The 51,055-nt window shown below is 45.1% G+C and overlaps 2 protein-coding genes across 2 annotated transcripts; one reads left to right on the forward strand and one right to left on the reverse strand.

Annotated features, from left to right (window-relative positions):
- The first annotated feature begins 18,878 nt into the window (after positions 1-18,878).
- Positions 18,879-23,688, forward strand: LOC109304272 (lymphotactin-like). The gene is made up of 3 exons (XM_019526754.1): positions 18,879-19,399; positions 21,736-21,853; positions 22,616-23,688. Exons 1-3 carry the CDS (start codon positions 19,255-19,257, stop codon positions 22,767-22,769), a joined length of 417 nt encoding a protein of 138 aa, XP_019382299.1. The 5' UTR covers positions 18,879-19,254; the 3' UTR covers positions 22,770-23,688.
- Positions 23,689-25,639: 1,951 nt separating this feature from the next.
- Positions 25,640-29,873, reverse strand: LOC109304329 (C-C motif chemokine 2-like). The gene is made up of 3 exons (XM_019526811.1): positions 29,729-29,873; positions 27,584-27,701; positions 25,640-26,526 (listed from the first exon to the last, which is right to left on the reverse strand). The coding sequence occupies exons 1-3, from the start codon at positions 29,871-29,873 to the stop codon at positions 26,388-26,390; spliced, it is 402 nt and encodes a 133-aa protein (XP_019382356.1). The 3' UTR covers positions 25,640-26,387.
- Between the last annotated feature and the right edge of the window lie 21,182 nt (positions 29,874-51,055).

Genomic DNA, 51,055 nt, shown 5'->3' on the forward strand with positions numbered 1-51,055 from the left:
TATATATATATATATATATATATATATAGGGTTTCTTTGTGTTGGGATTTTTGGTTGAAGTTACTCAGACTTCAAGGAATTTCATATAAAGGGGGGTCTGAGTGACAATTCCTCCAACACCATAAGGAAGCAGATTCACTTGGGGAGATCTGAAAAGAAAAGACCTCTCATAACGTCAGAGTGCACTAAGAAAAGGAAAGAAAAGGAAAGAAGAATTTCATGGTGTCTTGGAAATTTGCTCTGTTAGTGCTGCCAGTGCAGAGGCTCTCTTGTAAGCGTCATAGTAACAGGCCCTGCACGTGGCCTTTGCATGACCTCTGGGCCTGTCACTCAAGGGTGACCTAGTTTCCCTGTCAGACGCATGCCCAGTGTGAGGGAGGATAACAGTGCGCATGCCCAGTTATGTTATATAATCAGACTAGAAAGTTCTGTGGAGTTTACATTCTGATTGGCTACCTAAATTCTGATAAAAGCCTAGTGAGCCCCCTCCCAGGGGGAGGAGAGACAGAGAGAGAGAGGGAAGAGAGACAGAGAGAGAGACCCGCGTAACTGGAGACAGAGGCTGACTCCTTCAGGGACTGTCCTTCAGTTAGGCCCTTGGGCCTATTGGCCTCTCTCCCCGCCTGGCATTCTGTATCGTTAACTGTACTGATCTTCGGCTTCCAACTATCTTCGACCACGATTCCGGATCACCCTTACGGACTTTGACTTGAACCTCGGCGTGACTTACCTGGCTCCTGACTTCGGCAATCATCTCGGCTACCCAACTGTTCTGTGGACTGGCGACACCGACGCGTTACAGTTCTGTTTGTTATTTGTCTTCCTTTATAAACTGTTGACCATCCCTGGGACTTACCTGACAGGCAGCCGCACCTATTCCCGGGCTCCGGCACCGGGAGTAGAAAGCAAGGGCCTGTCGGCGAACCCCGTGGGACAACAGGCTCCCCCTGTTGTACGTTACTAACTGTAACTGAAGACTCCGTACCTGCGCTCTACCAAGCGTAAGTTAATAAACCCATTCAATTAAAGAACATCCAGCTTCCGTGTCACTCAGAACTCCACTGCCGCTAGACCCAGCCTGTTCGTTCGGGTTCCACCGTGACACTTGGGACCCTTTCTCTGGGGAGGGAAACCCAGCACATGGTTGCTATCAGTCATTAAGTTTCAGTTAATTCATGTTATATCTGATAAAGAGTGAAGTAGTACAGCTGAAGAGTTACCAAGTTAAAAATGTAAGAGATACTTGAAAGACATATAATTGCCATATTCTGTCTGACTGTGTGTAATTAAAAAAAATATAAAAAGAAAAATAAAGGAAAGTTGATTAACCTTAATTAAACTGTGATTCAACCTCTAATTTTAAGTTCAGGTATCATCAAGAGGAGATTGATGTGATGACTTAGCAAGTCCATATGTGAGTTGTCGTTGTATGAGTGCGGTAAAAAAAAAAAGTAAGTAACACCTCCCAACCAATGACATCTAAAAAAAAATATCCAAGACATGGCAGGCAAGAGAGTTGGATTATACAGCGAAGTCTCAAACAGTGGCAGTCACAGGAAAGGGTCTAATAAGTAAAAAAACCCCCAACAAACACCACAGTAGTGCATTGGCTGGGAATCTGACAAAAGGCCTGATTAATAGATCACATGGAGAGGCAAACAGGTACCATGGGGTGTCCGGAACCCCTCCAGCAAACATTATATTTGGTGAGCCAGCTACTACAGCAACAAGTAGCTCGACAAATTGCGCTCGAAGAAAAATTGCTCCAGCAACAAGCATGGGCTCAACAGAATTAAATTCAATTAAAAGTTCCCAAGATGACTCTTTAAGATGATCCAGAACCTTTTCTGGAGAATTTTGAGTGAGCAGCATTGGCTTCTGGCTTAGATCAAAGCAGATGCGCTGGCCAGTTAGGTGTACTCTTGATAGAAAGAGCACAAGCTACATATTGAACTATGTTGTGGGGTGAAGCACTAGATTATGATAAAATAAAAAAGGAGATTCTGTATTGTTTGGACATCAATCCAGAAAGGTATTGCCAAGCCTTCTGTATGAAAAAGAAGAGGGAAGAGAAATCTCCACAAATCCTGCTTCAGCAATTGGCTGACCTGTTAGAAAAGTGGTTGAAGCCACATGAGGTATCTAAAGTTGAGCTGCGCGATCAGATCTTATTAGAGCAGTTCTTAGTAAACCTGAATGAAAGTGCCCAATGTTGGGTACAGTGTCATCATCCAAGTTGTCTGCAGAAGCTCTGCGAGTAGCAGAAGATTTCGATAGTGCACTAACAGAAGGCAACAGAGAGAGAGCTCCAAAGACTGGACCGAATCACATATCATGAGAGAATGAGCATAAAGAAACTCAGGAAGGGAGACAATCAACTACTGTGTGTCTCTGATGTGGACAGATAGGACACATGGCAAGGGAATGTAAAGGCACTCGACACCTGACTCAATGGCCAGATGCAAAGAAATAAGCTGAGTAAAAATGGTCAAGTAGAAATGATGGACTGCAGCATTGGGAAAGCAGGCTGGGAAATGTCCAAGGATAAACCTATTGTTTGGGCACGTGTCAAGGGAAAGAATATAGAAGCCATAGTCAACACCGGCTGTGCTCAGACCCTGATTAGAGCAGATCTAGCTCCTCGAAATTGGGCACCAAATGCAGATGTAGTAAAGATGATTTGTATGCATGAACAGCCGTTGGTGTACCTGCGGAAAAAATATTTGGTAGAAATATTAGACCATGCGAGAGAGATGCCAGTGGGCTTACCTAAGGATCTACCCTACCAGATGATATTGGGCAGAGATTGGAAAGAGATTTATAATGTATTAGACACAGTGAGAAGACAGGAAGAAAAGCGAGAGGGTTTATCTGGAGAAGATGCCAAAGTTTCTCCAGAAATTGATGGACTGGATCTAGAAAGTTTATCAAGAAGCTCCTACTTTCAAGAAACTCAACAAGGAGAAGACCTATTCTGATCTATCATCAAGACTGAGTTGGCCAAGCAAGATTGTGGCAGGGCACTGTTGGTGCCTGCTACTTTAAGACCTAGGCCAAGCAGCCAGCAGGTGCCTGATTGCAGCAGCCATTTTAGATTTAGGGCTGCCTATATAAACAGGGCAGTTCACTGCTGGCAGGGGAGGCAGCAACATCGGCTGGCTGAAAAGCTTCACGTTTCATACTTTCATAGTTTCATAGTTGGTAGGGTTGGAAGGGACCTGAGCAGATCATCAAGTCAGACCCCCTGCCGTGGCAGGAAAGAGTACTGGGGTCAAATGAAGGCCACCAGGTTGGTCTGACAGGACCTGCCTCTAATGAACCCACGTTGGCCTGTTGGGGCTCTCAGTGGTGCGGGAGCCCCCAGGAAATGCCAGGCCATTGATCACCCCAGTGAAAGGCAGGTAGGGGTAACTTAACCCTAGCCCTCACCTTTGGGTGGGTTTGCGTAACACCAGAGGTAGTTGGGCCAGGTATGGCTGTGGCCACCTGAGCCCTGTGGGGCACAGGACCCCTAGGATGGAGAGTGGGGGCCAGGCACGGCTGCAGGCAACTGAGCCCTGTGGGGTGCAAGACCCTGTGAAAAAGTAGTTGGGGCCAGGCACAGCTATGGCCACCTGAGCCCACCGGGGAGGAAGCCCCATGGCCCCAAAGGAGGGGGCGGTGTGGAGTCCCAAGTGAGGGGGTGGAGATCTGGAACCCTGAGTGAAGGGGGCAGAGTTGAGGAGCCCCAGTGAGGGGGGTGGCCCCCATGTGAAGGGAGTAGGCCAAAGTAGGTCTTTGGATGCCTGAGGCCGTAATTTGGGCCACAGGCTGAGTAACGGGGGTTCAGCCCAAGAGAGAGGGGAAGTAAAAGAAAAAAAAAAGAGTAAGTAACACCTCCCGACTAATAACATTTAAAAAAATATATCCAAAACATGGCAGGAAAGGGAGTCGGACTATACCGCAAAGTCTCAAATAGTGGCGATCACAGGAAAGGGACTAATAATTAAAAAAAAAAAAAAAAAGCACCACACTGAGGTTTTACAAAGTGCTTCCATGCAGGAAAGGGGAGATTGTTTATTGGCAGGGAAGGCAGGGCCTGAAGCCCCTTTTTGTCCCTGTGTAGAAAGTATTTACCTGGCTGGAGGAGATGATTTTTTTTCTCCAATCAGAAGCTAAAAATGAGCACAATCATTCTTATTATTAGGCAAGAGGGAACCCATTTCCTGGACACATACACCGAGCAGGGAGGGGACCCCATAGCTTGGGGCAGACACCCAAGGAAGGCAGATACCTAGGGACAGGCAGGCAGGAAACAGAGGCTTGAAGCCCCTTTTTGTCCCTGTGTAGAAAGTGCTGATAGTGTGCGCATGTTGTCATCAACAAGGTGCATTTCTTCTCTGATGGTTACAAAAATAATAATTCAAATAAAATATGTGTAGGTTATCTCAAAAGGAAAGGAAAAGAAAGGGCAAGCTCAGAAAGTATCAGAAGTGCAGAATAAAACCTGTACAAATGAAGGCAGGGCTTGGAGCCCCTTTTTGTCTGTGCTAAGAAATAATTTACCTCAAGGAGAAGACGGGTTTATTTTTCAATCACCTCAGGTGCTCTTTGGAGAAAGGCTGGCTGAAACCATTATCAGCATTATCATTATCATCATCATTATTCAATTGTTTTGTCATTATTGTTAATGAAATAATAATAATTATTTCAGGCAGGCAGAGAAGCCAATAGAGATAGGGACCTGGCAGACAGACATTGCGAACATTGCCACTCTTGTGAGGCAGCAGATGTTAGCAACTGGGTTTTTTTGTTTTTGGTTTTTTTTATGTCCTCTGGTCCTCTTTGGAATTCTAGCCTCCAGAAAGGCTTTCAATGGACCTTTTATAGGTCACTGGCAGAATAATATTGACCTGTTAACAGTGTAACATTCATACTTTATCATACTCACTATCATTGTATTGCACTTTATCATCGTACTTTATCATTTGATAGTCATTTATCATCGACATTAATCATTATCATGAAGCAACCCCCCCCCAGTCATTAATATGCATCCACAGTGCATATTTTTCTGCCATAGACATAGCTTTAAATGTTTTTTTTTTACATACCTCAAGGTACCAGGTGTGGCCTGTGAATGCTGAGATGGTGGGGCAGATGGAGTAATCCTACAACAGCACGGGGGGCCCCCTGTGTGCTTGGAGGTGGACCCAAAAGTGGACCAGAAGTACTTCTGGTCCACTTCTGGGTCCACTGCCCAGCATGCAGGGGACATCCCCCCCATGCCTCCCCAGCTCATTGATTGGCCAGAGGGGAATCCCAGGGGCCCCCCAGGCCCAGGAGGCACCAGTTGCTGAGCTGGGGAGGAGCGGGGAGGGTTCCCCGTGCACTCTGCTGCGGACCCGGAAGCGGACCAGAAGTGCTTTGGATCCACTTCTGGGTCCGCCACCAAGTGCACTGGGGACCCTCCCATCCTCCCGTGGGATGCTCCATCTGCCCCACCACTGCAGCATTCACAAGCTCCCTGGTACTTTGAGGTATGTAGAAAAAACATTTAAAGCTGTGTCTATGTCTGAATCATCAATCTCTCCGAATCAATTTGGAGGGTTCCGATTCGATTCAGAGAGATTCAAGGGTCTCCTGATTCAATTCAGATTCAGAGATTTGGCTGCTGAATCAGGCTGAATCTCCACTGAATCAAATCAGCTACCGAAGCTTCACACAGCCCTAGTAAACATTGTATACCAGCAAGCAGAAAGAGCTTCTGTGCTGTGTGTTGCCCTTTACCTTTCTGCACGACAATCAAATCCCCCCACCCTAGTTAGTTGAAAGTTGGAGTGAACAATGCCCCCTTCCTCCACATATTATATCACTTGTCTGCATTTTTGCATCTGTCACCCCCTGCACCCCCACTGGGGCCCAGCCTAGTCTCAGGTGTCAATTACCAATGGCTAGAGGTCCCGAGTTTTTTTTCTGGTTTTCATGCTGTTTTTATTCCTTATGCCGGCTTGGATTGCTCAAGGAATGTTACCCCACAGTCAGATTCATGGCAACAGGGAGCCTGAAATCTGCAAATTGTCCTTCCCCCTCCCCATCCTCCCCTCCCATGAATGACATGTGCCCCCAGCAGCTGGGGGGGCACAGCAGCAGCAGGAGTGTGGCAGTGGTAAGCTGGGAGCTCCCACAGATGCCGCCGGTGCTGTTGGCAGTGGGGGGGGGGGGAGCACTGACCAATGTTTGGCAACCACCCACAGATGCCACCAGCAGTGCCGGCAGTGGCCAGCGGCAATTGCTGACTTCCCACAGATGCTGCTGGCGGTGTCAGCAGCAGGGGTGGTGAGCAGCAACCACCTGCAGGCACCGCTGACAGTGTCAGTGGCACTTTTTCATAGGGGGTGCACTGCCACGCTCAGGGAGTGCACCCATGGGCACCCCCTACACATTGCCAGTGTCCCCTCCCCTTCGGTGGTAAATTTATCAATTGATGCAGACATGCTGGCACCATCCTGGCAAATTTCTTTGCAGAGGAGGACCAAAAGGTGTTGTAGGTAACTGGTGGGTATGGCTAGGAGGGTGGTCCACAGGGTCCTTTTTTACAAACAGCATTACATTTAAGAGTTCAGGGTGTGCCATCTTTGTAGTCATTGCTAAACCTTCAGTGACATAGAGACATCCCTGAATGAGCTGTGAGCTAGCTGAGGGGCAGGGACAGTGCAGCTCAACAGGGCAACAAATCAGCCACAGAAGCTGGCAGAAAGTCCCAGCTCAGCTCCATGCCACAGGAGCTACACTTATCGCTGGAGCCAAGCCAGCACAGAGAAGTGTGCACTGCATTGTGAGTGAAGACACAAGAGTTATGGCCTCTAAACATTTATGAATAATAGCTAACAGAATAATAGGCAAATGGGACAAGCCTGGATAGGATAAAGACTTGCCTACATTGCATTGACTTGAATGGATTTACAACAGTGATAAAATTAACCCATCATTTTTTGACTTGTGATTTGATCTGGAGCCAATGAGAGAGAAGCAGCAGTTCATGGAATATACACTTCTTTGCATTTGTTCTCATACTGGCTACTCCTTTTTCTTCTTATCATATGCAGGCTTGCAATTGATCACTAACCATTCACTGACTATACCCAGTCTGCTTTTGTAGACTTAGGAGACGGAAGATAATATAGGTCTTGCACAACAAAGTTTGCCCATACCACCCAGGGAGCACAAATAGAAAATCAGTCATGCATGTAGTATTGGAGATGATCCATGACTGAACCTGGCAGAGAAAAAGAGCTGATGGCTTTTTGCCTTGAATAAACCAGCAAAAAACTCCCAATCAGTTAGTTCTTCAAATGTGTATAATTCATGCGAAGAATCTGCTTTAATTTCACTGAAAAGAATGCCTGTAATAATGAGGAGGTAAAGTCAACTGTGACCTAGTCACTTAAAACCACTGGACCAAATCTTGAAGCCCTTCATTTTTATTCCATCAGATTCCTGTTTATTTCAGTTAGCATTTTGCTAACTGTAGCTAACTGTAAAAATGTCTTGTCTGATTCAAGCTAAGCAATCCTGATCCTGGCTAATACTCGGGTCAGAGATCTCTTGGGAATCTCTGGTGCTACAGACATGAGCCAAATGTCCTGGTTGTGCATTCAGCAAACATTGGCTGGCAGAAACCAAATAAGTAGAAAGATTTGGTTTGGCTTCTTTGGCATGCCAAGCCAATGCATGAGAATCATAGAAAAAATAAAGGGCTTTGGGGGGGTTTTGGCCATAAGGGCTAGGGACAGAAGTTACACATAAATTTGCTTAACTGATCTGTAACAAAACAGAATTTCAGTGCTCATAAACCAGTTTTGAATCTGGTTTAAGATAAACCTAGTTTAATGTAGCATCAGACTTAGCTGATCTGGGTCAAAGCAGTTTATTAAATTTCTGTCCCAGACACCTTGGTTTAAGTTAAATCAGAGTCCCCCTGCATCCCAGAATGCTTTCCAGCCTTGGGCTGAACTGTGCTGTCTGCTCCAACAGAGAAGGGTTTGGGGCGGGGGGTGGGGAGGAGGCAGGGACTGCCCCCCCCCCCCGGCAAACCCCAGCTGGGTTCTGAGGCAGGGAGGGAGAGGTTACACCCCACTTCACCTGGTTAAACCCCCCTTCCCCAGGTGCAGAGCTGCCCTGCCTGGCTAAACTTACTGAAAGTTACTGCTGGCTGTGACAATGGACTACAAATCCCAGAGGTACCTAGAAACAGAAAGAGGAAGTGATGAGTAACCCTGAAATGTCCTGCTTCTGTGATCCTGGACTGCAAATCCCAGAGACCTCAGGAGCAACAGGAAAAAGTGAACACACAGCCCATGCTGGCTATGTGCCAGAGAGGCATGCTCTAGCACCTGACAGCTTCTGGCTTGACCTACTGCAAGTATGTGGCTGCATTTCCTGAATCAAATGTGAATGTGTGTCCAGTTGTTTCTCAGTTTAATTTCTGCAGCTTAAACTGACCTGCAAAGACTAAATTGATTCAGCCTCTGGCTTTTTGACTGTCTGTACTTCGCCAAGATCATGATAGAAAGCTTCTGGTAGGGCACATCAGGTCCTTCTCCCAGGCTATTCAAGCCCATCCCAAAGGCTATATTCCCAGGTGCTTTCTCTGTACTAAGTTTTAAATTAATCAATCACTGGAGTTCCCATAACTTTTCGCAGGGGACTTTCCCACAGCCTAACAAACCTATACCAGGACCTTTAATCAATACCTTTATAGTCCCAAGTCAGTCCACACACAGTGTTAACGTACTTTAATGCCTGCACATGTAGACGCTGGCCTATACCTGCTTACTGGGCAGTAACTTACTGCACAGTACGTTTAAGCTAGTGTAAACACATGTGTAGACATGCCGAATGGGAACAAAGTGAGGTTCACCTTCAGCCCCTCTCAAAATGAAGTTGAGACCTTTTTGGAGGCCAGTCAGTGTCAGAGCCAGGACTGGAGAACAGATGTCCTGGTTTCACTCTCTCCTCATGGACTGTGCTGTAGTCTGAGGAGTTTTGTGTTCCTCTGGTGAACTCAGTTCATTTAGCAGCTCCCCAGATTTGTAAGGGAAAAGTTGCAAACTTCCTGGCTTGCAGGGTTTTTTCCTTTTCTTCTTTATGAATTCTGTCAGGAATGAACTAACTGTTTCACACTAGAAGCATTGCTACAATATGTCAGCCACAGAGCATAATACTTCATAAATAAACCAGGGGCTGTATTAATAACGGGTTTTAAACATGTTGGATGTGTATGCCCGTCTCATTACCATTTCAAATAAACTACCCGAAGAGTTATTTTTAGGCTCTGTATAAAGTCTACAATAACATTATTGAGTCATAGGAAGAGTTTGGAGATCTTTTTTGGCCAAAACCCTTTTTCTGGTGAAAAATACAGATTTGGTGACACTAAAGATTTGTATGAGTTACTTTCAGTTTTTGCTGCATTGTTTTTCCCTAGGTGAAAATCAAGTCAAACCACTTTAAGTTGAAATCATTTTGCTTAACATTTTTAAAGTGAAATGTTTTGATTTTTTCTGTTCAAAACAACTTTTCATTTTCATTTTTGGGCTAATTTTTATTTAAAGAACAAGTAAAATCCTTTAGAAAGTTCAAATCTGAAATGAAATGGTTTGTTTGACCCAAGACAATTCTTTAGAGTTTGATTTACCAATTTTATATTTTAACATTTGGTTCAAATTGGTTTGCAAACATTATTTTGATACAATGCTAAAGAATTTCCAGCGTATTGCAAAATTACCCAGCTCTAGTTACAGTCTGTGTAGATAAGCTTTTTTCTTTTTCTGTCTTGCTATGAATAAGATATAGTACTGATAAAGCAACTGGATCTGTGCTCCTGGATATAGAAATCTGTTGCATAGCTGTAGAGGAGATACTAAATGGTCATAGTAGGAGGCAGTACAAGATCCCTTCCCACTGCTCCCTACTAAAACTTTGACTTAAAAGGACCACATTCAGTAGTAAGATCGCTACTCCTAGTCATGCCTTCCATCTCATGGAACCAGTGAGTGCCCATTTTTGATGGCAGCATTTGTGACTTGGCCTCTTAGGCACTGAGCACACAGGCATGAGATTTACCATCTGGTTCTACATTGGTTAGTTTTCCCAGTCATCGTAAGAATAAAAGTGAGTTTCTGTGAGATTTTTTTCTCTTCAGTGTAATGATTGTTCTGCTGTACATAGAGGCTGCTTGTGGCTTCCCCTCTCATTCTTTTTTCCGTTGTCTCCTTTTCAGCTCACCACTATATCATGTAAATGTCAAAGAACTGTAGAAATGAATCAGGCTACTACTCTTTTTCCTCCCAATAGCTGTTTGCCCCATCTCAGTACTAGCTCTAAAAATTGCCCCCATGTTAATCAGGGGCAGCATGTGTAGCTCATCTGTGGAAGTTTTCTTTTCTTGTGGGCAAATCTAGCCCTCTCATTTTTGTAATCCACCCACCAGGGGAAACTGTGTAATTCCACCCCAGAAATAGGCCTTTCATTTGGGAAGCTGGGCAAAGGCCTATAAGGCATGCTTCACATGGCAATACATAAGGGGTACAACTGTTGCTGATCAGAAAAGTAGTGCAGGTGAGGGGCAGAGGATCTGCTGCTATTGGGGAAATTCTCTAGGCCTGCTTCCGTCAGGGGATCATAGAAGACAAATCCAACCTTTTAAAACTCAAGTGCCATCTACAAAATGCATTGACTTGAAATGATTTTTTTTTTCTTAACAGTTTGGCAAACTGAAAAGTCAAAAATAAATTTGTTTGGGATCAAATGAAATCATATTGTTTATATCTCATTGTGTTTTGTTTTCAAGCTGGCTGAGATGCTTTTAATTGCATTAAAATAAAATAAAAATGTTTAAAGTTGTACAATACTTCTATATTTTCAGATTTTTTAAGGTTTTTCTTTTTTTAAAAGAAACAATTTCCCACAATAATATTTTGATGGCCAGAATCTGTGTTTTTCTGTTGGGGGGTGGGAATCAGCTGAAAAATGTCACCATGTTCTATTTCAGGTGCGGCGGACCCAATCCTCTACTGGCAGGATGTATTAAAACTCCCTTGATTTCACAGGAGCTATTCCAGAGTTGATACTAGATGCCTCTAAATCCCCAAGGCTGCACAAGCAGTCTAGTAAAGGAAATAGGAGATTATTTATCCCTTGCATGCTATGTGCCATTATAATATCACTGGCATGTAGAATGGTTTTGTGGTCAAAGTAGACAGGCATGGGAATCAGGAAACCAGAATTTTAATCATGAATGTGCCGTTTATTTGAGTGCATTAACTGCTTGATGCTTCCATTTCCATCATATGTTCACTTACCTCCCAGCATTTTTGAATGGCTAAATTAGCTCCTGTTGAGAAGGTGAAATGGCATTTTATGGACATGTTCTGCCCTTTTGAAGTTGCGTGAATAAAAGTTCTGGTTATTTGGAAGATTATTTTTCCCTCTACCAGGTTTTGTTTGTTTGTTTTTTTTAACATTTGCTACAATGAGGTCAGACAGATAATTCAACAGTATTGTATACTCTGAGAAGCACCTTGTTCAAAATAGTCTTGATACTTAGATGAGTGCTGGTTACCAGGGGAAAACCATAAAATCAACAAAAGCCTCAAGGATTCTTTCAGAAAGTTCAGAGTGGAACTTTTTTAGTGTGGGTGTTCACTTTGCAATTGTGTGAGCTGATTTCTTTTTTCCCACCTCAGTCATTTTGTATTCACTTGCCTTCCCACTGAGCCTCCTCCACTCTAAACGGCTCACAGAGTGAACAGCTAAGGAAATCAAAAAGCCTACAGAATGGAAAATACTTCCTTGTGTCATTTTAAGGATGTAGCTGGGGAGGGCCATGTTTCATTTCAGGCCGCAGATAAGGAGCAGTCACTTCTGTCGTCAAAAGTATTGTAGTATTTTGTGGAACAGGATGTGGCCGTGGAATGGCCAGTGCGTACTAACCAGCATGAGGCTCAGCAGCATGCACAATTGATGGCGTGGTTAGAAAGTGACAGCTCACCTCATAAGTTGTTTCACACATGAACAGCAAAGAAGAAAAACTTGTTTAAAAAGCTGTGCTTTTTTTATTATTATTCGTTACCATGGAGACAGCCAGCCTCAGAAATATTTTCATTTCCCCCCACAAAGAAGTGTTTATATTTAAAAAGATCCACCCCTAACATTTCTTTCCGCTTGTTGAAAAGGATGACTGGCAAAGCTTGGAAGCCCTGGATAATGACATCATAACTCTAGGACCTTCTACCCTAGTGTCTTGTATTTATTCAGGGCCCATCCAGGCTAATCCGTCCCCTGCCCTTTTTTTTACAGTTTACAGCTTTTAGAGGTGTAGGAAGTCCTGATTTACAGGCCACAGCCCTAACTATCATGTTTAATACCTATTGATGAACTATTCTGCATGAGTTTGTCTAATCCTCTCCTGATGGTGGGGAAGTAAGAAGAGGGCTGAGAGAAGAGGAAGCGTCTCAGACTATTTGAGAAACAATCTGTGTCTGAACTGCCCCTATAGTGCCAGGGTTCTTAGATTTGTTCAGGGCAATCTCTCATTTCCACAGAAACTGATTTACACTTGATTAACTGAGAGCCAGCATTTATTTTGAACACAATTGGCCTCATTCTGCTCCAACTGAAAGTCACTAGGATGAGAACTGGTTCCCATATCTCAGGCTTCACAAATGAGTCATGCAAGGCAATATTAAGCCTTTCTCAATCTTCCTTGGAAACTGAAGAGGAGAAGACAGGGAATGACAAAGGCCATCATGAAGAAAGAGGAATAGTAAGAGACTGAGAATGCAGTCTCTTTGAGCCCATCTTCCTATTGTGGAGCACTTAGTTAGCTTGTTGTTCGGAGCTTGCTCATGACTAATATAGACTGGCTTAGGTAAAATTAGGTAGATCAAGTGCCTGAAACTTCCTCTTATAGACACTCGGCAGCAACCTGTATAACTATTTGCTCAGATAAAGCCCTGAGCAAGAGAGACCACTGACTTCTCTTGGCTATATAATTTCATAAGACTGCCAGTACTATGATTTGAACAAATAAAATGTTCTATATAAGCAACGACTATTAGGTTCCTATAGAGGATCTCGGCCATGGGTCATTGGAGATTACGGATCCATCACTGCTGAACACAGTCAAACCTAGAGTATTATATGTAGTATCTAGGCCACATAATCTGTCTAAAGTCCCTTTCTAGCCAAATTTTTCTGGGTCTAACTTTCCATACTTGCATGCCTAAGGTTGGATGCCTGAGCAGAAATCTTCTGGAAGTGCCTGCTGGACATAAGAGTTCATGTTCCTTTAAGGGAGTGGACATTTTAGCTAGACTAGGAAAATATTAGTGTGACCTTTTGGTTTATACAGTAGCAAAGAGGAGGAAGAGATGGTGTGCAACAAAAGTCGTTGAATATGACTAAGAATAAGATTGCTAAAATGTGTAAGTTTCTGTACCAGGAACACTGAACATATGCAAGGTGAAACAGAAATGTTACCAGGGTCCTAATGAAAGACAAAATCTTTGCACAGGATAAATTCCCGTTAGTGTCAATGGTATGTGACCACATATTAAAATTTCATCAGAAGAACATAAGCAGTTCCATACAGGATTAGACTAATGATTCACTTAGCCCAGGACCCCGTCTCTGGCAGTGGCAAGTAGTAGATGCTTTAGAGAGAGAGAACGTAAATGGGGTATGTCCAGACTGAGGGCACATCTGGAGTACTATGTCCAGTTTTGGGCCACCCACTACAGAAGAGATATGGAGAAATTGGAGAGAATACAGTGGAGGGCAAAAATGATTAGAAGGATGGGACACATGACTTATGAGGAGAGGTTGAAAGACCTCAACTTATTTAGTTTAGAGAAGATAAGGCTGAGGTGGGATTTAACAGCAGCCTTCAACTATTTGAGTGATGGTTCCAAAGAGGATAAAGCTAGACTGTTCTTAGTGGTGGCAAATGACAGAACAAGGAGCAGAGGTCTTAAGTTGCAGCGAGGGAAGTTTAGGTTAGATATTAGAAAAAGCTTTCTCACCATGAGGGTAGTAAAACACTGGAACATGTTACTCAGAGAGGTGGTGGAATCTCCATCCTTGGAGTTTTTTAAGGCCCAGCTAGACAAAGCCTTAGCTGGGATTACATATTTGGATGGTCCTGCTTTGAGCAGGAGGTTGGACTAGATGACCTCCTGAGGTCCCTTGCAACTCCAGTTTTCTATGATTTCTGTTTCCATGTCCATCCCTGATACACTCTCCCTGGCCATCATTGGTGTAGCAAGCTTACCTTTCAGAGCTTGGGTTGAGTTCCAGCTTGACATCCTGCTGTTTTTATTGGTGGAGCCCATCCAGAAATAAAGTCATGCCCCTTTCCTAAGGGGAGGGGGAGAAGAGCTCCCCCGAACCTGACCGAAGAATGTAAACTGTCAGGTCTGAAAGACTTCAGGGGAGGATCCCTGGAGCATATAAAAGGAGCAGCATGCCCAGCACAAAGGGCAGATGCAGCGAGGGACTCAAGAAGAGCGGAACCAAGAAAAGTGGGGGAGCTCTCCCCCAGCAGGCAATAGGCCCAAGGTTCCTGAAGCTGCCACTGGAGGAACAGCTTTGGGAGCAATGGGAGACCACTCAGGCTGTTGACAGCACACAGGGATGGTGCACAGAGACCCGGCCCTGGGAGCGGTGTGAGATGGCTCGGGCCCATCACAGTGCACAGTTCAGTGCACAGAGCCCAGGCTTTGGGAGCCACAAGTGGCAGCTCAAGCCTGCAACCCCAGGCCACTCAGGGCGTGGGGCAATGCATGGGGCAAAGGCCTTGGGGCAGCAGTAAGGCAGCTCAGGCCCCATCTCCTGGCAAGCAGGCAGGTCCCATCGTGTGCAGGGCGGTGGACGGGTCTGAGCCTTGGGACCCAGGGAGCAGCAGAGGCTGCTTGGGTTAGCCACCCTGGCGTGAGGACAGCCAGCTGGAGCCTGAAGGGCCCGGCCTGTGCTAAGAGAGCCCTTAGTGCCAAGCTAGGGCATGGGGAAATGGTAGTGCTGCAGTGTGAGGCCCAGCACCCAGAAGCCAGCAGAGGTAGTGCAGCAGCTGAGAGGAGCTGAGCCCTTGGTGGCCAGAGCGGGGCACAGGGTGGGGAGGAGCCCAGTGGCACAGGAGAGGCCTCAAGAGGTGCTCCAGCAGAGGAGACCCCATCAAGCTGCGCCCTGACCACCGCCACCTGAGGAAGCATGAGTCATTGGGCCCTTGGGTCCCACAGGGGAAAGACATCTGGGGCAGGCAAACCCAGAGAAGGGGCTGGGTGAGCACCCCCCCCAGTCAAGGCCCTAAGGGGAGGGGCCCCTGGTGCTTCCTGGACACCCCCCAAGTGACCCCATTGGAAGGAGGACTATCTCTTGCCATGGGTCAGGGACTATATTAAGGAATAGATGTTATTAAGATTGTTCATGTTTGAGCCTTATATTTTGTAATTGAAACGTTGTATTGCGATGTTGTAAATAGTGTTATTTAGGGTTTGACCTTGGTTATTGGTTAGTGTTCATTGTGTAAATATATGTATACGATATTTAGTTGTATGTTTATGTATATTATAACTTAATCAGTTGTATATAGTTAAGAACTTTGGGTTTGGGCTAACTCTATAGAGGAAAGAGGGATCTGCTTGACTTTCTGGCATCCCTCTGACAGCACCCCCTCCTGCCTACCCATCCCATTCAACTGAGAATAGGGCACACCCTTGGGTGTACCCAGGCTACATTGGTTTAGAGATGTCAAAGACTAAATCCTTGGTTTTTCTATTTAGTCACTCCCAATGGATCTGTTCTTCATGAATTTGTCTAATCTCTTGTTAAATCTAGTTAAATCTGCCTCTGAAACATCCTGTGGCAACAAATTAGCAGGAGGTTAAGTACTCTGCTCAATAGAAATGGATTTAAGCATGGGCTTAAATTAAGCACATAGGAGCACAGGCATGGCAGGCTCTTCTTAGGCCATCTCCCCTTAGGCCATTTTTGTGGAGGGTTGTGAATGCTAATGGAGAAAGTTGCTTCTCTGAAGCTTGGAGTAACATGTTTAGGATGGGATAAGAAAGCAGGCACACATTCCTCCTTAGCATTTCCTGCTGGATGCCTTAGGTAGCCATCCACTCAATCTTCTGGCTTTTGTGTGTCCCATTCTTAAGGGTCTAACTCTCCCCACACATTGGGTCTGTCTACACATGAAAATAGCCAGGACCAGTTTCCTCTAGAGTAAAGTACTCTAGAGTAAGCTCTCCTGGGCACATGTCTACAAGTGCAGGGACATGGGAACAGATTTGCTGCTCCTAGCAGCAGCCAGGGGGAGCTCTAGCTTCCCCCTGGGTTTTAGCCCAGGAGCCAGGAGACATCTCTGTCCTTGAGGGGTCTGGGACATTGCTCCCTGCCACTGGAGCCCAGGTGAGGACAATGCCTCCTGCCCCAGCAACAGGGAGCTCCCAGCCCCTGCTCCACGATTATGGAGCCCCACAGTTGCAACACAGTCATGGGGCCCAGACTGGGAGATCATATCTCCCAGCCCAAACCCTGTAGTTGTGGGGCCCAGGCTGGGCCCCATGACCAGGGGGCTTGGGATGAGAGATATGGATCTTTCAGCCTGGGAGCCACAACTGTGGAGCAGGGGATGGGAGATAAGGGTCTCCTGGCCTTGGCCCTGTGATTGCGGAGTGGGGGCTGGGAGCTTATTACTTCCAGAGAGGGGAACATTGTCCCTTACTAGGCTCCAGTGGTGGAGCCCACCCTGGCAACCGGCAGCTCTTGGGGGCAGGGAGCAATGTCTCAGCCCCCACCAGGAGACAGTTGTCTCGTGGCCCCATGCTCCCTGCCAGCCCCTGGGCTTGCACCCAGGGGGAGTCTAGAGCTCCCTGTGGCTGCTGCAGGGGCCAGGTGCAGGGCCTCAGGGAATGGAAGCAGTCTTCTGTTAGGAGCAGCAAATCTGCTCCTATGTCCCTGCATGTGTAGATGTGTGCCCAGTACAATTTACTCTAGAGTACCTTAGAGTAAATTGCTCCTGGATTATTTGCATATATAGATGTGCCCAGAGTGCCCTTGTTGCCAAGAAGGCTAACAGCATACTGAGCTGCATCAGTAGGAACACTGCCAGCAGATCAAGGGAAATGATTATTCCCCTCTATTCTGCATGGGTGAGGCCACATCTAGAGTACTGAGTACAGTTTTGGGGCCCCCACTACAGAAGGGCTGTGGACAAGTTGGAGAGTGTCCAGTGGAGGGCAACAAAACTGGTTAGGGGATTGGGGCACATGATTTCTGATGCTTATTTAGTCTGCAGAAGAGAAGACTGAGGTGGGATTTGATAGCAGCCTTTAACTACCTGAAGAGTGGTTACAAAAAGGATGGAGCTAGACTGTTTTCAGTGGTGTCAGATGACAAAACTAAGAACAGTAGTCTCTAGTTGCAGCAAGGGAAGTTTAGGTAGGATATTAGGGAAAAAAATTTGTCACTAGGAGAGTGGTGAACCACTGGGATGGGTTATCCAGAGAGGTGGTGGAATCTCCATCCTTGGAGGTTTTTAAGGCCTGACTCAACAATGTCTTGGTTGGAATGGTCTAGTTGGGGATAGTTCTTCTTTTTGCAGGTAGTTGGACTAGATGTGACCTCCTGAGGTGTCTTCCAACCAGTGTTTAAATTACGCTTGGACTCTTGGGGAGGTCTGTAGCGATGGCAGCCAGAAGCTGAAAGGAGCCTCCACCACTGGCTGAACTGCTTAGAAAGGCACAGGGCGGGCTGGGGGCTCTCATCTCTTATGTGGGGGGGCTCTCATCTCTTTCGGGGTGAGCCCTCCTGAGTCCCCCTCCTGTTTTTCTAGCCCTGCTTCCAACCCTAATTTTCCATGATTCTATGATGTAGCATGCTCTCATCAGAATGGTACTGCTATATAAGCACATAGTTCCTTTATACTCACTTTGCCTCTGGGTAAATGACTTACACTGGGTTTGAGGTAGACACAGTTCAGCAAAGCCTGAAGTGCAAAGAACAATGGACAATCCTGTAGGTTAAAGAACATGGCCTCCAACTATAAGAGGTGCTGGGAGACAGGACAGTGATGTGGTTGCAGCCCAGCATTAGATTCAGATCCTCTAGGTCCAGCTCTGTCAGAAGATTTCTGTATGAGTGTGGGTAAATTATTTAATCTCTGTGCATCTTTGGCCCCACCAACAAGAAGTATGATCCTTTGGCAGCTGGTGGCAGCTTATCTGTGCCGGCGATCTCTACCAGAGTTTTAGGAGCAGGGGAGGGAGGCCATTTTAAGAAAAGCATCCATACATAAAGCCCTATTATCAGCACTGTGCTTAAACATTAGTTACAATGTCTACTCCCACAGTAGGCTGGGCCCAAAAGAAGGACATTCATTTCTCTGTCCCCTTTGTGCTAGGTTCCTTGGGCTCCTTAATTATACTGGCATGATCCCTGTACCAGCTTTGTCTACCACCCTTCAGCTATGCTTCTCACCTCGTGCTTGAAGCAGGAGATACAGCAGAGATTCAGTCATGGTGATGGCCCTGGCGTTGGCCCAGGCTCTGTCAGGCTAGCTCCAGCCTGTATGCCAGATTCTCTCACAAGGGATAATGGTGATTTGTGTAGAAGCTCATGAAATATCCAGTTTTCTGCAGGTTAAGGAGTCAATCTGTATTTCTGTTCAGCTGCATGCTGCAAATACCTGGTGACGTTAACCTGGGCTCTGTGTATATCAGGAGGGAGCTGAATAGCACTGCCAAATCCAGAGTAGACAGGGAATACACCTACTCTATGAAACCTTTAGAGCCACCACTAATGTAAAGCTGCTATGGACAGTTCAATTTACTCCATTAGCAAAGCCTCAGCTCCTTTAACTCATGTTCCCCACTTCAGGGGTTGCCTGACTGCTTCTGTGGTGGGGATGTGGAGTTTAGCTTCCAGGGCTCATAGCCGAGATCTGAAAGGGCAGAACATTCATTAAAGGTTTCCACTGCAGCAAAGGAGTTTTCTTTGCAACCTAAAATAAAACTCGCTTGTAATGTGTTAGCAGAAGCAACCACAGAGTTGGTTTGCAACAGGAAAAAAGCCTGCAGAGGGGGGCTAGCAGGACAGGGGAATTTTTTTCTCATTTAAAAAAAAAAAAGTTGCTTTCTAAAATTTTCCACCTATACTCACCCCCACCATGACGCCCCTCTTACTGAGTGCAGGAAGTGTGCTGACCACTTAATGACAGTATATAAGTGTGGGGACAGGGGTTCAGATTATCACTTTCTCCTCTGCTGCAGAGTGAAGTATTCGGCAATGAAGCTCTACAACTTGGCTATCCTGGTCCTTTTTTGCCTTGGCATCCTCACCACGCACACAGCAAGAGGTAAGTTTTCATCTCCATAGGAATGTAGGAATTGCCGAACGATAACGAGACTGGGGTTTGTCTAATTCAGTGTCCTTTCTCAGGGAGTGACCAATACTGGTCACTTAAGAGGAATCTGTGAGAAATTACATAATGAAATGATCTGTTAATTGGGGGTGTTTCTTAACCCCTATCAGTTTGTGGCTAGCTTAGGCCTTGAAGCTGGGAGAACATTTTTTTTCCTAGAAAATTTTATTGCTGTCTAGCATTGTCCTGGATGCTCCCGCTTTCCATGTCAATGTTTAATCTGCTGTGGCATTGAGTTCCGCAGGTCAGTTGTGCCTTGTATAAACAGCATGTTTTTCACCTAGTTTCAGTGGCATTGCCTTTCAGTGTTGGTTGTGCCCTTGTTCAGAAATTAGGAAAAGGGCTTAATAATGCTTACAGCTCCTGTTTTATATTCTTTAAATTACTATATTATATCCTTATTATGTACTTCAATATATATTGGATTATTACATACACCATTAGTTTATCACTTCTTATTTGTTTCCTCTCCTACCTGTCTAGTCTTACTCTTTTAATTGCATTCTGTAAGGAAGGCTTTTCAAACCTCTAAGAAATTTCTTTTTCCCTGTGTTTTTACTAAATCTGTTTGCAAATGGTTGACTGAAAAGCAAAGCTTCCAAGAATAAGGCTCACCATAGATTTACACACTGGCACTGGTGCTTTCAGTTTTGTTCTGTATTCCTTTCTTAATACAGTTTAAGGTCTAATTAAAGATTTTTTATGACGATAGCTGCATATTGAGCATAGGTTTTATATGAGCCATCCATAATAATGCTTAGACATATTAACTACAAGCAATTTATAGAGCATGTGACATTTGTAAAAGACCACACTTGTAGAAAAACCACACGCACACACACATGCATGTGTGTGTGTATACCAACATACATAGACAAGCAGAAGCCCAAAAACCACACGTGCAAAGCACTTATACTCAGCCTCTTTGTGTATTATTGTAAAATGACAATAATACACAAAGAGGAGCACAGGATCACAAACATGTGGAGAGTCACAAGTACATAAAAGCCAAATACAATCCATCCTCCCTCTTCTCCCACCAACAAAATAACATACCTGCAACACAGACCAACTGATGTGATAAGAGCTCCTAGTCCTTAGTATCACAGTGGTCCACTTGGCCACCCTAAAGTCTGGGATTGGCAAAATCCTTTCTTTCCAGAAACTCTCCCCTGCCCCGTAATGTTCCTACGGGTGAGACACTGTGTAGAAGGGCAGTGCAAGGTAGGGTGGTGTTAGCATACCATGTGGCATGTTTTGTCATCTAAAAGAAGGGGATTGCAGGGTGGATGGCAAACCTGCCATGGCAGACCAAAAGAAGATCTGAGGAAGGATGGAGGGAGGGAGCAGGTGCTTTCAAAGGGCTTTCTAAGGGCAAGTGAATAGAAAAGGGGAAGAGGAAAGATGTTTCCCAGAGAATCTCCCTCCAGTTTTAATTGCATTGAATTTTAATTTAATTTAAATGGTTTGCAAGTCTTGTGCAACCAATTCTCTTCAGCTGTGACTAAAATCGACTGAAATAAAGCTGCTGTTGGGAACCTACTGGTCAGGGCTGACCCACAATATTTTGGGGACCCCTGATGCATTGAAAAATCCAAATTGAGGTTAATTGCAGTATAAGCTCACTGAAATAAAATAGTCAGGGCCAGGCTGTGTGCACGTGGGCTGTGCTGCAGGGGGCGTGGGGTGGGGGCAGCACGTGCTGGGGATGCCTGAGTTCCCTCTCTGGAAATGAGGCGAGAGCAGAGCCAGGAACTCCTCCCCCACTTGGCCGGGAAGGGGCTCCCTGCCTGCACTGAACCCTTTAAACGTGGCCCAGGCGGTGGGGGGCGAGCAGAACACAACCCCTTGGCTGCAGGCCCCCCTGTGGCTGCAGGTTCTGCAGAATAGGACAGGCCAGCCCCGCCCTGCTATTGGTGGTTTAACATTGTGGCAATGAGTTTATGTGGTAGTTTTTTTTACAGAGTGTGAGGACTAGTGTGTCCAACTAAAAAGCCTTTTAGGAAGGGAGAATGTAATTGTTTACATGCAGTTGAATTTGCCCAGGATATCTACTCCCAGAGAGAAGCTTCGGTTATTCAAGGATCTCATATGATTAGGATTTTTGCTCTATAACTCACAAGGATGATGCATGTATGGCAGGCTTAGCTAAGGCAATCCAATACATAAGCATAGAGGTACCCGAGTTGTAATTTAGGAAGCCACTTGCTGTAAAGAATCACTGTTCTTTAGTACTACTGGTAATTTACCATCTTTTTTTTTCATTTTAGGGAGTGTAGGAAGTCAAATTATAAGAAGAAGTTCCTGCATAAACCTATCAACAAAGGAGCTAGACATAAGAGGGCTTGCCAATTATGAAAATCAAAACATACCAGTAAAAGCCGTTATGTAAGTATGTGGTCCAGTCTTCATCTGCTAATTCATCTAGAGAAACATTCTGCCCTCCCCATTAAGAGAAGAAAGAAAGTCAGTAAAACTGACTCAAAGCAAGCATAGGGGTTATATATCTGAATGAGCATGCTTACTTGATATCTCATATGAAAGCTTCATTAGGCAATGTCAAAATGTCTGGAGTACTGGTGCTGTAGAGCTGCTTATGCAAAAATGTATCAAACAGCAAAACGTTTTGTTCTAAAAATTAGGAAGAAATGTCAGAAAGCAAAAAGTGTTTTGAGTGTCATAGACTAGTATAGCCTTGTGGGTTACCAGTCACTACATTGGGGTGAGGTATGCAAGAAAATTTGTGGAAGAGATAGGAGTAATAAAACTCCTATAGGAATTAGAGTTGGTCCTTGTGCAATAAACGCAAGGCCATATTGTCAAAGAACCTCCATATGCTGGGTGTTCTTAGCCCTTCCAGAAAGTCTAGAAGTACAGCATATGCAGAAGTACATATAGAAATACACATTATTATACACCCTCCCCCCGCCCCCCAATCTATAAGTACAGCTGGTGTCTATTTGCTAAATTGCAGAACCAACTCATAGCTGGGTTTAGGACACGTTACTGATGTGACCGCCCCAAACTTACACCAGTAAAACTTTGTCACATCACATCCTCATGTATTCCACATAGAAACATGTATATGTGGTCTTGTCTTGGAAACAAGAAGTTTCATGTCTGTCTGTATTTCCATTTCTTCTCCTTTAGGTTCATCACCAAGGGAGGCATCAAGATCTGTGTGGAGCCCGAACTCAAATGGGTGAAGCAAGCCATAAAATACTTAGATCAAAGACGTGTCATCAAAAGAACTATTACCAAGCCCAAGCCCAAACCCAAACCCAAACCCAAGCCATCTAACTAAATGGAGATGCCACTGAAACCATAAGCAACTGCTTGTAACTCCTACTTGGTAACTGATAATAAAGTTTCTGAACTAACACAGGCTGATCAGAACCTTCCTCTATTCAGTTTTATTCTGCAGCTGGACTCTTCTACATTGTTCTCAGATTTATTTACTGCAAAGTATGTTCATTATTTATGATTGTGTGTGGGCAGTTTTCTCTGATCAGGGCGGACTATGGACTGCCCTTTAATATGCTGACAGGGTTTCTGTCAAAGACTGATGACAGAAGTCTTTATTTATAAGAGGGAAGGAAAACATGCAGGGTGTTGCCTGTCTATGGGACTCATTGCTGAAATAAGTTACAGGACATTGGGGCCCTGTTTGAAAAATGTGCTGCATAATATAGTGGTAGAAAAAGTACTTAAGCAAGTAAGCAAAGTATGTTTCAGCCCATCAGGTGCTAATTGCAATGTGCAGGATACAGTTGTCTGCCCTTCTATTCTTCTTTGTAACATAATGTGATGATCTAGCCGGGTCTGATTCTCCTCTCGCTTTCTAACAGTGCAAATATATTGGTTTGGGTTGATTTCAAATGTGAATTGACTAAATGTGCACTTATTCAGGGGATTTCTATATAGATTTATGAAGAGGAAGGATCTGGCCTGCCAACTTCTGTGAAGTTACTGCTGATTTACACTGGTCTGAGATAGATCTGAGATGAGCACTTTGTTTTTATCTTTGCTTTTTTATGCAGCGTTAAAATTTAAGCAATTGCTGTATTTTATGTATTTCAATCCTGTATAGAACATTCTCAAGGCCAAACTAATGCAGAGGCTGGTGCAATGGAAATAGTTATATTCTCTGTAAATGTTAATTTCATTTTAAGATGGATTAATTCTAATAATTCATGGACTTTTCGGACATTAATAAAAATCTTGTAAACCTTCAGTCAGATGGTCTGCTTGTTTATTTATGACCTGGTTGGAGATCCTACAAAGGGATGTTGCCATTCTAACACAAATCCATGATCTTAATGTCACACCAGGAAAAACTACTTTTGCAGAAACATGTGGCAACCCCTCCAAGTTCTTATAGTCTTAGAAAGTTATGCACACAATCGTAGAACCCCATGTTATGGAAATAGTATCTTATCATGGCTGAAAACCAAGATGGACAGATCCTTCCCTCCTTTTTCTACAGAAAGCCTTCAGCCCTAGTTTCATTCTTCATCATTCTCTGCATTGTCCAAATGAGAGAATAACATACATTTTTGATCAGCTCAGACAACAGATCAGAAAGTCAAGCTGCTGTCCATATATGAAAAAATGGGTTGACCACTTCTATGCACCACTGCAGGTTAGCGCCAACATTTCTGTTTTGTACCTGCTTAAAACAACTGCAGCAGTCCTCTGTTCTCCATTAGAAGCACCAATTTTGAGCATGCTAGAAAATTACTGCTACAATAAGCTTGGTAATAAAAGTCTTGCTGGCAGAGTGGAAGGCTGAGGGCAGAAGATTCAGGAAGCTTGGCTGGCTATAGTATGCTTCATTCAATGCCAAGACTTCCAGGCAGTCCTCTCTAAGGACCCTTATTCCTCTCCCATTACAGGCACTGGAAAGGCTTCCTGTTCAGCACAAGTATGATACATAACCTGAAATGAGGTGGCCCTCCCAGAAACATCCACAAGGCAAAATGACCTCAGATCTACAGCAAAACCCAGTTACTGCTGCTGTGTAGAGTGATACAGGGCTACAACCCACTCAAACTCTGTGTCCTGGTTTCCCTTCCTATAAAATTAAGATAATCCTTGATAAGGTCCCTTGAGAGCCTCTGAAGGAAAATGTCGAAGGCCAAAGTGGTTATCTATCATCAACCCCCTGGGTGCACATGGCAACATAGGCAGAAAGAACTTGCAACTGGACATGTGGCAAGAGGAGTGAGAACAGGTGAAAGGCCTGGTATAAACAGTGATTAAGGCTAACTGAAGTGAGGCAGTCCTGGGAGATTAATTACTGATCACCAGGAGCTGATTTGCACCAGTAACCTCACACTAACATTAATTCCCAAAAAAACCTAATTGTCAGTGCCATTAAGGATGAGCAGGGCCTGCCTGCCTGTAAGTGCCATTAAGGATGAGCAATAAGTCCTGCATACAAAAGAAGAGGAAGCTTGCAGCTGCAGCAAGGAGAAGAGAGAGCAGCGTGCACCTGGAATCTGGTCAGCCTTGCACACAGGAGCACCCAGTGGAGCTGGAGATCTCACTGACTCGGTCTGCCAGGACCATGGACTGAAGAAGCTGGACTCCCACTTGGAGGCAGCTGCAGACTACTCTTTGAGCACTCTAGGGACTAAAGGCTTGTTTGGGGACACCTCCAGAGGTATGGGGAGGAAATTAAAGGGCTAAGAATGCTACCACAGCATTGATGTTTCTTTAACTTTTGACTATTCCCTCCCTTTGTTTTGTTGGCTAGTGACCCTGTGATTTTCTATGTAAAAGTGGGAACTCACATTTGTTTTTCCTGCCAGTTTCTGGGGCAGCAGGGTTGGCATAATGGGTATGAAACAGAAAGGGTGGTTCTAACTTGCAGTGTTGCATAGGGATGATCTGACCTGTCTTCATATCTGGACAGCAGGTTCATGTTTAGACTTGCTGTCAGGGATGGTCAAAAATACATGTTGTTTTGTCTCCTGGACTATGTGACAGCAGAAAAGGAGATGCTGGGGCTGAAAGGCTTTTGCAGAGTTAAATAAGATGAAGCCTGGATTTCAGGCTTGATAATGATGTGATATTATCTCCATAATGTAGGGAATCTATGTATCCAATATTTTAAATACTTAACTATCCTAGGCTGTAAGCATTTGGAGGTTTTGCTACATGCTTCTGGAAAGGAAATATTTCCTGATGTGACATTAGGACCTTGGACTTGTGTGAGAATGGAGACGTTCTCTCCTATGCAGTCCAACAAGGTCATGAGGTCATGTATAAGCAAACAAATAGACCATTTGACTGAAGGTTTACAAGAGTTTTATTAATGTACAAAAAACTCTACGTTTATTACATTCAAGCAATTATTTAAATATACTTCACATTTACACAGAATATAACCAGTTCCATTGCATAAGGCTCTGAATTAATTTGGTACATATAAGCAATGGCTGCATTTGATGTCACTTATGTTGATGCTTTGCAAGAAAGTAAAAATAAAAATGTGCATCTCAGCTCTCTCTCAGGCTTGTGTAAATGAGCAGTAACTTCACTGATGTTGACAGGCCTGATCCTTCACCAAAGTAAATCTCTTAAATAATATAGATAGCACAATTTACATCAGAAGGAGACGTGTCTCTGTTTATTTACATTGTTATAAAGTGAGGGGAGAATCAGAAAAAACTAGTTAATCATGCCACGTTATATAGGAGACCAGAAGGGCAGAAAATTGCACCCCACACGTTGCACTTATTGAAGGATGCCTTTGCTTATTTATAGTATAAGTAGCTTTTCATCACTATGATATTATCCAGTATGTTTTTTCAAATCCAGCCCTCATGCTGGCTCCTCTGACCATTTTTAGCAGCGAGTCCCACAGACTGGCAACATCCGGGGTCTTTTCCTTTCCTCTTATGAATAAATAAATCTATCAGCAGTCCTTGCTGGAAACCTTGATTTTTGTGGTGGGTCTTGCGGTGACACCTTTTTTATCCAACTGTGTCATGGCATCCTTCACCCATTTGAGATCAGGCTTCACACAGATCTTGTTGCCTGTTTTGGTGATGAACCTGAAGGGGAAGAAAAGGAAAGGCAGAGAGACATGAGACTTCTTGTCTCCACATCCAGACCACATGTGCACGTTTCTGCGTGGAATAGGTGAGGATGTGATGTGCTGAAAAGGTTTTACTGGTGTAAGTTTGAGCAGTCACATTAGTAATGAGTTGTAAAAACCAGCTGTGTGTTGGTTCTGCAGTTTAGTGAATGGACTCCAGCTTTACATATAGATTGGGGTGTGTGTATAAATAATGTGAATTGCTATATGTACCTATGCATGTGCTGTACTTCTAGACTTTCCAAAAGAGCAAAGCACACCCAGCATGTGGAGCTTCTTTGAAAATAGAGCCCCACATTTAGTGCACAGGGACCAAATCTGTGTTTAATAGATTCTCACGAGATTGATTACCTCTTTTCAGACAGTGATTCTTAAGTAAAAACCCTTATAAGGGTGCTGGGGATGCCAACACCTACATAATTCACAAGACAAACCTGGAAGTGTCAAACAGGAATCCATAGTGTTAAAACCATTTTGACTTGTTGTGTTATCTCTGAGCTTTTACAACAGATGCATTGCTTTCATAGTTTTCTCTAGTCAAAATGAAGAAAAACCAAGCGCTCGCACTTTTGAGGGTGCTTCAAGTTTAACAAGGGGTGTCTCAAGTCTAAAAAGGTTGATAATGACCGCTCTTTAGGAGTCATCATTAGTTCCAGCTCTTCCACAAACCTCTTGTGCACAACGCAGCCCAGTTCACTGGAGTACTGACCAGCAATACCTCAAGCTATTCTAATCTGTAGTACTCACAACACCTTTTTTTTTTTTTTTTCTTTCTCTTTCTGACTCTTCTTCCCAATGTCCAAAACAAAAAGGTTTTGGCCATTCAGTTCAACTTCTGTATGCTCAAGTCTACAGGACAAATATTTCAGACCTTTCTAAGGTCTCCAAGGAAGATTTTATGTGGGATATAAAATAAGGGTTTCATGTTCGACTGACTTTCTCTCTCTCTCCATGGGGAGGGCAGAGTGTTTCTCTAAATTAGTTTGCAAATGAAGACTAGATCACATACTTACATCACAGCTTTTATTGGAATGTTTTGCTTTTTATAACCAATAAGCCTTTTGACATTCAGCTTCTTTGTTGACAGTTCTATACAGGAGCTTTTTCTAAAAATTTCAGTATTCATACTTCCTAAAATGAAAAAGAGGAGATGACTAATTAACCCTAAATGAATAGTAATTCTTTATAGCAAATGGCTTGTTAAATTACAACTGAGGTACCTCCTAGGCTTATTTGCTAAGGGATGCATCATTCATGAGAGTCTTGTGGCCAAGATCCCAACCATATGAGATCCATAAATAAACAAGCTTCCACACTCACCAGAACATAAGAATTGTATTCTCCCTCTAGAAATGGCCTTTCAGTTGGGTACATTAGTCCTGACAGCCTGCACTAAACTGCTATGTAAACTCATTGCCGCTGTGTTAAACCACCACTTTGTTCCCAAGAATGACTTCATTTCAGTGGTTGGTAAAATGAACAAGGTGCAGACCTTTACAAATTACTTGGCGATGAAGGATGCATCAGTTGAATTAAAAGTGGCAGGGAGCTTGCCTGGGACTCATCTTTCCTTTTCTCCTTTCTGTTCATCTGCTCTTGGAAAGTCCTCTGATTGTGCCTACTCCCTCACTCCATCCTCAGGTCTTTTTGTATCTTAGCTTCCCTGGGCAGTTTTGTCATCAGCCCCACAATCCCCTCTCTCTAGATGGGGCAAGTGCTACCTGGCCTGCTTAGAAAACCTCTGCTTTGCACTTCTCTCCTACATAATGTTTTACATGTGGGCAACATTTACATGGCAAATTAGGCCTCCTGGAAAGGTGGGGTTGTTGGCAGGCAATCCCAGCTCATACCTGCATCATCACAAGCAAGAGTGCTGTGATGTCAAGCTGGTCTTTGTCCCCTTGTTCTACATGCCAAGAGTAGCAACAAATGTGAAGGGGGATGGGGAGAGGGGAGGGATGGATTGCATTTTGTGGACTTCCTGGTGTTTGGACTCTCCTGTATAAGTATTTTGTGCATCTGATTTTGGGGCTTGTGTTTTGTATGAAAGTGTGCATATTTGTATATGCACTTGCTTGTGTGTGCATACAAGCTTCTGAAATCAGCATAGTCTGTTACAAACGCCACATGACCTACTAATTGCTTGTGGTTAATAAGATAAAGATCTAAGCATCATCATGGATAGCCCACATAAAAACTATGGTCAATATGCAGCCACTGTCATAAAAAAATCTTCCGTGAAATCTTAAACTTGATTAAGAAAAGAATGGATAATGTGACTGAGTGACATTGTGTAAAATCAATGGATGCTTTATCTACAAGTGCTGTTTTCCCATTTAGTCAACATTTTGCAAACAGATTTAATAGAAACACCAGGGGAAAGAAAATACTTAGGCTGCTGAAAATCCTTACCTATAGTCAGTGATTAAGGAGTAGGACTAGACAAGTCAGACAAGAGACAAATAAAAAGTGACATACTAAACTAAAGGGACATAAAAATAATCTAATATACGTATAATTGCATGTAATTAGGATATAATCTCATAGTAATTTAGAGGAGAAAACCCAGAGCTATTATTTAACACTTTTCATAATGTCTTTACAAGGGCACAGCCAACAACACTGAAAGACAATGCAACTAAAACTAAGTGAAGAACATAGTGGGGTGCATCTACACATTCATTAATGCATAGTAGTTACTGTACATTTAGTTTAGTACTTCCTTAATTAAGTATTAATTAAAAGTAGCCTAACAATGGTGAAAAAAACTAGTGTATTAGCATAGTTTGACTGGCATACTACTGAGTAGTAAGTATCTCATGTAGACATGCCCCCTATTTATACAAGACAACTGATCAGTGGAACTTGTTGTCATAACAGATTTATTAGATGTTGACATGACAAGAGAGCATCCAGAGTGAAATAAAGATAGCATAAAAAATTTGTGAGGAACAGAAACCCTCCCAGCTTCATAGCATAAGCCAGCCACATACTGAGACTAGTTAGGGAAAAAAAGTCCACAGTTGATAAATTATTTCATTATGGGGTTTCTAAGCATCTGATTCTGGGCACTCTCTAAGACAGGTCACTAAACTAGATAGACCCTTGTGTTGAAATCATATGACAATTCCTACATAACTACAGAGCTGAAAACTCACCTGTTGCTGTGTGCATGGTGAAGATGCCAAGGCAAAGAATGACCAGGACAGCCATGATGTGGAGCTTCATTGCTGAATGCTTCATACAGCGACAGAGGAGAAAGTAATAATCTGAACCCCTGTCCTCAAACTTATATATTGTCATTCAGTGGTCAGCAGACAGTAAAAGGAGCATCATGGTGCAGTGAGTAGAGGTGGAAAATTTTAGAAAGGCATTTTTTTTTTAAAAAGGTGCGAAAAACCAACCTCTTCTGCTAGCCCCCCATTGCAGGCTATTTTCCTGTCACAAACCAAGTCTGTGGTTGCTTCTGTTAACGTATTGCAAGTGAGTTTTTATTTTTGGTTGTACAGAAAACTCCTTTTTTGCACTGGAAACCTTTAATGAATGCTCTGCACTTTTGATCTTAGCTATGAGCACTAGAAGCACCCTATCCCCACAACACCCCCACCACAGAAACAGAGAGTCTGGCCACCCCTGAACAGGCAAACAGGAGTTAAAAGAACTGAGCATTTGCTAATGGAATAAACTGGACTGTCCAAAGCAGCCCTATGTCAGTCATTGGTCTAAAAAGTGTTCTGTACACAGTTCAAACTTCTGTCTGAAAACATATTTGTTCAGAATATTATGAATGCAATGTCTTTTAGTAAGAATTTGTTCCTGATCAATTTGTAGTGGTAAATGGGACAACTCCCCATGCTCCGGCCCCACTATAGCAATCAGACTGCTTTCAGATTTTGAATGCATTGGTTAGACAATCTGAGGCCACATCCTCAGCTGTTTTAATTCAATAGAGCAACCTCAGTCTTCATCAGTTAAAAAGTTCTCTCTCTTTAGTCAGGCAAGGTTCTTTGAGTCGATATGATATCTTTTATTAGACCAACTGAGTAGTTGGAAAAAAGTTCTTAGCAAGCTTTCAGGAGCAATCACCTCCTTGGGCATAGGGAGATTGTGCTGTTCGGGACTCTAAGGAATGAAAGAAGCTAAAAGTGTGGCAGGATTTCAGTGAGAATGTAAATAAGTAGATATTACGAAAACAAAAGGCAAAGCAGGGGAAAAAAGTCAATACAAGTTAGAATAGAGATTGTTGGTGAAAAAGGAAATAGCTGGAAATTAGGAAGACAAAGGGCAGAAAAGTAGGGGAGAAGAGATAGGGGAAAAAGAAAAAATGTAAGAGGTCAGGTCTGGCAGGTACCTGGGGAATCCGATGTCAGGCAGGTTGTAATGTGCCATAAATCCAATGTCTGTATTGATTCCATGATTTTTTGTATCCAGTAGATTTATGAAGTGAAGTACGTAGGCTTATCTATGGAAGGTGTCTTGTTTAAGTTCCCTTTGAGGATTAAGACTGAGAAATTGGAGAGGAAGTGATTGTCCTGTGAGAAGTGTGTCCACAAAGGTAGCTGGGTATTCTTGTCTTTGATAGATTTTCAGTGTGTGTTCATTCTGGTGCACAGTTTCATAGATTTCGTAGACATTAGAGCTGGAAGGGACCTCAGAAGACCTTTAAGTGCAGCCCCCTGTCCCAGGGGCAGGAGGTCAGCAGGGGTCATAGGATCCCAGCAAGATAAACATCCACATTTCTCTTGAAGGTATTCAGTGTAGGTGTTTGAACCACCTACAGTCTATTCCAGACCTCAGGGGTTCAGACAATCAAGAAATTCTTCCTTATGTCAAGCCTGAAACAGTCACAGAGAGATCTGTGACCATTTGACCTTGTCATCCCTTGGGGCGCTCTGGTGAACAGACGTTCCCCCAGATCCTGATGAGCACTCCTTTTAAAAACTTATAGGCAGCCACCAGATCACCCCTAAGCCTGTGCTTTTCCAGGCTGAAGACTCCCATAGCTCTCAGCCTCTCCTCATAAGGTCTGTTTTCCTGACCTCTGATCATATGTGTGGTTCTCCTCTGGACTCTCTCAAGCTTCTCCACATCCTTTTCAAATTGTGGGGCCCAAAACTGGATGCAGTACTCCAGCTGAGGCCTCACCAAGGCCGAGTACAAGGGGAGAATGATATCCTGGGATTTGCTTGAGAAGCATCTATGGATGCAAGCCAGTGTTTTGCTTGCTTTACTAGCCGCAGCATCACATTGGTGGCTCATTTTCATCTTGTGGTCAATCATGACCCCCAAGTCCCTTTTGTCCATAGTGCTCGCCAGTGTAACACTGCCAAACCTATAAGCATGCTACAGGTTTTTCCTCCCAAGGTGGAGGACCTTGCATTTTTCAGTGTTGAACACCATCAGGATCTTGTCCTCCCATTTCCTGAGCCTGTCAAAGTCAGCCTGGATCGCCCTCCTGTAGTCAGGTGTGGACACTTTACCCCAAAGTTTGGTGTCATTGGCAAACTTGGCCAGTCCATTTCTGACACCAGTGTCCACATCATTAAATGAAGATGTTGAATAGTGTAAGCCCAAGGACAGAGCCTTGAGGGACCCTACTGGTCACAGGACACCACAACGATTGACTTCCGTCAAGTACCACCCTCTGGGTCCTACCACAGAGCCAATTCCTCAGCCAGCAGATTGTGGTGAAGCTGAGGCTGCAGTTGGCCAGTTTTGCTAAGAGGTGATCATGCGATACTACAAAGAATTTTTTGAAGTCAAGATATATGACATCAATCTCCTGTCCCTTGTCCAGGGGTTAGGTCAGCTGGTCATAAAAGGAAATAAGATTGGTCAAGCAAGACTCACCTGCAACAAACCCGTGCTGGGTATCCCTCAGGATGTTGCCATCAGCTAGTCTGTTAAGTCTGTCAAGTCTGTTAAGAAGGTCTCTATGATAATATTTTCTAAGACCTTCTCTGGGATAGAAGTCAGGCTGATGGGCCTGTAGTTTGCCGGATCCACTTTCCTCCCTTTCTTGAAGATAGGCACCACATTGGCCTTCTTCCAATCTTTGGACACTTCACCAGAGCATCAAGGAGTTCTTGAAGATCCATGCCAGGGGCCGAGCTATGATGTTTGCGAGCTCCTTGAGTACCCTGGGGTGTAAACTGTCAGGGCCAGCTGACTTGAAGGTATCCAGCCTCTCAAGGTGTTCCTTCACAAGGTCAGCACTGATGTAGGGTAAGGAATCTCTCTCACCCTGGCCTTCCCATCACATAATGAGCAGGGGCATGCCTTGGGACTGGTAAAAAACTGATGCAAAGTACCCATTTAGCAAGTTTGCTTTTTCATAGATTTCATATATAGGGCTGGAAGGGACCTCAGAAGATCATAGAGTCCAGCCCCCTGCCCAAAGGGCAGGAAGTCAGCTGGGGTCATAGGATCCCAGCAAGATAAGCATCCAATTTGCTCTTGAAGGTGTTCAATGTAGGTGTTTGAACCATCTCCGGTGGCAGGCTGTTCCAGACCTTGGGGGCTCGGACAGTTAAGAAATTCTTCCTTATGTCCAGCCTGAAACAGTCTTGCAGTAGTTTATAACCATTCGACCTCATCAACCTTTGGGGCGCTCTGGTGAACAAATGTTCCCCTAGATATTGGTGTTCACCCCGATTAAACTTATAGGTGGCCATCAGATCACCCCTGAGCCTGCGCTTTTCTAGGCTAAAGAGCCCTGTGGCTCTCAGCCTGTTGTCATAAGGTCTGTTTTCCTGACCTCTGATCATGTGCGTGGCTCTTCTCTGGACTCTCTCAAGCTTCTCCACATCCTTTTTGAATTGTGGGGCCCAAAACTGGATGCAGTACTCCAGCTGAGGCCTCACCAAGGCCGAGTACAAGGGGAGAATGACATCCTGAGATTTGCTTGAGAAACATCTATGGACGCAAGCCAGCGTTTTGGTCGCTTTACTAGCCGCAGCATCGCATTGCAGGTTCATGTTCATCTTGTGGTCAATGATGACCCCCTAGTCTCTTTCTTCCATAGTCCTAGTGCTTTTTCCTGGGTATCAGTTGTCAGTTGTCCCATCTGGTTTGGCATGGGTCCAATGTTACCCTTGCTTTTCCTCTGGCTCCCCACATATTTAAAAAAGGACTTTTTATTGTCCTTGATACTTGTAGCTGGTTGGAGTTCAGTCACAGCCTTGGCTTTCCTGGTTCACTCCTTGCAGGTCCGGACCAGTGCAAAATATTCCTCCTCGGAGGTGGATGCATTCCTCCATGCTTTGTAGATCTTTCTTTTTAGATGCAGGAGATCCACTAGTTCCCTGCAGAGCCGAGGGGGCTGCTGTGCCCTTTTGCTGCCTTTCCTTTGAGACAGGATAGACTTTGCTTGTGCTTCCAGGATCGCTCCCTTGAGGAGCAACCCCTCATCTTAAATTCCCGTCCCCTTTGGGTCGTGGCCCTTTAGGGCATCACTGACAAGCCTTCTTAGCTTGTCAAAGTCAGCTTTCCTGAAGTCGAAGACTTCTGTACTGGACTTGCCAGCTTTACGGTGGATGGTGAAAGTGATCAGCTCATGGTCACAGTGACCTAATGATCAAAGTGAAGCTGGGTGACAGATTAGGTTGTCTCCCAGTGCCAGTACCAGGTCGAGCAGTGCTTTACCTCTCGTTGGCCCGTAGACTTCTTGAGTAAGAGCTCATCCATGCATAAGAGAAACTTTGTGACCATTTATTTGGATTTGGCCCATGAGATGTCTGGGTAGTTGAAGTCTCCCATGACAACCATGCACTGGGAGCATGCAGGCTCAGTCAATTCCCTGGCAAACTCCTGGTCAAGCTCTTGATCCTGGGTGGGAGGTCTGTAGTAGACTCCCACCATTGTGTCCCCTGTGCCATACTCCCCATGGATTTTAACCCAGAGGGTCTCCAGTCATTCATCCTGAGCACCAGTGTTGGCTTGCAGGGATGTGTAGCTTTCCTTGACATAGAGAGCTACACCCACGCCCCTTTTGTCCACTCAATCTCTCCTGTACAGGGTATAGCCATCTATACCTGTGGCCCAGTCATGGGTGGAGTCCCACCAGGTCCCCGTTATCCCTATGACATTGTAATTATTTGTGTTAAGCAGGAGGACAAGTTCCTCCTGTTTATTCCCCAAGCTTCTGGCATTTGTATACAGGCACTCAAGTGTCCCTTTGGGGGCCCTTGCCTTGCCTACAGATCATTCCAGGGCTGGGGCAGGAGTGGGCTCCCTTAAGTGCCTTGGCCTGCTGGCTTTGCAAAGGTTGCTCAGCAAGCCAGCAGTGGCAGTAGTCCCCCCATACCCTGGTGGGCTTAGTTTTAAAGCCCAGTGGAGCAGGTCAGCCAGTCTGGCTGAGAAGAGCCTCCTCTCTAGTGGAGAGAGGTAGAGGCCATCCCTTCCCAGAAGCTCACTGCCTCGCTCACCAAAGAGCGGACTGTGGTCATGGAAGCCAAAGCCTTCACGATGCCACCAGCACTGCAGTCTTTGGTTTACTACCCCAATCCTCCTCTCCCTCCTTAGCCCGTAGCCTGAAATTGGGAAGATCAAAGAAAACACCACTTGCACCCCCAGACCCTTAAGCCCTGCTCCCAAATCCCTGTAGCGCTTCATGACCCGGCTGGGAGCGCTCTGAGCCGTGTCATTTGTGCCCACATGGATAAGGACCATAGGAGGAGTGGTCAGTGGGCCAGAGGAGCTTAGGGATCATCTCCGCAATGTCTCAGATACAGGCTCCCGGGAAGCAGGGGTTGGGGTGGCAGATTGCCCCCTCAGGATGGAGTCTCCCATGACAAACCACTTTCATTTTGCCAGAGGGAGAGCAGGGGCAGTAGCTACAGTTGAGCCTGTGTTACCTACAGGATCTGGCAGCTTAGCAGGCTCTGCTGGGGCTGCAAGAGGTTCATATCTTTTGCAAAGCTCCAGTGGGGCGGGGACCTTGGTGCAGTGGGCCTTGAGGCCCTTGACCACCTTGGTCCAAGCCCTGTGCTGGACAGAATGAGATGTCTCCGAGTCTTCCTTTGTCCTGGAAGGTGACCTTGGTCTACCCTCTGCTTCTAGGGGGTGAAGGGCCTGGCAGTAGGAACCTCCCACTCACCATCCTTGATGGCACACAGTCTCTGGACTGTGGCCTGGAGCAACTCTAGCTGGCATGCCAGAGACTCCAAAGGGAGCAGACCTCACAAGGGGAGGTGGCCATGCTCTTGGGCCCCAGAGCCTGAAAAAGTGTCAGGCAGCCCCCGCAGCGGAGAGCCAGAGGCTCCGTCTGCATGGAGCCTGGAACCATGGGCTCTGTCTGAGACACGGGGGGTGGGGGGGGCTCAGACCCTGAGGGGACCCTCAGGGTGCAACATGTGCCCATCTGAATGGTGCTGCTGGTAGGCTGGCTATGGCTGGGACTGCCTTCCCTAGGGCACACTGGCAGGGCCTTGGGCCCTCCCACTGGCCTCCCTGCACAAACTGTGCACTAACTCACGCACCAGGCAGACAAGCATGTCTGTTTGCAAGGTTCCGGTCACGTGGCTCCCTGGGGGCTGGGCGAAGTAGGAGCCAGGGTGGGGCAAGACCCTCCTCAGCTCCACTCAGCTGCCTCCTTGCTGCTGTCTGGGGTTAACCCCCTCCCACCATGGGCCCTGCTTACCTCTGTCTGTGCTGGGGGCCAGCGGGGTGCTCCATGGTTGCTGTGGGGGGCTTTGGGGAGTGGGGGCAAAACAGGCTTGCACCTGCACATCTCTCGCCACTCCCAGAGCAGTTGTTGTTTGGTTTCTCCTACTTATTTTCCATCGGGGCATTTGGTTCATTGGATGAGATATAACGATTTCTGGAGGTGCAGGTGTAAGATCCAGGAATGTAGTGGGGTGTAGTTATTGTATGGGAGAGATGTGTTGGCAGGTTCTGCATTTTTTGTCTTGGCATGGTCTGGATCCATTAGGTGTGGTTTTGGTCATAGGGAGTTTGCTTCTGGTGATGAGGTTAGCAAGGTTCAGTGCTTGTTTAAAGGCTAGTATGTGTGGTTCTGGAAAGACCTATTAAAGAATTGGGTCTTTTTCTAGTATGGGTTGCAGTTGTTTGAGGATTTTCCATGTAGGTTGCTGCAAGTCCCAACTGAAAATGAAACCAAGAAGTACTGGAACATATCTCCTTCTTTAGTGCAATGCTGCCATTCTTCCAGCTCAGGTGTCTCTCTGGGTCACTTTTCCCCATCTCTCTTTCAAGTCAGCAGCCATCTCCAGAGGCAGCTCCTTCCCCTTTGGCTTCCCACTGCCCCTCTGCCTGTGTCCAGAGTCTGGGCCTCACATAGTGGAAAAAGTATTAATGCAAGAAAACCCTCAACATCCCAACCTTTCTAATAACAGGGTAGGGTCCCCATTACAAATATTGAAAATTAACTTTAACTTTAAAAAAGCCCAAAGGAACTCACTCAACAGGAAGAATGAGGCCTCTGATATGCATTAACCAGAGAATCAAAGTTGGGCATCATCTCCATAGTTGCAATATGGAGCACTGCTGCAAGGTGGTCATCACTCATCAAAAATATAAGATTTGATTTATTAACTTTCATTACAGCAAATGCCAGCTCACATATGTATGCTGATCCAAACAGCACAAGCCTCTTCTGGGCATGAGCCTTGATCTTTGGAAACTTCTGTTCATTGAGAGAAGCATAAAACCTAGGAAGCAGAGCTGGTTTGAATTGCTCTGCAAGCAATGCATCACATTGCAGGTCTATAAGCTTGAATTGGAGGTCACATGGAGCATTGTCAACATCAACTGTGAAAGGTGAGGAGACCAAACACTGGTCTTTTTCTATCATTCAAAACTCCTGAAATCAGGAAGAAAATTCAGTATGCAAGTCCAGTAGTAACAACGCATATTTTTTTTTTTTTTAGGTTTTGATTGCAAATTGCAACATCTGCCCCATTGTAGGAAAATGGCTGAAATCTTTTTCTTCCTGTTTGACAGGAGAAAAGGAGTAATTTCATCATAAATAACAATACTGGAATGCAATTCATAAGCAAAAAGCCCCTTCTCTTGCCATCATGAATTCAGATCGTTCATGTAGCCGATGATACCAACAGCAAATGCAAAATTGGAGAGCCAATCCTCATTATTTAGCTGTGGGAAATCCAAATCTTTTCCTTTTTATATTAAAAAAACCAGTGTTGGCTCTCAATTACCATATTCTTTTTCAAAATATTACCCAGACTAAGCCATTTTATGTTGGTATGATACAGAACATTTGTATGCTCAGATTTAGATTCTTCAAGTAAAGTTACAAATTGCCCATGGTTTAATCTTCTTGCTTGAATGTAGTTGACCACTTTCATAACTGTGTCCGTGACAGTGCTTAGTTTTAGAACATTTTTACAGGGGACCACTTGATGAATAATACAATGTAGAAAAATAATTTTCTGTTCTGGACTTGTTTCTTTGACTTGACCTTGACTTCTTTTCAGCAATCCAACATGTTTGCCTGTTGGATTTGACGAATATTTTTCTCTCCACTCCTAATTTGACATGCATTGATTTACTGCCTCCAATACATCTTTTCCAGTTGTTGTATCTTTCATTGACTGCATTGATGCCTAGTCTTCTGTGAGCTCAACATCTTTGGTGATAATTCAAACAAAAATCAGCAACTGTGCTTTCTTTGTCTTCACAACTGTCATTGAGTTTCAGTACAAAATATGAGAAATTGTTTATCTTACTTTTCAACTGCTGGTCCAGGTTCTCAGAGAGATCCTCAACCCATCTCACGATAGTTCTCCTTAACAAGGAAATATTCTCAAACTGCTTTTTCTTGTCTGGGCACAAAATAGTGGCAGACTCAGCCATACATTCTTTTACAAATTCTCCTTCAAAGAATGGCTTGCTCTTCTTGGCAATTTTGTGTACAATCATGTTACAAATTCTCATAATTCCATGCTGTGTCACCAGTACTTTTGTGAAAACACTTTGCTCTTTCTGCATTCCAGCAACCATCTCCTCAGCTTTCTTTGCTTTTCCTTTGGCAGACAATTTCTCATATTTAGCTGCATGTTTGGTTTCAAAATGCCGATTCAAATTGTATTCTTTGAACACTGCCACACTTTGTTTGCAAATTAAGCCCACAGCTTTCCCACCCACATCAGTAAAAAATTATTTAGAAGTCCATTCTTTGTTGAATATTCAGCATTCAGTGTCTACCTTCCTTATCTTTGATAAGATAATTTCTAAATTTTTATTCTACTGTGCAGTGGTGATATTAGGGATGCAAATATCATTAGACAAGTTTAAGCAGGGAATTTTTTTAATTATGTCATTTAACCATAACAGATATAACACATACCTATCAGTAGGCCTGTGCAAAGTGGCTAGTATTCACTTTGGATTTGGCTGATTTTTGGGGGACAGCGCTTTGATTCAGTGATTCGAATCACTGTCCCGAATTGATTCGGCCGAATCTGATTCGGAGATTTGGCTACTACCAAATCTCTGAATCACTCAGGCCCATCCCCCTCCCACTCTGAGCCCAGCAATGGCTGCCCTGCTCTCCCCAGCTCCCAGCACTTTGGGGGAAAAAAATGCTCTGCCTCAGCAGGTGCTGCTGGGCGGGAAGCGATCCCCACTGCCACACACTGCATGGGGGGCTCTGCATGAGCCTTCTCCCCCCATTGTCCCAGCCCCCCCATGGCTGCCCCACCTGCTGTGGCTCTAGGGAGGAAGCAGTGGGGCAATGATCTCTGTATAGTCCTCAGACCAGGTATTTCTGAGGTGAGAAGCACATGGAAAGAATTCCCCAATTGGGAGGAGTTGAGCTGCTGCCCACCATGTCTTCTTTAGACTGGAGCAACCCTAGTCTTGGCATATTTCCTGCTGCTCCACTCCTCCTGGTCCAGGAGTAGAGCAGCAGGGAAGAGTAAAGCGTTCATTCCTACTTAAGTAACTCTCCTGCAAGCAAGTTCTTTGTTGTTGAATAAGGAAGATGTTTCTTCCATAACAGGCATGTTTCATGTGGGAGAAAGTTAACAACCACTTGTTCTTAGTTTCTATCAGTGGTGCTCCTGGTAGAAACTGAATGGCTGTACATGACCATAGGAAATGGAAGGAAGGGCAAGTCCTTAAGGAAGCATACTGTGAAGTAGCAAGAGCTTGCAGGAACAAAATCAGGAAGGCAAAGGTAAAACTTGAATTATATTGGGTGAGGGAAGTTAAGGGCAACAAGAACAGGTTCTATACACATGTTAGACAAGAAAGACCAAAGCAGCTCTGAGTCTACTGCTTAATAGACAGGGTGAACCATAAACAGAAGCAGCAAAGACAGAGCTACTCAGTTGCTATCTTGCTGCAATCTTCTCATACAAAAATAAGCTGCAACCAGACAGCTAACAAAAACACAGGCAAAAAAAGGGGAAAGGCTGAGGACCATAATAACTAAAGTGTGTCAGAGAGCTTTTGATTCACTGGAACAAATTTAAGTTGGCAGGACCTGACAAAATTCATCCTAGGGTGCTTGTGACAGGTGTGCCTCTTCGGGGTCCGTCCACTAGTGACCCCGCAACACCAGTTATGGGCCAACCGCCTGCCTTCTCTTCTGCCACGCCTTGTTGTTACTTGCTTAATTCGAGGATGTTACTTAAGCGGGAGGCTGCCCATTTCCTGCCCCGATGCCTGGGGCGCTATCTGCAGCTCCTTTCCTCTCCTTACACCACAGACCAAGCCTCGCAGATGTACCTGACATTGTTCAGGTCTGTTCCACTCTCGCAGCCTGCACCCACCGGCGCTCTGGCTCATCTCTCACAGCCTGTGCCCCACCGGTGCTCGTCAGTTGCTGCCCCCTTGCTTTGGGGCTTCTCACGCTGCCCGCTCTCTGGGGCTTCTCACGCTGCCCTGGGGCTCAGGTGGCCATAGCCGTACCTGGCCACAAACCTCTTCCTCGGGGTCTCAAACCCCCTGCCAGGCTCAGGCAGCCTCGGCTTTACCTGGCCTCCAATTCTTCGCTCCCCTTTTCATGACTGGGGTCAGTGCACCCCCAAATGCTGCACCCTCTCTGGCATCGGGGTCCCTCACGCTACCGTGGAGCCCCTATGAGGCCTCATCCAACCCCTAATAGCCTCACCCAGTCCTCCGGTCTAAATAGTGAACACAGAAAAAACAGGAGCCCCTGGGCTACAACATAAAATCTAAGCCATCCGGCTAAAACCACATTCAGTTCCTACCAGGGAATTCTCCACCCCATAACAGCAATCAGGAGCAGCTCATGGAGTCAGGCTTCTCCTCACTATTTGCTCTGGCAGAGCTCTTTCTCCCTTGGCTACTAGCAGGAAACTGCCTGCCTGGCCTCGGCCTGGGGTTATATGGGAGTCAGGCCCTGCCCCTTCTGGTCAGCTGACTCCCACTGTTTACCCTGGCAACCCACAGCTGGATTCCTTACTTATCACTCCACAAGTAGCAGGCACCTCAGTGCCCTGCTACAGTGCTAAAGGAACTGGCAGAAGGGATCTTGCATCCACTGACAATAATATTTACAAAATAGTGGGAGATAGGCAAGAATTGGAAAAAAGCCAATATGGTATGTAACTTGGAAGAATGGAGGACCAAGGGAATTATAAACTGGTCTGCCTAACTTCACTACCCAGGAAGCAACTGGAGCACATTATGAGGAAGTCAAGTTTCTAAAAATCTGAAAGAGGAAAGGTTGACCACTAGCAGCCAGCATAGATTTGTTAAGAACAAATCATACCAAACCAACTTGATCTCCTTTTGACTTCTTGAGTGGATGTAGGGAACACAGGGGATATAAAATACTTTAATAAGGCTTTTGCTACAATCCCACACAACACTCTCACAGATAAATGAGAGGTATGTAGCTGAGATAACATTACCCTAAGGTAGATACAGAATTGGCTCATTATCATCAAGAAAGGGGTAATTTTTAAATGGATAAATGTCAGAATGGCAGGAGGTTTCAAGTGGGTCTGGGTCTAGTGTTGTTTAACATCTTTGTTAACACTTTGGATACCTGAATAGAGACCTTTCTAATCAAACTTGCAGCTGACATAAAACTGGGAAACATATCAAGCATTATGGAGAATTGGAGTAGATTTTAGAAGCATCTTGGCAGACTGGAAGGCCAGGCTAGAGATGCTAGAACCCAGTTCAGTGCAGCTAAATGTAAGGTGCTATACCTTAGGAAAAAGTCAAATGCCAAATAGAGGATGGAAGGGAACTGGCTGAGTAGCAGTGTTATTGAGCAGGGTCTGGGAGCTTGTTGGTCCCCTTCTTCAGGATCTGGGAGCAGGAGTCAGCAATGTACTACAGTTGCGGGAAGAAAAAAAAAAAGAAAAATATAGTTTTGGGCTGCAGCAGCAAGAGTACTAGGTGTAAGGCACCAGACATGATATGGCCACTCTATTTGGTGCTGGTTAGGCCTCGTCTAGAGTATTGCGTGCAGCTTTGGGCTCCACATTTTGAGAAGGATATGGAGAAGTTGGAGAAGGTTTATAGGCAGGCAGCACAATGATAAAGGTACTAAGCAACCTATACAAAGAAAGGTTGAAAAAACTAGGTATGCTTTGCCTGGAGTAAAGGACATAAGGCAAGGCATGATAGCAGTCCTCAGATATTTGAAAGGCTGACGTGAAGAAGAGTGAGAACAGCTATTTTCCCTTGTCACAGAGGGCAGGACACAAAGCAGATCTAGATTCGATCTCAGCTAAAACTTCCTTACTGTTAGAACAGTGAAGCAGTGAAATAGACTGCCCACTTAAGCTGAGGAATCTCCTCTGGAGGTTTTCAAAAGGAAACTAGGTAAGTATTGGTCAGGAATGATTTAGGAATAGGATTCTTGCATTTGTGAAGGGGTTAGATCAGGTGATCCCTAGGATTCTACGAGTTGAAAACTTTCATACAAACCACTCACTGTAGCCAACATGTTTTGAAAAAATGCAAACTTTATTAACAAAATTTTAAATTAGAATTGTTACATTGCTTGTCAGAGCTGTAAGACGATACAGAATCCCACACAAGGTATCTATATAGGTGCATCCTTATATATGAATGCAATCTGAATCATGGAGCTGTTCATTCAGCCTATATTAGCCTAGGGTAAAATAATTGGGAAATTTCCATGCAGTGCTATGGCAAGTGAGGCAGGACCCCACGCACAGTCTAATTGCATTGGTACAGAGTTGTAAAATTGTAAGGCATCCTTTGTTAAAGTCCTCATTGTGCAGCGTACAATTGATGGGGTGGGGAATATTCAAGAGGGTTAGCAGTCTTTTACAAGACTGTATAGCATAGTCTTTTTTCAGCCTGTCTCCTCACTCTCATTTCTGGCAGGTAGTCTTTCTATTGACAGCGGCCAGTGATATGCTTGAGGCAAATGTCCCATGACTGCCATGAGATGCCATATCAGCAGGGATCTGGGTTTTCTGTTTCCCTTGGAAAAATGGAGAAAACCACAGATTTCCAGGTTTAATCAGAGAAAATGCGGATTTTCCCTTTTAGCAGGGAAACCCGTGGATTTTCCCCTTTTGCAAAGAGGTCTGCAGGCTGGCTGAGTTCCAGCCTGCAAGATCTGTTTGCAAAAGGAGTGGGAAAGCCCCAGCCCTGCCTGGAGGGGGAGGGAATGGGGGAAAGGGTGGGACCCGATGCTCTTACTTACCAGAGACTGCCACAGGATCAGTCTTCTTCATTCCTGGAGGTAAGTGGGGCTTGGGGGTTGCAAAGCAGGGCTTGGGAGGAAGCTGGCTGGAGGCTGAGGGAGCAAGGATGTGTTGGGGGAAGACATGGAGTTCCTTTCCCCAATACTTTTCCCTCCCTTAGCCCAGACAGGTGGGTCAGCAAGCAGGAAGGGGTGGGGGGGAACAGAGCATGCCCCAGGGTGTGGTGGCGGAGGGGCAAGGAGCACTGCCAGCCCCCCACCTCAGCTCATTCTGTGCTTGCTCCCAGGAGCAGAGTCAGGGGATGAGGGTAGCAGTGCCCCTTTGCGGGCCTCACATGCCCACTTGGCTGGGGGGGAGGGAGAGCTCGCACACAGCAGATACCACCACCATTGCACTGCTGCTGCCACACCTCGCGCCACTTGCCTGTGGCCGGCAGTGGGAAAGCTCCACAGGACACGGGGCGTGGTGGCATGGTGGCAGCCACCATGTGTGAGCCTCCCCACCCCTCCCCCTGGCTGAGCAGGTATGTGAGGCCCACAGAGGGGCACTGTTGCCTTCGCCTCTGCTCTGGACAAGCAGCATGGGGCACGGTGGCAGCGGTGCAATGGTGCTAGTGGCCACCACCGCGTGTGAACGGAGGTGGGGGCAGCCACTGGGGGTGGTACAGTGGCAGCCACCAGTGGCAGCAGCAGTGTGGTGGTGGTGGCCACCACAAGCCAGCACCACTGCATCACTACCACCATGCCCCGTACCACTTGCCTGGAGCAGGGCCAGGGGGGTGAGGGCAGTAGTGCCCTTCTGCGAGCTGCACATGCATGCCCAGCTGTTGGGGGTGGGGGTTGCACATGGCAGGCACCACCACACCACCATGTCCCGTGCAGCTTTCCTGCCACTGGCCATGGGCAAGTGGCATGAGGTGCAGTGGTGGCGGTGCAGTGGTGGTGCGTGCATCCCCCACTCCCCTCCAGCCAGGCAGTGTGTGTGAGGCCTGCAGAGGGGCACTGCTACCCTGGCCCCCTCAGCTCTGCTGCTGTAAGGGGGTACAGAGTGAGCTGAGGTGGGGGGCGGACACTGCAGTGTGTCACGTGGGGCTGGCAGTGCCCCTCACCCCTCCGCTGCTGCACTCCGTGTCACGCTCTATTCACACACACCACCCCCAGGAAAGGAAAGGTTTCATATTTGCATAGTAGCCAGGGTCATGAGGGACCTGAACAGATCATCTAGCCTGACCCTCTGCCACAGGCAGGAATGAATGCTGGGTTCACAAGACCCCAGACAGGGGATCATCCAACCTCCTCTTGAATTTGCCCAAGGTAGGGGTGAGGACCACTTCCCTGGGAAGTTGGTTCCAGATTTTGGCCACCCTAACTGTAAGACATTGCCGTCTGATCTCTAACCTAAACCTATTCTCCATCAGCTTATATCCATTGTTCCTCATCACCCCAGGTAGCGCTGGGGAGAAAAGAGGTCTACCTATTTGCTGTTGATCTTCCCCTGATGAGTTTGTAGGCAGCCACCAGTTCCCCTCCTCAGCCTCCTCTTGCTGAGGCTGAACAGGTTCAGGTGTTGTGGAAAGGTATTGCGGAAAGCCCCACCAGGAGTACCTGCCAGCCGGCAGACACTCCATGTCTTCCCCTAACACATCCTTGCTCAGTTAGCCCCCAGCCAGCTTCCCCCCTGTCCCCCCCAGTGGTGGTGGTGTGGTGGTAGCCATCACATGTAAGCTTCCCCTCTCAGGCTGGGCGGTGTGTGTATGGCCCACAGAGGGGCACCGCTGCCCTCACCACCCCCGCTTCCGGGGAGCAGGCAGAGAGATGCACTCCTCCTCCCCCATTCTCAATCTGCCCCTCAACCCCTTCCGTTCCCCCTGTCCCTTCACATGCTGGGGTGTGTGTATGTTTGTCTGTGTCTGTGCCTGTGTGTGTTGGGCTGGGGGGCTGGGCACAAGCAGAACTGGGGAGGCTGTGGGTGGGAGTGAGGGGGGCACTAGCAGGGTTGGGGGGACTTTAATTTTTGTCAGAGAATATGTGGTTTATTTTATCAGAGAAAACCAGGATCCCTGCTTATCTGTTTCAAGTAGCACTATGGTCCTCTGCAGGCTCTTGCTGCTCAAGTCTCAACCTCCAAGTGTCCCAGCAATCAGCACCTGCACCATTGTCATACCATTACATCATATCTCTTCTCTCAATATCCCCAAACCTACTGCCACCTAAAAGATGTTACTTCAGATGCTTCCTCTGGCCTCTGTATATTTTAAGTTTTATTTTACATTGTCTACTTGAGAGTATTTTCAGAGCTTTCTTTGTCATAAGACTTTAACTGAATGTTCAGGGCCTTGCATGGAGAACAGTGTATAAACAGAATGATGACGTGATGTTACTGAATAATGTCATGTGAAATGCAATACAGGCATGTAGGGAATAGCCAAAAAATAGCTTCTCTCCTCAGCTTCCACATAATAATGCAGAATGTAGATGTTGGAGGGATCAACAAATCTGGATTGAATAACACAAACTACTGGATTTGATACTGGAGTAACTGAGTGCAATTCTATATTCTGTGTCATGTTAAAGACAGACTAGATCAGGAGTGCTCAACCCCAGGCTCACAGCCAGACCTGCAGCACCATTCCATTAGGCGTGTGGGGCTCCCCATGGGTCTGGAAATTTGGCTGTGGGAAAACAGTAGCTCCACTCCCCTGCTGCCAAATTTCCAGACCCGTGGGGAGTCCCAGGCCCTATGCACTGGATTGGGTAACCAATTCCAGTACGTAGGGCCAGGAGAGGGTAGCACTGGGCCCCAGGGACCAATCGCAGTGCTTAGAATGGGGAGTGGGGAGAGGCTGTACCAGACTCCAGGGCCTGATCCTGACACATGGGCTTAATCCAGCCTGCAAACTGGTCCTGTACCATTCATCTGGCCCATAAAGCCAAAAGCTTGAGCACCACTGGACTAAATGATCAAACGATCTCTTCCAGCCTGAAAACCTACTCAAAGCAACTTCCACATGCTCTTTATCCTACTTTCTCATTTAAACATTCACTAGTGACCAGTATCTGCCTGGTACTGTAGCGATCCAGTTTCAGCTGACTTCAAACCAGAAAAAACGACTTTCCCTAGCTAGCTAATAGAAAGGGTAAGATCACCAAGTTCAAACAAGTGAAAGCCAAGGTCCCAGGCAGGATAGTGATCACACACATTGTACCTTGGAGGCTTTTCATACTGTGGTTTCTCTGGGTGGCTAATTTTAACTACAGCATTATCAAACAGGGAGCTGGTGAACCAGAACACGTGGTTAAATATCTACCCTGCATACCATCCAGGGGTACCACGCTAGCTTCTTGGAAAGGGAGGACTATAACTGAAAACTAAATCTGCAGAGTAAAACATATGTAAAACACCTTTTTTTTTTTTTCAACAGATAAGTGTTCATAAGCATTTCCTTCTCCTGCTATCCTTGGGTAGAGGTGCTTATTACAGCTAGTTCGCATATACAATGCTGAGGCGGTAGGAATCCCATTTGCTTCAACTCATTACAATGGCAGTGCACAGGGTCAGTTATTTTTTAACCATGATAGCATATCAAGTATTGCAAGGGGTACAGTTTGGCCTGCTTGAAACTAGACAACATTGCATTGATCCAGAGAAGATTTGTTTGTCTGTGTGAGGGGTTTTCAGTTACATTCATGGCCTGCCATCAAAGACTGAAATCCTTAGTGCAGACAAGGCCCAGCAACAAAATGGCAGAGCCGCAGCACAAAGGTTCAGTAGGTGCAGAGAGTCTGCTGTATGTTACACACAAGGTGACATTCACTTATGATCCTACAGCTGAAGCATGGGGTTCAGCTGGCTGAGTACAAAATGTATTCACAGGGTTTTTTCTTTTCTGCAACAACACAGGTTCCAAAAGAGCTCATCACTCCACCTTCTACCATGCCCTTATCTCCACAGTGTCTGTATAATGTGCTTCATTTCTGCCATCTGCCCATTTACTTAGGACAGAGGTGTCAAACTCATGTGGCTCCATGGGCTGGATGAGTGAACAGGGCCAGTCCATAGGCTGGATCAGGCTTTGGCTTTGGGTTTTTAAGTCTCTTGTGTAATGCTCAGGTCATGTTGATTTGCTTTTTCTCCACAACTATGAGAGCTTGGAAATTTTTATATATATACACACATGCACACATATATACACCTGTTATTTTTATACAAATCTGACAGTCCCTAATTAGCAGGGATCCTGGTTTTCTCTAATTAAAAAAAAAACAAACCCAGTTTTTCGGTTAAAAAAGTAACCCAAAATCTACATTTTTCCATGATTAAAATGAAACATCACCACTATAGATTAGTGGTGGTTTATTTTAATCATGTAGATGTAGATTTTGGTTACTTTTTTAATCCCAAAATTGGTGATTTTTTTTTTTTTTAAATCAGAGAAAACCAGGATCCCTGCTAATTAGGTAACTAATAAGTAATTTTTTAAAGAAACTATTTAAATATTGTAAGACTCACAATTTAATTGTGAACGTGGGAAATGCTGAATTCCTAGCACATGAGGTCCTATGAGTGCTGCTTTAGTGAGTATACTATCTGTTGTGACCCTTGGATTTCCTGTAGCTCTGGCTGGGTAAATACACCCAAAGAACTGATATGAATCTTAGCCACAAGTTCAGCTTCAAACTTTCCTTATGACTAGTGCCTTTGAAACACTCTCAAATGGGTATTGCCATATATATTACACTGCGGTCCAGACCAGAAACACAGCTGTGTTGCTTTGTGTGTATTTATTACGGCTGTGTGAAGCTTCGGTCCCTGATTCGATTCAGCAGAGATTCAGCCCATTTTTATAACCGAATCTCCGAATCCAGAGGACCCTTAAATCTCTCCGAATCAAATCGAAACTCTCCAAATTGATTTGGAGACATTCAGATTCAGAGATTCAGATGTAGATGCAGCTTTAAATGTTTTTTCTACATACCTCTAGGTAGCAGGGGCTCGTGAGTGCTGCAATGCTGGGGCACATGGAGCATCCGACAGAAGTGTGGGGCTCCCTAGCATGCTCAGCAGCAGACCCAGAAGTGGACCAGAAGCACTTCTGGTCCAATTCCGTATTCGCCGCCGAGCACGTGGAGGGCCCCCCCCACACTCCTGTGGGATGCTCCATGAAACCCAGCATCACAGCAATCATGATCTGCACCTGCTACCTCAAGGTATGTAGAAAAAATATTTAAAGTTGTGTCTGTCTATGTCCGAATTGCTGATTCGCTGAATCAGCATCGAATCTTCAGATTTGGATTAGGCAGAATCAAATCAGGGACAGTGATCTGAATCAACGAATCGAATCACTGTTCCTGATTTGGGCAGAATCTGAATCAAACAGGACCGCTTTGCACACCCAACATTTATGTTTCCAATAAAACTGAAGTCCTGCATCAAAGATGGGAGAGCCCAAGGCTGGGAAGCATTTTTTTAGAATTCTGCATTAGCCACACAACTGGTCAAACTTAATTCTGGTTTCTGGGGCTTGCAGAGGACAGGTGCTTTCTGTTGCTGGCTCCTTCTCCCCACATGCCTGGTAAAAGCAGTCACCAGGCAATAGCTCCATGATAAGCAGGGATCTTGGTTTTCTCTGATTTAAAAAAAAAAAACCCAGTTTTTGGGTTAAAAAAAGTAACACAAAATACACATTTTTCTGTGATCAAAATGAAACGCCGCTCTCTCTATGTATATCTGTATGTTAGTGGCATTTCATTTTAATCATGGAAAAACGTGGATTTTTGTGGGTAGGAGGATTAACCTGAAAATTGAGGACCTTTTAAAAGCAGAGACCACCAGGATCCCTGATGACGAGTCCCCAGCCTTACAGAATCTACCCTTCTAAGTGCCAACACTATGCAAAGATGAACTACTTTTATAAAACCTTACATAAGTAGTTGTTCCACTGAGTGTTCAAAATTGACCTCCCCTATACCCCCCACTTGTAGCTAGCTATCTGTTACACTTTGCCTGGTGTTCTTTTGCTTGCCTCTTTTATTTCTTAGTGAACTTAATACCTAAGCTACTGAGCACATTAATAATGCTTCACTGAAGCCATCAGACCCTGCATTTCAGTCCCACAGCTCTATTACTGAAGAGAAAATGCCCTTGGTCTGTTACTCAGCTGCTCTCTGACTGTGGGGGGAGGGAGGCACTTTCCTATTCCTCTCTAATATGTCCAAGGCTTGCAAGGTGTTTCTTCATGGAACGTGAGAATGAAAAGGCTACATCATGGCCTCTGGCATACAGCTTGAATAATCCTACCCTGTCTACAAATAAACCCCCATAATAGTCACTGCAAGGTGTCATGACCTGAACTGCAGCTTTTTTTGAAGGACTTCTCATCATAAGGCATTCCCTGATGTGGGCTTGATTTATAGGGTCAGTATCTAAAACATGTTGTGCTAAGGAGCCAGGAAGGTCTGCAGGACAAGGGAGGTGTGCCTGTCTACCCTTCATTGGTGGCTTCAAAAGCAGAAATGAGCCCCGTGGCTCTGAAGTGGGTACAAAGCCATCTCTACATAAAGCGGTTTTCTATGATCATATCAACTCAATCTTAAATCACAAGGCTCAGGGATATCTGACCACCAGGGGGCACATGGCTACTGATACAGGTAGAAGCTAATACTTTACAACTTTTATGACTGCTTGACACAAAATTTTGGCCCCATTACAGGTATTTCAGTTAGGGTGTAACTTTTTACTAATATAATCACAGCCTCTAGTGTGGAGGCAGTTACAGCGGGAGGAATGTGGTGATAACAGTATAATTAATGGGATTAAGTATTTGCACAGGACATTTTTACTGGTGTAATAGGGAGGGGATTGTACTGCTTTTAACAATACCGGTAGAATGAAATTGGTGCACTATTTATGTGTACACAAAGCTTTGCACAGCATTTTAGTTCTGTTGTTAGTTACTCGATTACAGTGCTGTACAAGTCCCTACTTATTTGCAGCTATGTCTTGCCTTGCAGGCTGAATTTCATCAAATTGCAGTTCCTAGTAATTAAAAGAACATTCCCTTGCTGGAATGTTTCCTACTTTTTGGTGTTCTTCACCATAAAAAATTACCAACAGTCTATATCAGTCTTTCTTTAGATGCATGGCACCCCTTGTTAGACCTCAGCACTCCTTGGAAAATGTTAGTTCATTGTTTTCACACATTTTATGAGTATGGAAAATAATACAGCAATTCTGCTGTTGCAAAGAACTCAGAAAGCCCCAAACAGGTCAATACGCTTTTAGGACTATGGGTTCCCATTTGAATTGTTACTGTTTATCCTGAGGACCATGTGTAACCCAGGCAGTACTCCAAGAGGTACCCCCTCTCCAGTTGAAGGGATCAAAGCAGGTGTGCAAGCGCTGTGGGAGGTGCTGGGACCCTTCTCCCCTATAGAGCAGAGCCAGACCACCAGTGGGGACTTAACCATATACCTTTTAATGAGAGAACAATACTGGGAACATAACCAGCATAAATCAGGGGGTATAGGGGGCACTACAATGCCCTGAGGGGGCAGGATTCAACATAGGTTAGACACTTACAGTCATAGACATATTCATCCAGTTGGCAAAAGACAGGGTTAACCAAAATGTAAGACACAAACAGCAGAACAAACAATACTGGTTGGTGAAATATAAAAGGCACAAAATGTCAAATGACAAGCAATATAGGGCCTAGGTACCTGGAGGGGGAGAAAGGGGGAAAACACAATGACCCCTTTCCACTGCAACAAGAATTTCTCCCTGTTATTTCACTCTCCAAATCACCCCAGCTAGGACTTGAACTCATATTGCCTTCCAGGA

Source organism: Gavialis gangeticus, unplaced genomic scaffold (genome assembly GCF_001723915.1).
Source record: "Gavialis gangeticus isolate Ggan-Ray unplaced genomic scaffold, GavGan_comp1, whole genome shotgun sequence".
In the NCBI taxonomy this organism is placed as follows: Eukaryota; Metazoa; Chordata; order Crocodylia; family Gavialidae; genus Gavialis; species Gavialis gangeticus.

Coding starts and splice junctions, on each gene's coding strand:
- LOC109304272 (XM_019526754.1), top strand. CDS start 19,255: ATGACAGTATATAAGTGTGGGGACAGGGGTTCAGATTATCACTTTCTC. Junction 19,400..21,735: donor CACCACGCACACAGCAAGAG/GTAAGTTTTCAT, acceptor TTTTCATTTTAG/GGAGTGTAGGAAGTCAAATT. Junction 21,854..22,615: donor ATACCAGTAAAAGCCGTTAT/GTAAGTATGTGG, acceptor CTTCTCCTTTAG/GTTCATCACCAAGGGAGGCA.
- LOC109304329 (XM_019526811.1), bottom strand. CDS start 29,873: ATGACAATATATAAGTTTGAGGACAGGGGTTCAGATTATTACTTTCTC. Junction 27,702..29,728: donor CACCATGCACACAGCAACAG/GTGAGTTTTCAG, acceptor TTTTCATTTTAG/GAAGTATGAATACTGAAATT. Junction 26,527..27,583: donor ATTCCAATAAAAGCTGTGAT/GTAAGTATGTGA, acceptor CTTCCCCTTCAG/GTTCATCACCAAAACAGGCA.